This window comes from Cibotium barometz, chromosome 62 (assembly GCF_041138505.1).
Source record: "Cibotium barometz isolate CiBa-2024 chromosome 62, ASM4113850v1, whole genome shotgun sequence".
Classification (NCBI taxonomy): Eukaryota; Viridiplantae; Streptophyta; class Polypodiopsida; order Cyatheales; family Cibotiaceae; genus Cibotium; species Cibotium barometz.
In genome coordinates, this window is record NC_141107.1 from 18364064 (window position 1) to 18436152 (window position 72089).

Below are 72089 nucleotides of genomic sequence, written 5' to 3' on the forward strand. Positions count from 1 at the left end.
GGAAAGAGAAAAGAAGAGAAGAAGCAAGAAACGAGTGAGAAAATTGAAAGAGAGAGAGAGAGAGAGAGAGAGAGAGAGAGAGAGAGAGAGAGAGAGAAGAAGAAGAAGAAGAAGAAGAAGAAGAGAGAGAGAGAGAGAGAGAGAGAGAAAAGGAGAAAGATAAAAGAAGAGAAGACGTGAAAATGAGTGAGAAAATTGAGAGAGAGAGAGAGAGAGAGGCCCATGACAACCTTCATCGAGAAGATAACCTGACCACAAAGAAGAGTTAACAATGTAACTGAAGCTGCTAGAATCCCAATAATCAACCAGGATCAGGATCTGCATCTCCCTTTAAGGCATAAAACATGCCTATAACCATGCTAAAATCCAGCGAGGTAGAGATGCCCAAGAGGTCAATACAAATCCGCACACCAAGGTCAATATTGTCTAGCAATCTAACATTTCACCTCAAAGGTGTAATGCTTCACTTCTTTTTGCCAACATTGCCATGCTTCAAGAAAGTGGGCCAAAGAGCCATCAACACTTCAGAAAGAGGCTCAAAAAGCGTGCCCGAATCCAGTTGGCCTTATCTACCGAGCCACCCATAGTTCACAATTTACCAATGTGCATGTCCTAAATTCTTTCATTCTCATGGACAACCTAGCCTCATTCACACTTGCCTTATCGCGAGCCTCACTATACATCAGCACTCAATTTCCTATCTCAAACCATGTGTAAGAGTCAAATAAAGTAGACAAATAAGTGTCGAAGAAAGCATACAAACAAGTGTCCAAGAAAGCAATGTGTTGGAGTTTTCGCCAGAAGGAGTTTCTAGACGAGCCCAACTTTTCCATGCATGACATTTGTAATATACGCGCAAATTCTACATCTAGTACACACATCAATAGGAACCTATATCTCAAGCACCTGCACTAAGCCTCATTGTCAATAACTATCCATGCATGTTTCTAGATGGGGGGACCATGGTGGCGGGTGTAAGTGTGGCCCATGGTATTACCCATCACTTGGACCTTCCTTAATCTTTTGTGTCCTCTTATTCAACCCCACCACCCATTGATCCACATTGAAATGCCCTCCTTGTAGTCCATATTTATGGGTAAAAAGCTAATAAAATATATGTTGAGAGCTTGGCTCTAAGCTTCAGGAAGGATTAAGAAGGTAATTAACACAAGAAAATCACACACACAACTAAGCTATGGTGCTTTCTTGATTTCTTATTCACTCTCTCCATCACTAAAAGGAAACATGGTTACACAACATAGAGAAGAAATGCAAGAAGCAAGAAACTAAAAGAGAAGGGAAAAAGAAAGACACAACTCCTTTCCATGAATCGTGCACTTCTCCAACCACCCAACCCACCTTTTATTGATATTTTATTCAAATTTAAAAAGTATACAACTTTTGCTTCTCCTAAGGTTCTAAATTGTGGCTTTATTTTTCTAGTTGACTAAGGTTCTCATACCAAAGAAAGGAACAAATTTAAATATGCATTGGCTTTTACAAATTTATGGACTTGCTAATAAAGCCAATCACTTACAAAGTGGTCATAAAATATTACAATGAAATTTTACAAAGGCATAAATGCCATCAAAGGTTGATAAAATAATTATTTTTGCCGATGTAGAACACTTTGTTGATACTTTTTTGGTACCAAAAATAGGGTTTATCATTCCTCCCACGATCAATCATGAAGCGTCCTCTGCGAGCATAAAAAGAAACGCCTTTGCTATTGTGAAACCACATCACATCAATCTTCACTCTCCTAATGTCATGTAGATACCCTTCTTCTTCTCACACTTCTCCCAAACACACTCTTCTTCTCAAACTCCACACCAATCTAAACTCCCTCACACACCTCAAAATGATAAGGCAAAAGAACAAATCCAAATACAAGCAAGAACATCTCCCCAACCAATCATGAAAAGAAATGTTAACTCCACCATGAAAGTTCATCACCAAAAATGCCACTTTGAAAAGCCAAAGTGCACTTTGAAACCCTATCAAAAGATTTTGATTTAAGATCACACTCACAAAAGATTGAAATTTTTAAGAACTCCACTCTCTTAACTCCCACATCTTTGGTTTTTTGATTTATTGAAAGAGAAAAAAACACTAACTACTAAGCCTCAAATTATTTTACTTAGTGTGTTACGTGACTTTGGAACATCTCCTTTAGTAACTCCTTCTCAATACCCAACTCTCCTCGTGGAACTTTAGCCACCATGTGTATAAAGAAATGCTGTTGCCCCCAATGAATCACTTAAAGAACTATGGATGCACGACACCGGTTGCTTTGCAATGTGAATAGGATTCTCTCTTGTTAGCAACAACAGGCATCTGATTTGGAGGTTGAATTCACCATGGATGAATTACAACATGCATTGCATGATTTGGGTAGATGGAAATCCCTAGGTTGGGATGGGCTCACAGTAGAATTTTTTCTTGCTTTTTGGGATATGCTGAAATTTGAGTTGCTTTTCATGATCAATTGTTGTTGGCATTCATAAAGACTCCCTTGGTGAGCAGATCAGTGCAAGGAGTAGCGTGGGTGCGATGGATTTTGGCTGGTGTGCGACTGTCGTATTTTGATATGCGACGATGGTCACCTGCCCATAGTTTCATTTAATTAAATTGCAACAATTATAATGTAAATAGCCAAGCTTGGGGACCAAGTTACTTTTTGATATTGATGGCCCAAAGTGGAATGTATCAAGCTATATTTGTGAGCACTTGCTTTTTGCTAATACATAAGTACATGCATGAGGAAGCGTTCCTCATGCATGTACTTATGTATTAGCAAAAAGCAAGTGCTCACAAATAGAGCTTGATACATTCCACTTTGGGCCATCAATATCAAAAAGTAACGCTTCCTCATGCATGTATTAGCAAAAAGCAAGTGCTCACAAATATAGCTTGATACATTCCACTTTGGGCCATCAATATCAAAAAGTAACATGGTCCCCAAGCTTGGCTATTTACATTATAGTTGTTGCAATTTAATTAAATGAAACTATGGGTGGGGCGGGTAACTATCGTCGCATATCAAAATACGACGGCCGCACACCAGCCAAAATCCCTCGCACCACCCATGCTACTCCGTGCACTGATTTGCTCACCAAAAACACAAGACACGTTAAGTCTCGCTTATCCGCCCAACATGATGCGACCACTGCTCCACGCTCTCGCACGTAGCCAGTCACGATCATGTGGCAAATAAGTGTACCATAAATATCACATAAAATATCAAATAATTCCACAATTCTTATTTCCACAACAATTTGCATGCTGAGGTTTTCGTAGGCATCTCGAGGGAGTGACAGTTGAACTATTTTTATTCAATAATGGCTTTTTTGTACACCATCAGCATCAATTGGCGTGTAAACAGGGCCATCATCATCTTCAACGTCGCATCTTTAATTCATATTCAATAGCTAGAGTAAAAATGGCAAGATGGCAAGTAATGATGTATTTGGGATGCTTTCCACTAAGAATAAGCTTGATGGAACCAACTACCCATTGTGGTCCTATATGATGCGCCATGTATTAGTCACTAAAGGACTTTGGAATGTTATTATTTGCATTGTGTCTCACCAACACAATAGTATAGTACATGTACTTTGGATGGTCATACAATTTATGATGTTACTATGGCATCTGCCTGCTCTATAACTCTCACAGCAGAACAAGCTAGGTGGGATGGTAGGGATGTACATACACATGCATTAGTGGCACTTTCAGTGAAAAGGAGCATAATTCCTCATATTCATTCGTGTAAAATTGTGAAGCATGCTTGGGATGTGCTTGTTGCACTTTGCTAGGTATGTAAACAAAGCACAAGTAGTTAGAGTCAGAGCATATGAATGAGTCTCAGGAGAAGGGCATAAATTATGATGAGACCTTTGCACCCACATCTCATATGACTACGAATAGGTATATTATTGCATTGTGGCGGCGTATCATGGTTTGAATATACATCAATTGGATATCAAGACTGCCTTCTTGAATGGTGATATGCATGAGGAGGTCACACTCATGGTTTTGTTGAGAAGGGACATGAGTCTAAAGTATACAGGTTAAGAAAAGCTTCATATGGCTTTAAGCAAGCTCCTAGAGCATGGTATGAGAAGATAAACATATACTTGGTTGCAAATGGTTTTTTGCCCATTTTTTGTAACAGTCCAATCGAGAGTACCCTCTATGTAAAGAGGAGTAAAGTTTATTTTTGGTCATCATATTATATGTTGATGACATGCTGCTCACAGGCCCTAATGAATGAGGAGAAGATTTTAGGTGAATTACACGTGCCATTTGAGATGAGATTTTCTTACCCTTATTGTATTAAACTGGTAGTTTTGAATTAAATCAAATTAGGAAATTAAATTAATCATCTCAGCATATTTTTCAAGACCAAAGACCTCTAAGGTCTAGCATGTACCATTTTTGCTTTTAATTTAATGCCCAAACTTGGTAAAATCTTAGAAATTCGATAAACCCTTTTATTGTCTTGAACCTTAGAGAATTAAATGTTGGGAGAGTATATTCCCAACCATAGAAGAATTTATCAAATTTATTAAATTATGGGAATAGCCTTATGATAGATCAAGTTTTAGAGAGACAAAATTGGTTTAAATGCTTTAAATTGAGATTATTCCAAGTCTAGATTAGCCTCCCAAGTCTACATTAGCCTTTAGAGTAAATTATGAGTAATGGAATTTAATTTGAATGACTATAATTAACTTGTGAATTTGGGGTTAGTCCTATTCCTAGAGAGAGAAAGTAAGATTAGGGTTATAGAGAGAGAAAATAGCATTAAGATGGAAAAAATATCAGCTTAATCAGGATAGGATAAATATTTAGAGTTCTTCTTTAAATTTGGTGCAAGGTCAACTAACTAACGCTAGAGAGAGAAAACTCTAAAAGGAGAAATTTTTAGAGATAAAATAAAATTTGAGAGAGAAAAAAGAGAAGGGACTCTCTATGCAAGTAGGATAAATGTCAAGATTAGCTCAAAACCCTAGAAGAGACTCTAGAAAATCAAATCATATTTAATATGATTGGATTGGATCAATCTCTCTCAAGAAATATTTATTTAAGAGAGATAAAATTCTAATTAATCCTTTAATCAAGGGAATTGTGAGTACTTTGATCAAGTGCAAGATTATACCTTAAAAGAGTTCTTGAGTATGCTAAAGAGACCAAGTCAAATGACTCTAGGTGATGAATAAGTTCTAAAGATCAAAGTTAAGAATATCAAAGCAAGGAATTGGCTGAGCTCAATTCAAGAGGTAGAGTCCTTAAATTGAGAAGGAGTTGAAATCCTTAAGATTGACTAAAAGATCCTTAGAGATTTTTTAACATAAGCCCGAATAAGACAACTAGACCAATGACCCTAGAATGACCCTTGTTTTCGATACATAAAGGACCTTAAGTAAAGTTGATTAGATATAATTATGGAATTAAGACTTAGAAATGATCCCAAGAAGGAGAGAATCTAGAGAAAACCTCACCAGGATTTGTTCTGGTTGGAGGAACTCAACTTAGTCGAAGTTTAGATTGGAAAGCTGTAATGTCTCGTCGAGCTTGCAATAGTTTACACTGCTTGAATGTGAATATGGTGTTATTGTTTAGAATCTTACTTATTTGTTTGGAATACTATATTCATGTGATGCATATGTATTTATTTGTGGAATTCTGCGAAGGTATCATAAGGTTTATGGATTGTCGTGTGGATGTCATCTCCATGGGGTGCACTATACGAAGGCAGTCATTCGAGACCGTGACTCCTCTCAGTCGAACGTGGTGCGTTCCTAGCACGATTGATGTGATGCACAAGAAAATAGCTCCAAAGTAAAGCAGGCAAGGTAGTGCCTAGTCGCTAAAGTATGCGTGCTAGTACTAGACATACATGTAACACTCATGTGGTACTTATGATATTTGATATGTGACATGGAAATATGATTTATGCATGTTTGTAACTTCTTGATGTAGGTGCGCTAGGTTGTCCAGCATCACACCATAATGCTCCTTTTCGAATGGGATGAAGGTAAAGCTCTCTATGCCTAGATGGAGGCCAAAGGAGACAGCCTTTCACGATGGCTTTCTCTTACAAAAGGAGGAGCATGTGTCCATTAAGCAAGAAAGATTAAATATCATATATGCAAGCAAGAATAGAGAAGAGCTCATGAGTATTCTATTGCAGTGGAATGATTGTTCATTTCTCACAAGTATTTTATTGCAAAATAGAATGATTGTCCATTGCTCAGAACTATTCTGTTGCAATGGAATGATTGTTCCAATAGAGAAGAGAAGAGCTCACAAGTACTCTATTACAATGGATGATTGTTCCATTGCTTATTGTAAAAAATGACTTATATATGCAAGTATGTATTTTTAAATTCATTTTTGACCACATTGTGGATTATTGATATTCTCTTTTTTTAGATTTTGATTGTGGAGGATAAAAAAGACATAAGATTATCTATCTCATTGAATGAAAGACTCAAGTCTTGCTCTTGTATAGGGAATCAATACTATTCCCTATACAAGCGCAAGACTAGGCCCTGCTTTTGTATAGGGAACCGATACTACTCCACCATAGCATAGTGCAAAGCAACATCGGTTGAATTATAAAAACTTATGGATGCACTTCATAATTAGTTATTATTGTGACTTGTAAAATGAAACATTCAATAATATACTTGGTGCTGGTAATGTTAATGGGTTTGGACCATCTGTTATAGTGTGGTGATCCCCAAGTTTTCACATTACATTGGGGTGCTTGGTGGGAATGTCCTACACCCCCACCATCTCCCTCTAAGTTTGGTCAAGATCTAGTTTATACTAGAGTTCAATTGCTTAAGGATGACATAACATGAAACATCATGTGGTAATGTTTATGGGTTTGGAGGAGTTTGGACCATCTGTTATAGTGGGTGATCCTGAAGTTTTGACATTGGAGGGAATGTCCTAAACCCCCACCAGCTCCTTCTAAATTTGGTCGAGATCTAGTTTCTACTAGAGTTCAATTGCTTAAGGATGACATAACATGCAATATGGTTGATCTAGAACAAGGTAATATATCACCTTATACTTCCTCCATCCCCGGTGGCATTAATTAATATGCATATAGCACCTTATACTTCCTCCACCCCCACCTCACCTCCTCCTAGTCGCTGTCCGCCCTCGCCTCACCTTCCTCCCAGTCTCTATTTGCCCTCGCCTCACCTTCCTCCCGGTCTTTGTCTGCCCCCGCTTCACCTTAAACAACCCGAGCACCCTCCTTCATCTGTCCTCCTCCACACGTCACCCTTACACAACCCCAACCCCGTGCAATTTGCGTATTGTAGAGAGAGAGAGAGAGAGAGAGAGAGAGAGAGAGAGAGAGAGCAAACCCTAGATGTGCAGAGAGACAAGGTCGGACTCCAGAGAGCTATAGAGGGCATTCATGCAGTTTGATGGACTGCAAATAGACACACGTTGTGAAGAGGCGGATAAAATCTGGAGTAACTATTTTTGGGAAGATTTACAAGCATTAGAATGTCAGGTGCAAAAACCTTGTAAAACAAATTAATTATTAGCTTTGAAGAAACGTTTTGGTGCCTTATTTTTTAGATATATATATATACAAATGTGCTACGCTAATCACGCGTTAGAAGGTATCGTCTCCAGTTCAATGCTTTTCATTCGAGATGGCTCTTCTGCAGGAACACGATATACAACGCGACCGTGGGCTTTCAAGACAGATGGAGAAACTCAAAATCGCTTGTATCAAGACTGGCTCTCTCTGGTTTGCCGGTTTCAGGGACGCCTGCTGCCTTCATCGCGCTTATTTCTTCTGCCGAAGGTACGATTCCCTTGCTTCTATATATGTCGATCTTACGGTTAGGGTTAGGGTTAGGGTTAACGTTAAATTTAGAAACTTATGTGGATTTTAGGATTGGAATTAGCATAAGTTTAGGGTCAGGGTTATGCTATCTGCGGTGCTGGTACATCATTCATTTTTGTTTGCACATTCACACCAGATGTACTTTACCTATGGTTGCATGTTCTTGTTTTTGAGAAATAAGACAACTGCAACTGTTAGGTCTAGGGCTATGCTTTCTCTGATGCTGGTAGATTACCAATTTTTCTGTTTTCCATAATCGAACTTTAAGCAATCGAACAGATATTGGATTGCATAGAGTTCATCCATAGGTTAGGATGTGGATGATTTGAATAGATGGCAACCACTGCTTGGGAATTGGTGCTGAGTGTGGGGTGCCCAGTTTGTTGGCTACTTTGGAGTATCTGGAACACTCATTGGAGTGTGGGTGAGCTAAGGAAGGCTCATTTACAGACACATTGGAGTTGCAGAATGTGCATAAATTGCATAGATACATCTTGTTTTGACTGTAGCTGGTAGAGGACCCATTTGCACTGCACAACAACTTGCACACTGATTGTGTATAAGAACCTGCACATTATCCTCAAAACTTAACTAGATATTGCTTCCACCTTCCAAAACCATTGACAACCATGACACTCACATGCAGCATGAGACCAGAAATTCCAAAGAAGCATTCCACATAGAGGAGAACTTTAAGCACCCACAAGTGGAAAGTAACCCCGGACACATATTCATATGCTGCAGTGTGGAAAGTTTCCATAGATTTCCTTTGAGTAGATGAGACTTGAGTACCTCCTTGGCTTAGGTCTTGGTTATATATTGAAATTTTGTTTGATGAATGCGCAAAAAAATACACAGTTATCAAAAGTAAGAATTAGGTTCACCTTGGGTTTCTCCATCCTGGCCTTCAAAGCGCACCAACACCTGCATGGACCTAAGTGTGCCAAGGCCCAGGGCTGGGAACTCAACCTCAACTTCTTTGCTTGGTACAACTGGTGTGCTAGATGGTGTGAGACCATAGATGGTTCTAGCACTCCACCTGTTGGAGACCGTCCGCCACATTTGGACAGACATTATTCACATCTTTGAGAAAAATGGGAGCATCTCACAAGCGATTCCAACAAGATGCAGCAACAACGAGCAGTGTTCCTACTCATAGGATCCCTTCTTCACCATGGGACCCGACCGCCTGAGACATGGCATTACCAGTTACATGCAGAAGCTTAGAGGAACCTTTTACTTGATAGTGCAGAGATCTTCAAAACTGAATTTGCAAGAGAGAGAGAGAGAGAGAGAGAGAGAGAGAGAGAGGACACAATATTGATGAATCTCTGGAGTAGGTATATTTTCTTATGTTGCTGTATGAATGTAAAGGACTGACCTTGTGGGCTGTAAAACCCTGATTCTACTGACCATATGACTTGCAGCAGACGGTTGATGTAATGGGCTGAATGTTGGCCCCTCAGTGTAGCCTCTGCTGGACAGCTAGTTGATGCGCGTTTTTGCCTCTACAGGCTGTAATACCTGCATTTTTGCTTCAGCCCTGATTTGGACTGTATATGTGCGTTTAGGGCTCACTGCCTTCTAGCCAGTGGTATCAATATATAGGGGGAAAGAGCTGGCCGATTAGGGTATGGGCTGGTGAAAAAAGCCCTTTTTGCATGGTGGCATGGGCGCCCCACGCATGGGTCGTGGCCCTTTGGCTTGTGGGCTACAAGACCTTAGTCCATGCTCCTAATAATGTCAGTTGTCAATACCATAGAAATGGGTTCACACACCTTGGACACTGACTCTTGCTAATGACAGGGATCGCGACAAATTAAAGATTTCAGCCTTCCAGACACTTCACTTGCGAAGACTTCCGTTGTCGTCGACTCTACTTGCAATTGGTAAGCTCTCATTTGGCAATTATGGTAGCAAGTACCAAGAGGGAAGGGTAGGACTCCGTTTTCACATAGTGTTTACTTGCCCTGTGTGCTCTCTTGGAGATTGTTTCTGCCATGTTTGGGTGGAACAATAGAACATGGGCACTTGAAAGGGTAGTGTGAGAAGGCAGCTCCTTGGAGATCTTCATCGACAACCAATGCCCACGTCAAGAATTTGGCACTCTGTTCTTGGGTAGCCCTAAGACTGGACCCCTTCTACATGCAATCATACATGCTTCTACAAACGCCTTGGGTCCGGTTGCAAACCCAACACTCAGATCATTTGACTTATTCCAGAGGGAGACCATCGGCAGCTTTTCAAGGGTTGTAAGCAGCTGGCCAGCACCAGAGACAACTCCAGAAGTAGTCGACCAGCTCCCTCCTTCCACTTGGTTGATATTTGACGCAATGGATGGCGGTAGGAAGCTCGAGATCTGGTCGACCAGCTCTCTATCCTCCAAAAAAGCATGCGCATGAGCAAAACCAGAGTTCTTCTCAATAATAGAGAGTGCCTGCCAATAATATGTGAAACGTTGCTTTTTAGATCGAGGATGGGGCGCCTACAAGCAATTTGCCCAGATCTTGTCCAGTGTCCCTTGTCTAGTGCCCGTCTTTTGGTTGCCACGTGTATTAAAATAAGCCTTGCCCAGTGTGAATTAACTTATAAGTTGTTTGGTCACTTATAAGTGAGTGTGGGCCTGCACCCATAATTATTAGTATGTGAAATCATAAAACTGTAAATTGGGTTTTTAGAGACACTTACCACTTGCAAAACACATGTAGACTACCTGTCAGTCCCAAACAGGTATGCACATACATGTCCACAGGGCGTCCAGGCATCCCGGGTCCCATGGACAACACAGAGAGTAATCTCAAGCATTGTCCAGGCAAACAAGACAAGTCATCCAAATATAAAATCAAAGTCATGCACACATGAGTGCAGCTAGACTAGAAGAAACACCCATCTGTCCATTTGTATCAAGTAAAGTGTTGAGGGCTTCATGATTCTTCCAGAATCTTCCCAAAACATAAATACAGAAAATCACTAGGATAGCTAGTCCCGGTAAATCACATCATGTTAGGCTCCGTGAGCCATACATGTACACCAGGTCAGGCTCCACAAGCCATACATGTACTATCATGTTAGGCTTCATGAGGCATATATGTACTGTCATGTCAGGCTCCATATGCTATATAAACACACCATGTGAGGCTCCACAAGCCATACATGTATGTCATGTCAGGCTCCATATGCTAGAAAACATAAGCAATGAGGAATTTTGTGACATTCCCCCGGCTTCTAAGCAGTTAACCGCATTTGAAAAGCTTCCAGATAGGCCTTCAGAAGTTCTGGATAATCTTGAAAATAATCCTCGTCCATCCATTTTGCGTCCATAGCCGAATAGTTTTTAAATTTCACAAGCTACTTGCGTACTAGCTTGCCACCCGCATGCTTACTCTCCTTATGAAAAACTATCTGCTCAGGTGGCAATACCTCCTCAAGCTCATCCACCTCTGGTGGATCTTCCAAAACTGGTTCCATAGGAGGGGGCCCACATAAGGCCTCAACAAGCTGACATGAAATGCATTATGTATTTTCTAGTGATCGGGCAACACCGATCTATAAGCCACTTCATTTATCTTCTGCAAGATCTTGAATGGCCCATAATACCTGTTCGAAAGCTTAGGATACCGGCCTTCTTTACTTGGCCGCTTTCAAAGACGTGCTTTCTCGAACCTAAGTAACACCCAATCACCTTCCTTGAAAATAACCTCTTGCCTGTGCTTGTGAGCTGCTTAGCTTGAGATCTTTCTACGTCCGAACCTCTGCAAACACAATGTCCAAATCTCAGACATACTCATCTGCCGCAAAGATTTCATCTTTTGTTCGTAAGATAGGTGGTAGCACCACCTTGCCATAAACTATCTCAAACGGAGCCTTGTTAGTTGAAGAATGCACAATATTATTGTATGCAAACTCAACCAAGGGCAAATACTTTTCCCAATTTGTCTTCTGCTCAGATACATAACACTTGAGCAAATCAAGTACAGTTGAATTTGCAATTTCACTCTGGCCATCCGTCTGAGGATGATAAGATGATGAAAAATTTAGCTTTGTGTCCATGTTATCAAACAATGCCCGCCAAAACAAACTAGTGGTCCGAGGATCTCTATCCCCCAAGATAGATTTGGGCATGCCATGATGTTTGAAAATCTGAGACGAGAACAACTTTGCCATGTGCATTGGCGTGATTGTTTTCCTCACAAGAATAAAATGTGCCTGTTTGCTAAAGCGATCAATGATAGTCCATATAGCATCATTACCATGTACCGATCTTGGCAAATCCATAATGAAATCCATGACAATGCTTTCCCATGGATCCTGTGGAATGGGTAAAGGTTGAAGCAAACCAGGTGTCTTGTGGCTGTCAAATTTGGGTTTTTGACACACTAGGCACTCACGAACATAAGTTTCAATATCCCTGCGTAAAGCTGGCCAAAAGAAATCTTTCCAAAGCCTATGTAGTAGCCAGAATGCCACGATGACTTGCATACAGAGGAGCATGACACTCTTCCATAACCTTTTGGTGCAACTCTTGGACCACACAAATGCAGTTTTGCATCATTAGAAAACCATCTCGTATCGAATAAGATGGGACAGCAATACCACCATTCAAATCAGCCTAAATAAGTTGAAAATCTGTGTCCAAAGAGTACATATCTCGCACCCCTAACGAGTCCTGATGATAGGCGGTAGTCAATGCATGCACTTGAGGCCTGCGTAACAAGGCATCCGCTACCAAATTCTTCTTGCCCGGAGTATGCAAAATTTGAAAATAAACATGGACAAGAAATTTGGCCACCTTAAATGCTTTTCTGAGAGTTTAGGTCGTGTGAGAAAGTTTCGTAAACTCTGATGATCTGTTTTAACCATAAGTTCAGCCCCCAAAAGATAATGTTTCCATGTTTGTAGGGCATGAATAACGGCTAGTAACTCTTTCTCATAAACTTGCAAATGCATTTCTGCATGTTGCAGGCGGCGGGTTTCAAAAGCCACTGCATGTTCCTCTTGATTCAAAACAGTCCCCAAACAGTCTCCAGAGTCCACGTGCATCATACTCGTTGAGATTTCATGTGATCCTTGCTCCTACATAAAAAGCACGCCTAAAAAGGTTATCTTTGTCGGGCATAAAAAATCTTCTTAGGTGGCCACTGACCTGCTATTATGTGAAGACGGTAACATGAGAACATATGAATAGCTTATTCCCATGTGTAGCCAACCTCTTTCAGGCAATAAAAAATGTGCTGTCTGGACAGCTTAGGATCATCCTTTTTACCCCTCCGGCTTCTTTTTAGAGCCCCCTTTTGCATCCTTGGACTGATTGGGCATAAACTTGGACTGATTGGGCATAAACTTAGGTGGCTGTCCACCCTTTTTCTACTCATTTTGTCAAATCCCCACGGATCCCCTCGTGATCGATCTTGGTTCGAAACTCAAATCCTGCAAACAAATGAACAAACAAACAAGCAAGGGGGTGCAGGCCTGACTCACCTCCCAACCATGACAGCCGTGGGCGAGCCCACAGTCTTGGCTGTTGTCATGGCCCTGTGAAAATGGAACAGCACAAGTGTGGGCATGGTGATTGCAGAGGCAGAATATTGAATGATTCACATGGGGGGTGCCCGGACAGAGTTAATGATGTGTGGACATCCCTAGGTGTGAAGGGGGGGAACTAGAACATTAAACTTTAATGTTTATTAAAGTTTGCCCCTAGGCCTTAGTGGCCCCTAGGGACTTTTAAAGTTTGGGACCCTAGGGATTATTTTGGGGAGGAGGGCCACTCCACTTTTGGAGTGTGTGTTTCTCTCTCCTCTCTCTCTCTCTCTCTCTCTCTCTTCCCTTTTGGGAGTCGTGGAGCAAAAGTGGGCTCTCATGCGTGGAAAAGCAGAGGAAACTCTGGTCGACTGCTCGTTAGGGCTGTTGCTGCTGTTTTCTGTGAGCTGTGTGCTGGAGCAGGCCGTACAACAGACGTACAGTACTGTACGAACAGCAGGTACTGCTGTGGACAGAGAGGCACAGAGCTGTGGGACAGAGACAGGCGGCTGCGACTGCTGAATCCAGGCTGTACAGGCTGTACGACTGCAAGTACAGCCCTGTACTTTTTGCAGGTACACTGTACGGCCAGTTTTGGGGCAAGTACAGGTGCTGGGCAATACTGTTGCAGACGGCGCAGGCGACCAGCAGCAAATCAGCAGGCGACTACTTCTGGTTTTCTGCAGAAACAGCCCATACCGTCAAGTACAAGCAAGTACAGTCAAGTACACGCAAGTACATACAAGTACAGTGCTGTTTTTCAGATCTGTACATTCATAGACAGCATAGAAGTGAACACAAGGAGGAGGGTACAGACAAGTACAAACACATGTGTGAAGCAGGGTTGTGGAAACAAGTGCCTGCAAGTACAGATTGGTACCGTTGCTTCCTCCAGTGTTGTTTCACGAGCTGAATTTGGTAAGCTCCGTTACTGTCATAGAAACATGGGACGGGGAACGGGGACGGGGACGGGGACGGGGAACGGGACGGGAACGGGGCAAAAGGCCGTCCCGGGGACAGTGGAAAAAATGGCAATCTGAAAACGATTGTTTTTTTGCAAATTTTTTTAACACACTTGATTTACACTTAGAAACCAAGACATTAAGCACAAAATTGCACCAAAAAGAGGAGAAATGCATAGTCGTATTAGCAAAAAACTATAATGGGGCGCCGATGGCGTGATAAACAAAAGTGAGTGTACAATGATCAATCTAAACAAAAATGCCAAATGGCATAATGAAAGGCCCAAGGAGGGTGTACACTCAAGGCAAAATGACTAAGTGCCAAGATACAAGACTCAAGAGTCAAGAGACTAGGCAACAGGGTGAAAAGGGTGAAGATCAATCGTGACCTCCTCGGTGAAGTCCTCCATAGGCTGGTCCTCAAGTGGGAGGGGAGGGGGAGGTGGGGGGGACAATGCCTCGGGCACAACCTCAAGCTCCTCTAAAATCTCGGCCCTCTGCTGATCAGAGAGATGTGGGTCCTGCTGTGCCTGCTCCCATTCGGTGAAAGGATCTGCCTTCTTTGTCAAGCCCTTGCAAAGCATTCGCAAGTTGGCACTGACAAACACCAAATCATTTGCACGCTGTACACCAAGGCGGTTCCTCTTCTTAGAGGCAATGTGGCTATAAACTGACCAGAGTTGCTCTAGGCAACTGCTACTGCAAGCCTGTGAGAGTACGCGCACAGCAAATTCCTGCAACTTTGGAGTTTCCGCACCATAATCCTCCCACCAAAGTGCAGACCCTACCTTGAAGCGGTCCGCCTGTGCATCTGCCAAACCAAAAGCCCCCCGCTTCTCTCTATAAATCTGCAATTGGTCCTTGATTGTGCGGCGATCCTCCTCACTAGTGTAAAGGCGATCCAAGGTTTGTCGAAGGCCTTTGCTCACCTCTTTGTCCTTGTGTTGCCCTTTGCCTTGAAACTCAGGATCAACAATGTAGGCAGCAGCATGGAGGGGAGAGTGGTAGGCTTGCCACCTTTTCAAACATAGGGATTTGACCTGTTTATAGTGAGGCTTGACTTTGAACATTGCTTTTAGCTTCTCTGTCATGCGATCCATTGCCTCATACACTTTGCCAATGCATGGTTGAGTGGAATCCACCACCCTAAGGAGATCAATAATCGGTTGCACCATCTCCACAAGCGCCTTGGCCTCCTCCCACCATGCCGCATCATCCGCCCTTTCCCTGCAAAATTTGCCGACCGTCGTGGAAGCCTCTGAAGTGCGTGCAAACTCATCACTGAGGAAGAGTCCCCTCAATGCCCCGCTACATGTACACAAGCGGCCTAGCATGAGAAAGTTGAATGCAAACCTCGTCTCGGAATACTTAAGAAGAGAGAGGCTTGACTTCTTGGAAAACTCGTGCTGCACCCTGTGATGGTTGAGGACAAAGGTCACTATTTTGTTGGCACCCTCAATGACAGGTGCAACCCAATCCAAGGCCCCTATGTCTTTGATAAGGTTGTTGAGGCAATGGGCCATGCAAAAGCACACGGTGATGCGAGGATAAGTTGCTTGGAGAATTGTCCCCGCTGCCCTATTTGCCGGTTCTCCATCCGCACATATGGCAATGACATTCTCCGCCCCCACCGTCTCTAGTGTTGTTGCCCACTCCGCAGCAAGTATCTCGGCACTCTTCCCCGTCCCGGAAGCATCATGGGAGTCGACAAAGTATGTCTCCCCTCGTGAGTAGGCAACAACTCCATGGATGGAGCGCTTTCTAGTGTCACTCCACCCATCAACGACGAGGGTAACACCATTTTCAGCCCATTGCTCTTTCATGTGGTTGGCCGCCATCTCCACGCTTGCCTTCTCCTTGTCAAGGAGAGAGGTGCGGATGGTCTCCGAAGAGGGGGGAACATAAGAGGGTCCATACTCCGCTATCAATTTGCACATGGCCCGAAAGTATGGAGATCTATCCAAAACACCATATGCAAAACACAAACAAAATTCAGATTTTTACCATCATTTAGTCTTTTAAGTTTTAGTCTTTAAAGTTTAAAGTTTAGAGCATGATATTTGAATTTTGAATAGTAGATGAGCGTAGTGCCAAGGACTTACCGTGCCGCCCGAAATGCTATGTGGTCATGAAAGAAGAATCGTGCCACCGCCATGTCCACCTCCTCTTTCAATTGAGGGTTCCAATTCTCATCAAGCGTACTTTGGCGTCCCCGGGAAGCGGATGCCTCTCTTGATGAACGAGGTACATGCGGCGTTGATGTCCTCACAAAGGATGTGGGGTCGACGGCCACTTGAGGATTGCGTTTTGCCAACTCGGCCGCCTCATAAACCACAAGCTTTTCAAGGAGCTCCTTCTTCTTCTCGGCCGAAACCTCCTTGCAAAATTGCACTTCGTTGCCGGGCTCATGCAAGAAGTGAGCACGCACTTTGTGGGCACCGCCGGTTCGCTTGTAGCCGCAAAGCTTACATACCCATGGTCTTGAACCACCCCCTTGACCGTATTGTGAGCACTCTACCTCATCCCACCAACTCCATCGATGTACGGCGGGCCTCCTTCTTCGTGATGGAGCGGGTGTTGAAGTGGTGGAGGCGGCGGCGGACCCGGGTTGAGGAGAGGAAGGGGTTTGAGAAGAGGATGCCATAGTGATAGAGACTAGAGTAGAGCTTGAGATGGATGGTAGAGCTTGAGAAAGAGTCAAGATGGAGAATTGGGATGGAGATGTTGGAGAAGGAGAGCTTGGACAATGGAGAGGGTGAGCTTGGAGAGGGAGAGCTTGGATGTTGGAGAAGGAGAGCTTGAAGAGGGTGAGCTTGGAGAGAGAGAGCTTGGATGTTGGAGAAGGAGAGCTTGGAGAGGGAGAGCTTGAGCCTTGAGCCTTGGGTCTTGGAGAGGGAGAGCTTGGAGAGGAGATGGCTTGAGGAGAGCATGGAGGTCTCTTATATAGAAGAAGGGGAGCCATGTGGGAGAGCTTCAGCCTTGAGGAGGAGTTGCGCATCACCAAACGGCTAGGAGAGACAGCCGTTGAAGCCCCGCCCAACGGTCAAAAACTGCGCAACGGTCAGTTTGACCGTCCCCGTACAGACAGGGAACGCCGTTCCCGGAACGTTCCCGGGACGCGTTCCCGGCGTCCCCGTTGCGCTGTCTGGCTGCCGTCCCCGTCCCTCCGTCCCGCGGGCGTCCCGCCCCCGTCCCAGGCGTTCCCCGTCCCTAGGGTCCGTTCCCCCCGTCCCATGTCACTATGGTTACTGTTCATCTATCTCTCTTTCTACTGCTTGATGTCTGTTGCAGATATGAGTTATCTGGCCCCTTGTGAGAGGAGGGGTATGGTAGATTGACAAGGGTTGAGACAGAGTTTGGACAGCATATGTATGTATGAGCTGAGATGTTGTATCATGCACTTGAGTTATGCCAGATGTATGCTCATGGCTGCCCTGCTTAGTGGTCTTGGCTGATCAGAGGGAGGCACAGTGTGTTATTGTGAAACACAGATCTGTGTGCATAGATCCTCTGTGCTAAGAGGTATTGTGGGCCGTCAGATTGGACATACAGGTGTAAACTCTTGGCTGATTTTTGTTGTACTCAGCCATTCATATTATTATAATTGAATAAAGAAATACCGCAAGGGGCGCCAAGCTTTGGGGCCAACAAGTGTCGCTTTGTTTTCGGATTTGGGCACTCTAGCTCCAATCTGTCTTGTTTTCACATCTAGACTACAAGTGGACGGGTGACTGCTAGTCTACCGCACTCTGGTTTCTATCAGAGGCCGGTTTCAAGGTTCCGTTGCCGGGACCAATCATCAACTTTCTGAAGGGGGTGAGCTCGTGGTTGCTTTGAAGAAAGCCATCGCTGAAAATTCAGCAAATATGTCTGATATAGAGGATGAGTACTTCTATCATGAAGAAGAAGAGCAAGAGACTTCTCCTGAGAGAGATGTATCTGAGGATATTTTTGCAGGAGAACAGGCTGCAGATGTTGAGCCTTATGAGGATGTAACACAGCCAGAAGATGTGCATGGTAAAGAGGATGATGATGCTCGGTTCAAAGATCGCTTGGCTAGTGTTATGGATACTTTTATGCAGCTCACACAGAGTGAGAGATTTGCTGAATTTATGAGATCTCGCACAGAGCCCCGCACAGAGCCCGAGAAAAAGAAGAAGAAGGTTCGTTCAAAGAATCTTCCTCAGGGTCATAGTGGTGCCATCCCACAGGAACCATGTTTTGGCCAGTTTTCGAATATGCAACATGCTTATGGTGCAAACTCTCAGAGTTCCTTCTATGGACAGCCACCTATTCCTCAACAGAACATGCATCCAGGTTATTTTGGTGGAGGTTCGGTGTTCCAATCCATGATTGGGGGTTACCCTCAGGGAGGCATGGGTATGTATGGGCCTTTTGGAGCCAATTTTCAGCCTGGCATGCAAGGGAATATGTATGGTGGTATGCAGTCCAGTATGCAAGGAAATATGTTTGGAGGCATGCAACCTGGGATGCAAGGCAATATGTTTGGTGGCATGCAGCCAGGTATGCATAATGGAATGTTTGGAAACATGGCTGGAATGTATGGTATGCCTGGTGTGGGAATGGGAAATGTTGACCCAATGATGGGTATGAATGTTGGGGGCAGCAATCTTGCAAAACCACTTCCATATGATAATCTAACACCTATGGGAAAGGCGAAGGATTACAAGGAAGGGGGAGCTGTAGTGAAGCTTGACACATTCACTGGGGCCAAAGATAAACTTAAAGCACTTACCTTTTTACAGCAGTTTGATGCTGCTTTTTCTGGTGGGAATTACACAGAGTCCTCTAAGGTGAGGAAAGCTGCCACTTTTCTCAAGGGCAATGCTTTGCAGTGGTGGTCTACTCTTCTTTTGCAGGGCATAGCATCCACTACATGGGTCCAATTCAAACAGGTTTTCTCTTCCGTATGGCTCACATCTACATTTGAGGTGGATGTTATGACCGCATGGCACAAGCTGGATGCTTCAAAGTGTGATAGTTTGGAGGATTATAACAAGAAGTTTTGGGAAGCTCTACTCCCAGTGACTTCTTATCGTGCCGTGCCATTATCTGAGCAGGTAGAGAAGTATTGTTGTGGGCTGCCCAAGGAGGTACGAGATTATTGTATCAAAACGAGTAACGAACATGTCACAGATGATTGAAAATGCTATGACAGCTAATGCGTTACTCACTGGTGGTTCATCTGGGTTTAAAGGCAGTAAGAAATTGAGCAAGAAAGCTGAAAAATTTGGGCATGCTTCTCGTGATGCTAAAGGGTCTTCAGAGACAAAGTACAAGAAGTTGCCAATGCCCAAGAGGACTTATGAGGAAAGACAGGCTTTGAGAGATGCTCAAAAGTGTTTTTACTGTACTGAAGAGGGGCATATGTCATTCAATTGTCCCAAAAGAAAGTCCCAAAAGGACCCTGACAATAAAGGAGAGCCCAAGCCAAAGAAACCAAAGCCTTCTGCAGGCTTAGTTCCTGATCTTGTGGGGGAGCAGCTAGGTGGTGAAGCTACAGAGTTGTGCAGGGCATGGGGCAAAGTGAGAGATCAGAATAGAATGCTTTGATCTTCTTTGACACAGGTGCTAGAGCCAACTTTATTTCACCAGATTTGGCTGGCCGATTGGGGATACAGACGTGATTTACAGTTTGCATTGGGTGATTGGGTTCTTTTGCGCTTTGAAAAGGCTAGACTCAAGAAGATGAAGGGTAAAGAGCGCTTATTCCCTAAGTTGAGCATGCGATATTATGGGCCTTTTCAGGTTTTGGAAAAGATTGGTGAGGTAACCTATCGATTGAAGTTACCAGATCACTGGAGGATTCACAATGCTTTTCACGTGAGTCTTCTTAGACCTTTCCGTGGGGATGTGCCTGAGGATGTATCAGATGAGGCTTAGCCGGAAGTTGAGGAACTTGATGAGGTTCTGATTCCAGAGCAGATACTGGCACATAAAGAAAGGAAGGTACGAGGTAAAGTTTCCCGTCGCTATCTTGTGAAGTTCAAGAACTATTCACCGATGGATGCGAAGTGGATGGAGGAAGGTGACTTAACAGATTCACCTCAGGTTTTGCAGCTTTATCTCGATGCCTTTGAGTTAGAGCCGACTCTTATTGTGGCTCATTCAGGTTCAGCAGAGCATGGGTCTGGAGCATTACCTGATGCTCAAGAGGGGGGTAGCACCTCCACTCCCTTGATACAGACAGGCTCAGATGACATCTAGAGGTCGCTTGGTGCAGATTTTATCTCACCCGAAGGTACTGAGGATGACAGTACATCTGTTTATGGGACTTCTATGATATATGTGTACTAGTCACATGGAGATTTTGTGGATATGTATGGTTCACAGTGGTATACAACTTGGACTATTACTATGCCATTGGTTTGCAGTGAATGTTGATACATGTGTATGGCTTAGAGAGATTGGGACGCTGATCTTGCCATATTGTATATTTCACTTTGGATATTTTCATGCATCACCAGAATGCAATCGAGGACGCTTGCCATTTTTCAAGAGGGGTGTATGTCATGGCCTTGTGAAAATGGAACAGCACAAGTGTGGGCATGGTGATTGCAGAGGCAGAATATTGAATGATTCACATGGGGGGTGCCCGGACAGAGTTAATGATGTGTGGACATCCCTAGGTGTGAAGGGGGGGAACTAGAACATTAAACTTTAATGTTTATTAAAGTTTGCCCCTAGGCCTTAGTGGCCCCTAGGGACTTTTAAAGTTTGGGGCCCTAGGGATTATTTTGGGGAGGAGGGCCACTCCACTTTTGGAGTGTGTGTTTCTCTCTCCTCTCCTCTCTCTCTCTTCCCTTTTGGGAGTCGTGGAGCAAAAGTGGGCTCTCATGCGTGGAAAAGCAGAGGAAACTCTGGTCGACTGCTGGTTAGGGCTGTTGCTGCTGTTTTCTGTGAGCTGTGTGCTGGAGCAGGCCGTACAACAGACGTACAGTACTGTACGAACAGCCGGTACTGCTGTGGACAGAGAGGCGCAGAGCTGTGGGAAAGAGACAGGCGGCTGCGACTGCTGAATCCAGGCTGTACAGGCTGTATGACTGCAAGTACAGCCCTGTACTTTCTGCAGTTACACTGTACGGCCAGTTTTGGGGCAAGTACAGGTGCTGGGCAATACTGTTGCAGACGGCGCAGGCGACCAGCAGCAAATCAGCAGGCGACTACTTCTGGTTTTCTGCAGAAACAGCCCGTACCGTCAAGTACAAGCAAGTACAGTCAAGTACATACAAGTACAATGCTGTTTTTCAGATCTGTACATTCATAGACAGCATAGAAGTGAACACAAGGAGGAGGGTACAGACAAGTACAAACACATGTGAAGCAGGGTTGTGGAAACAAGTGCCTGCAAGTACAGATTGGTACCGTTGCTTCCTCCAGTGCTGTTTCACGAGCTGAATTTGGTAAGCTCCGTTGCTGTTCATCTCTCTCTCTCTTTCTACTGCTTGATGTCTGTTGCAGATATGAGTTATCTGGCCCCTTGTGAGAGGAGGGGTATGGCAGATTGACAAGGGTTGAGACAGAGTTTGGACAGCATATGTATGTATGAGCTGAGATGTTGTATCATGCACTTGAGTTATGCCAGATGTATGGCTGCCCTGCTTAGTGGTCTTGGCTGATCAGAGGGAGGCACAGTGTGTTATTGTGAAACACAGATTTGTGTGCATAGATCCTCTGTGCTAAGAGGTATTGTGGGCCGTCAGATTGGACATACAGGTGTAAACTCTTGGCTGATTTTTGTTGTACTCAGCCATTCATATTATTATAATTGAATAAAGAAATACCGCAAGGGGCGCCAAGCTTTGGGGCCAACAGGTGTCGCTTTGTTTTCGGATTTGGGCACTCTAGCTCCAATCTGTCTTGTTTTCACATCTAGACTACAAGTGGACGGGTGACTGCTAGTCTACCGCACTCTGGTTTCTATCAGAGGCCGGTTTCAGCTGTCCCCACCGAGCCACGAGCTGAGCTAACTAGGTTGACGTACCGACCAATCTCCTCCTCGTGACGTCCCATACCGCCACGAAGTTGCCCTCCCGGGCCTCGAGACTGCTGCCGGCCTCGGCTGCACAAAGCAAGTGCACGTCTGCACTAGATCCAGGCTCCAAGACCATAGAGCTCTCACAAACTCGCGAGACTCTCTATATCCCAATAACTAACCTTGGCCAGCCTTTTATAGGCTCTTGGCCGGTCATCGGGCGTCCACACTTGGGCGCCCGCCCGTCCATACTTGGGTGCCCGCCCGTTAGTATTTCCCTAACTCCGCTCGTCAATCAGCCTGCCTAGTTCCAAGCTTCCCCAAGCCTCGAAACTAGTCTTGCATGCGTGTAGCACACGGTAGATACACACTGTGCACATGACATACTTCCCTTCCTCTAAGAGCTCACTCCTAAGCTCACTAAAAAGCCAGGGTAATCTCTCTGAAGAGTAGTCAATGTCTCCCATGTAGCGTCCTCCTCAACACGATCCTTCCACTTGATCTTGTATTCCGTGATAAGCGTATTACGCAATCTGCGTTCACGAAATCCAAGAATCTTTTCAGGTTCGTGCGGAACAAATGTCATGTCCTCGACATCTATAATTTCTTGAGGAGTAACTAACTGATCTGCTCCACCCAGTACTTCCTTAAGTCTATTGTTATGAAATACAGGATGAACTTTCACATGAGAAGGCAAATCCAATTCATATGCAACTGAACCAATCCGTCGTGTAACACGAAATGGTCAGTATCTAGGGGATAATTTCGGAGATCTACCTGTCCGTAAAGTCTCGGAATCTTTCGGAACTCGCAAATACACTATCGTTCCTTCAGAGAACTCTGTAACAGGTGATCTTGGTTGAAAACCATACATAAGCATGAAAGGACTAAACCCTGTACTACTCGTATGCTTAGTACTGTTATATGCAAATTCTAACATAGGAAGATAATCCTCCCATGAACTCTGTCTTTTGGATACATATGCTCGAAGCATATCCTCCAAAATCTGATTCACTCTTTCAGTCTAGCCATCAGATTGAGGATGATCTGAGGAACTCAAATTCAAAGTTGTTTCCAACTTCTTAAAAACAAGTTTCTAAAAATCACTCGTAAACTTAGAGTCCCTATCACTGACTATGTCCTGCGGTAACCCGTACAGTCTAAACAATTGCTCGATAAACTGCCGTGCTAATTGCATAGCTGTAATAGTCTTCCGGGTTGGTAAAAATCTAGCCATTTTTGTCAAGCGATCTACCACAACCCAAATAGAATCGTGGCCTTGATGTGTTCTTGGCAATCCGGTAATAAAATCCATGGAAATACTTTCCCATTTAGTACCTGGGATTTGCAAAGGATGCAACAATCCAGCCTGTCTAAAGCGTTCAGCTTTATTTGCCTGATAAATTTGACACTTGAGAACATAATCTTGTACATACCCTTTCATCTTCGGCCAATAAAAAGTGTGTTTCACTAACGACGACGTCCTGTGTACCCGAGGGTGTCCAGCAGAAGGGGCATCGTGACACTCCTTAAGAATCTTGGACCTAATATCCGGGATCTGTGGTACACAAATTTTGTCATTACGGAACAGTAAACCATTCCGAATCATCCACTGGCCTCCTGCAGCCTGAATAGTAGACTGCTCAGTCATCGAGTCTTGGTCAATCAATGAGCTCCCGTCCTGGATCTTTTGCCAAAATGGACCAAAATAACTATCAGTCCTGCAAAGCCCTCTCAATGACTGAAATAAGTCAGTAGAAATCTCGGTGAACGACAAAGTATTCACCTCTCTAATCCGACTAAGCGCATCTGCAATACTATTCATGGACCCTTTCCGATAACGGATCTCAAAATCAAAATCTTGCATTAACTCTGCCCAACGAGCTTTCCTTCCTCTCAAATCATCCGCATCACACACATACTTGATTGACTGATGATCAGTCAATACCACAAACTTGGAGCCATATAAATAATGTCTCCAAACCTTGAGAGCATGAATCACAGCATAAAGCTCCTTCTCAAGGGTTGGCCAATAAGATTGAGTGTCGTCTAGCTTTTTACTTTCAAAAGCAACTGGTCTACCATCTTGAAATAAAGCAGCCCCGATAGCATAGTCACTGGCATCAGTTTCAAGAACATAAGGCCGACTAGGATCAGGCAATGCTAAGATAGGTGCTTCCTTGACTTTATCTTTCAAAAGTCTGAAGGCCATATCCAAATCGTTATTCTAAGTGATAGGCTGATTTGACTTACGTCCATGACCTTTCAATAAGTCGGTCATCGGTAGTGTGAGCTGAGAATACTCCCGTACAGATTTCCGAAGAAAAACTACAAAACCGAGAAAAGAACGAAGTTGTTTCACTGTTCGCGGTATAGGGCAGTCCAGAACCTTCTGAACTCGGTCATAGTCAATGCTCAACCCATCTCGAGTGATCTTGTGTCCCAAGTAAATGATGTCAGTCATAAAGAACTCACATTTACTTAACTTAGCATATAGTCGATTCTGTCTTAAAATAGATAAGACAATCGTGAGGTGTCTGACATGATCCTGAAGAGTACGACTATATATCAAAATATCATCCAGGAACACCACCACAAATTTCCTGAAATGTTTTCACGAAAAAGATCGTTCATCATTTGCTGGAAAGTGGCTGGAGCATTGGTCAACCCAAAAGGTAATAATGGCCATACCTAGTCCGAAAGGCGGTTCTTTCGACATGCCTTTCATGAATACGTATCTGGTGATAGCCAGTACGTAAATCTATCTTCGTGGAATATTTCGCTCCTGCTAACCGGTCAATCAGGTCATCTGATCTAGGGAGAGGATAACGGTTCTTAATGGTTAGCTTGTTCAATCTCTTGTAATCTATACACATTCTCCAAGTATTGTCCTTCTTTCTCCTAAGCAACATAGGTGCACCCCAAGGTGATTTACTTGGACGGATCTGGCCCATCCTCAAATAATCTTCGAGTTGTTTAGCCAACTCATCTTCCTCGGCTTGGCTCATCCTATAAGGTGGAATACTCACAGGATGAGCACCAAGAATCAAGTCAATACGATGATCTACTGCCCGTTCAGGTGGTAAACCCGATTGTCAGTTCCTTAGGAAATATATCTTGAAACGAATCAAGTATCTTCTGTAATTCTTTGCTTTCAAACTCACTCAATTCATTTACATCCGTGGAAGGGATGAGAAAAGAAGAAAGTAGAATTAATACACAATGGAAAGCGGTATACAAAGAAGAATCCATTATATTTCCAAAATCAATTGTATTTACAAGAGGTCCCTGAGAGGGATGAATACAATCACCTAAAATACTATACTTGGTGTCCCTATGCTGAAAAGAAAAAATATGACTAGACCAATCTATCTGGACGTCAAGAGTCTTAAACCACTCAATCCCTAATAACAAGTCTACATTTTCCAGATGCATAACATAGCATTCCAGAGTATCTTTGTAGTCCTGAATCTGGATGAATTCTTTCCATCATCATATGGATGAAACTGAAAGTGAACTTGCCACTTGTGTAGCCACGTGTCCACGATCTCCTTGGTTCGCTGCTTTTGCTCGCTCCCGAACGGTTCTGGAGTAATATTGGGGCCTAAAGGTGAAGCCAAGGTATCCATACCCGAGAAAGTAGAGAGGGTAGTGGTCAAGAGAGCGATGGAGTTCTGCAAAGCTTGCATCTGGGCTGCGATTTGTGCCTGACGTTCCGTCGATGAAGCTTCGAGAGCTACTTTGAACTCTTGGAAATCTGATTTTAACACAAAATCGTCAAAAAGATCGGCATCGGTACCTTCCGTATAGCCGGCAAGCCTTCGCGTTCCACGAGGGGCTCCAACTCTGATTCTTGGGTCGACATCGTGAAGAGGGTACGTGGAGAGAAAATTCGATCTTTGCACTTGAAAACTTGAGAACTTGAGAGATGTGTGGCAAGAAGCCCACTTGAGGGGGTTTATAAAGGTTTCCCAAAAGCCAAAAAATCTCCAAAAGCTAGGCTTAGCTTTTGCTTTGCTTTTGTGTTTTTTTTGAATAAATAAATAAATATATATATATATATATATATATATATATATATATATATATGGATATATGTATTCTATTGTCTTAAAAAAAAAATAGAACACCTTGGAAACCTTGGAGGAGGGTTCTTTTAAAACTTTGAAAAAAATAATAATTTTAAACTCCAAAAAAAACGAAAGCTAAAAAAAACGTAAGCTTTCCTTGGTTTTTTTTTTCTCCTCCTGGATTAGCCCATCGGTGAGCTGCCGGTTGTTGACGTCGACCATGCTGCCGTCGCCTTCACGGCAGGTTTATGCTTGCGCCAACCTGTCCGCCACACGTGTACCCGCCTGCATATCCTGTTGCGTTCCGGCCGGCGCTTGTGCGCACACGTAGGCTGCTCCTACGCCTGGCCACAGGGCCACGTGGCTTGGGTGCTCGCCTTGCCTGGCCTGGGCGCCGGCTTGGGCTGGCTATGCAGGCCTGGCTGCCTGGCTGCGCAGGCCTAAGCTGCCTGCATACAGTCCTAGGCACCTGATCGACTACCCGTTTGCAACACGTCAACCAGCACGTGTCCCCAGCACTCGGCCAACCAACGCGAATCTGCACTTCTCTCGCTCTCTCTCTCTTGCGCCCAAAAAGCAACGAAAAGCAAACATGCTTTTTTTTTCTGTTTCTCTCCCTGCAGTTTATGCGTATGACTGCACACACAAACTCTTCTCTTCTTGTAAAAGCAATCAACCCTACTTAACTACCATCCCCCCCATCAACATGGGTTTCTTTGATGAAGGAAAACACATACTATTCTGAAATCTGCAGTATGCACAGAAAAAACAGCAAGCTTTTAACACATACAGTTCTTCGGCCTCATCTTCTCTACCTACCGACTTGCTTGTTCACGAGGTATGCTCCGATACCACTGTCAAATCCCCACGGATCCCCTCGTGATCGATCTTGGTTCGAAACTCAAATCCTGCAAACAAACGAACAAACAAACAAGCAAGGGGGTGCAGGCCTGACTCACCTCCCAACCATGACAGCCGTGGGCGAGCCCACAGTCTTGGCTGTCCCCACCGAGCCACGAGCTGAGCTAACTAGGTTGACGTACCGACCAATCTCCTCCTCGCGACGTCCCATACCGCCACGAAGCTGCCCTCGCGGGCCTCGAGACTGCTGCCGGCCTCGGCTGCACAAAGCAGGTGCACCAGGCTCCAAGACCATAGAGCTCTCACAAACTCGCGAGACTCTCTATATCCCAATAACTAACCTTGGCCACCCTTTTATAGGCTCTTGGCCGGTCATTGGGCGTCCACACTTGGGCGCCCGCCCGTCCATACTTGGGTGCCCGCCCGTTAGTATTTCCCTAACTCAGCTCGTCAATTAGCCTGCCTAGTTCCAAGCTTCCCCAAGCCTCGAAATTAGTCTTGCATGCGTGTAGCACACGGTAGATACACACTGTGCACATGACACATTTCCAACTTTGGATTTTTCCTTGTATTAATGAGCTGAATTCTTGCCTTTTTGATGCTCCCTTGTCATGTAATTCATCAGAAATAGTAGCTGAATATATCAGCTTTTGTAAAGTGCTGGCTCTTCTAGATGATTCGTTCACCCCTCACTCGAATTTTCTTTTCTTCTCATCCTCACTAATCGCCATGAAAGGTGACCTTGAGAAGAATCCGTCGAAACTTTGAGACATACGAGGAAACGGACTCGCCTTCATCTTATGTTAGCCAATCCCATTCCTTTCGTACATCTTTTTCGAAGTGAGGAGGAAGGAACTGATCACAGAATTGCTCTTTGAAAGTACTTGTATGAGTAGCTGTTCTATCCAAGAGCTTTGCCATCCACCAATCACGCACAGTCTCTTTAAGATGCATTCCCACATGCCTGAGCATGGATTTCTCTGTGAAGTTCTCAGTGCAAAAGGCTATTTCAAATCGCCTTATGAATGCAAGTGCCTTAGTGGTATCCAGCTTTCCAGTATAGCTCTCAAACTTGATGTCCTTGTCCCCCGACTTGAACTCCTTGGCCTTCTTGCTGTGTTGAGCATCTTGTCGCTCTTGTACATCATCCCCTCGTCATGTCTGTGATGCCCAGATCTAGGGCTGATTTTCCATGCAAAACCCTTCACTCGGGATGGAACTCTGGGAGCAAGAACATACCTAGAAGGTGGAGATATCACTCACAGTGCATTAAGATCTTCCGCATCTCTCATATGGACTGAAAACCCTGTCGATATACATCATTTCCTCGGGTTGCATGCCCTCTCATATCAGTTGCCTGGGTTGCATGCTCTCTCATAACATGTGTTCGGGTTGCATGCTCTCTCATAACATGTGTTCGGGCTGCATGCCCATTCACATCACTTGCTCGGGCCCGACTACATACCCTCTCACATCACTTGTTCGGGCTGCATGCCCTCTCACAACATCATTAGAATTCCCTTCACGGGATTGCCTGCAAGGTTGCCGTGTGAAGACCCAGTTGCCCTCATCATCGAAAACATCGTCGCCACAGCTTTTCAAATAAGCAACAACCAACTCTCGAGGTTTCTCAATCCCCATCTGTTGGACAATTGCATCAAAAGTGACCACATCTGCCTTAACCTGAGACTTGGATTCAATAGCCCTCTGTACATCTGGGTCCCTTTGCAAGGCACGGAGCTCCTCAAGCAAGCATCAAGATCTTGTTGATCTTCAGCCCTAGCAGATAACTGTGGATTGTTACGTGCCAAAGCCCCAACTTGGTCCCTGTCTCTATCCTCTTCTCGCATGCGGCGAATACGGGTGTTATAATCCTCCACATAATGATTTGAATGGTTGGCCATGATGTGTTTACCAAGTCTTCAAAAAGAAAAGAATTTCCATGCCCTGGCTTAGTTAGTACGAAAGGTACGATACGGTACGGTACGATAAAATACGGTACTAATTGGTACCTTAAAATTTTTTGAGGTACGGTACGATATTCGTACGTTTTTTAAAAAAAATACTTCCTAAACTTAAAAATTGTAGACAAGAAGTTACAAAATAGCAAAATCGTACCTGATCGTACGGTACGAATCGTACGTACGATCTGATCCGTACGACGTACGGAACTAACCCTGCCTGGAATCGTTGTCTACCAGCTTTCCAAGCATGATACTGAATAGACTGCAAGGGTGCAACAGTGCCCCTAGACAGACAAGAGGGCCACGAAGTCTTTCCACACGCTCATTGCCGCTTAAACCAAAGGTAACCTCTTTCAAAGCGAGGGCTACCTTAGAATCCCAACCTTCTTTCACGGATAATGACTCCTTAACCATATCTAGCATCATATATGGCATAAGCTTTGTAGAAAGCCAACTCTGATACCAATGTAACGGAGGGTAGCTATAACACGAAAATCTTATCAATCATGAAAACTGATCAAACACATGAACATGCCAGATGAGAGAGAGATGACCCTAGACCACACTAGGGGCAAGAAGATGGGCTGACCTCCCTCCTTTATGGTTAGATTACCAAAAAGGAGTCTGCTTCAGATACAACCTTGCGGGTACCTAGGGATTCTCCACTGGCTAGCACCTGAATCTTCCAGTACAAGATGAAAACAAAAGCAAAACATATGCCGAATTCGACGTCCCTTCTCAGAACAAGAGAGCTTTCCCGGCTTAGAGCACATGGAGGACAACCATGGACAGCCCACAACATTCCCACATCAGCCTGGCTGTAAGCAGTCGGCCAGCACCCTCCTTCCACTTGGTTGATATTTGACGCGGTGGATGGCGGTAGGAAGCTCCAAATCTGGTCGATCAGCTCTCTATCCTCCAGAAAAGCATGCGCATGAGCAAAACTGGAGTTCTCCTCAATAATAGAGCTTGCTCGCCACCAATAATATGTGAAACGTGTACTTTTTAGATCAAGAATGGGGCGCCTACAAGCAATTTGCCTAGATCTTGTCCAGTGCCTGTCCTTTGGCCGCCACGTGTATTAAAATAGTGCTACCCAGTGTGAATAACTTATAAGTTGTCTGGTCACTTATAAGCGAGTGTGGACCTGCACCCATAATTATTAGTATGTGAAATCATAAAGCTGTAAATTGGGTTTTTAGAGACACTTACCACCTGCAAAACACATGTAGACCACCTGTTAGTCCCAAACAGGTGTGCATATACATGTCCACAGGGTGCCCAGGCGTCTTGGGCCCCATGGACAACACAGACAATAATCTCAAGCATTGTCAAGGCAAACAAGACAAGTCATCCAAACATAAAATCAAAGTCATGCACACACATGAGTGCAGCTAGACTAGAAGAAACACCCATTTGCCCAGTTGTATCAAGTAAAGTGTTCAGGGCTTCATGATCCTTCCGGGTAGTCTTTTAACTGGTGACCAAAACCCTGGCATCCAAAACATTGGTTTTCAGTTCTGAGCTCATCCCTTTGATTTCTTGAAAGAGGTGGGGCTCCTGAGAAAGTACTCTGGGGGAAGGGTCTTTCTTCACTTCGAAATCTTCCTGAATCTTGATTTTGATTCGGGCCTTGCTGCCTCTTCGGGGGTGGAAAGTTTGAAGTACTTCCCTGGGCTTGGAATCTCTTAAAGTTAGAGGGTGTAGGCTTCGGCGGCACCTTTACTACAAATGCTTTGGCAAAATCCTTTGCCATTCTTACTGCTTCAGCCATGGACACTGGCTTGGCATTTTTGACCAGTGTGTCCAAGGGTTCGTTCATTCCCCGAATGAACCTGGCCACCATGAGTTGCTCTTCATCTAGAGGTGGTGAATATTTGAGTAGAAGAGCAAAGGCCTGGTGATATTCCTCAATGGTTTTGCTCTCCTGCTTTAGCTCTAAGAATTCGTTCATTTTGGTTTCCAAAAATCCAGGAGGACAAAATCTTTTTCTTAGATAGGTTTTTAGATCATTCCAGGACTGAGTATTTTTGTCCAGACGGTTGGTGTCACAGTGGTTATCTTCCCAAAACATAAATACAAAAGATCACCAAGATAGCTAGTCCCAGGAAATCACATCATGTCAGGCTCCATGAGTCGTACATGTTAGGTTCCAAGGCTCCACAAGCCATACATGTACTATCATGTCAGGCTCCACGAGCCATACATGTATTGTCATGTCAGGCTCCATATGCCATACAAACACACCATGTCAGGCTCCACAAGCCATACATGTATGTCATGTTAGGCTCCATATGCCACACATGAACATTAGAAAACAGAAGCAATGAGGAATTTTGTGACAATGTCCATAGTATCACATAACAGGCGTGAATCCCATGCATAAGCATAAACCAACAGCCATGGATGCCAGTCCAATGCATGCACATAGTGAAAAGCAAGGGTGACCATTTGGGTGGCCAAATGTGACAAGGTGTGGCATAAATTGTGTGATTGATGAAAGTGATGAGTCGATCCTCTTGTTGATGTTTAATTGCAACACTTTGATATTCCTGAGAATATAGTTAAGAGCTTGTGCAGTTCTGTCGACAGCATCTCATTTGTTTGGACTTTACTTTGGAAAATTTACCTGATTTGATTGCTGTTTGCTTCTGGGTTTTTTTCATCTGGTTATGCTAATGATGCTTTATAGCTGTTTCTAAAAGCTGCTTTGCTGATGGCAGATCACATAAGGTCTTCGTCAAAACTGGGCAGTGCTTTTTACTGAATGGATGCATCTTTCTTGGAAGGTACTGTTTTTAAACTTTGTTTCCTTTTTGCCGCCTCTGTATGCTATTTTTTCGCTTTGGGGTTGGGCGATCAGCAAAATTGTGTTGCTGATATAATTGAAATCGACTGACCCTTCTACTGTTTTTTGATTTTGCAGTATTTTGTTCTTTCAAAAAGTTGTGGTTCCTATCCTACATTGGTTATTGATGTTTCAGCTCAAAGAGGAGCAAACTGCTGGATCCGGAGAGTTCTTTCTAGGAACTCTTCAAAAAATACTCATTGGTATTTGCTATGTGAGTTTGCAATAATTTATTTCATAAAGCATAATATTGGAAAACATAATGTGTGTGTGTGTGTGTGAGAGAGAGAGAGAGAGAGAGAGAGAGAGAGAGAGAGTTTATTTCTGTCGTACAAAAGGCCCGATGGGTCTATGAGACAAGATGATTACAAGTATCCATGGAATATCATCGTCATGGAAAATTGAAAAGCAAACTGAAACTGAAATTGGAAACCTAGTAATTGAAGTTGAGTCCTAGGTAAATGCACAGAACAAGCAAGGGAGCATGCTATAAAGTATACAAGAATGATCATAATGCACTCTATCCCAAATCTATGGATGGGAGGGGTCCATGTAGGAGATACATCATTGGGCAGGATAGGATGGCCGCAAGATCTGAAATAGTGAAGAGAGGATGAGAAGAAGAGCCCTCTATCATGCGTCGGTGACATGTAAGGATCACATCGATTTGGGCTGATGGATTGGTGGTGGTCGTGGTCCAGGGTGCCGAGATTGTCTCGCAGCTCGGAGTACTGTGGCTCGCGGTAGAGTGACCCCTATGCTCCTGGTCTGATGAAGTGCTAGATCTGCTGGTGGAGTGGGTACATCATGCTGGGGTTGGAAGAAGCTGGTGATCATGAGCTGTATTGAACTAGCTCGTGAGGTCTGTGCTCTGAGGAGGCTCTCTCTGTGTTGTCACATTTCTAGCAAGAACAAGCCGAGGCATCTCTGGTCTGAATAATGCATGATACGACTAATAGGACCGGAACCCTCTCTAAAAAGGCAATGGTAACTCCCTCCCTTTTTTTTTTCTCCCAAACTGGCCTTTGGCCCAAGATCCTCCCATAGTCACCAAATTTCACCGTCCGCAGTAGACAGCCACCCATAGGTGCTTATTTATCCACCCGTAGGCGATGCCATTGAGGAAGCCACCCGTAGGCGATGCCATTGAGGAAGCACCCAGGGGGTTTTGAACCCAGGACCTCTTGGTCCTAGGCAAACATCTTCACCACTTGAGAATGGTACCTCCCTCTTATCTCATAGTAGACTGACCATCGGCATACATAATGCTCGTTGGACTCAACGTCTCTGTTGCATAATCTGCAAATCTTGTCCTGCTTGGGTATCCTCATTGCTTTGCCGGCCTCGATCTCTAGGGTATGGGATGAAACTTAGAGTTGGCCGATGGCAATGCTCATGGTATGAGAATAAAGATATTCATTGTCACAAAATTCCTTACAGCTTCTATTTTTCTACTGTTCATGTGGCATGTGGAGCCTGACATGACATACATGTATGGCTGGTGTAGCGTGACATGGTGTGTCTGTGTGGCATATGGAGCCTGACATGTTAGTACATGTGTGGCTTGTGGGGCCTGACATGGTGTACATGTATGGCTCATGAAGCCTGACATGATGTAATTCCTTGGGACTAGCTATCCTGGAGATCTTTTGTATTTATGTTCTGGGAAGGTTCTGGAAGGATCATGAACCTTGGACATTTTATCGGATACAACTGAGCAAATGGGTGTTTCTTCCAGTCTAGTTGCACTCATGTGTGTGCATGATTTTGATTTTATCTTTGGATGACTTGTCTTGTTTGTGTGGACAATGCCTGAGATTTCTACCTGCGTTGTCCATGGGGCCGGGGATGCCTGGGCACCTTATGGACGTGTATGTGCACACCTGTTTGGGACTGACAGGTGGTCTACATGTGTTTTGTAGGTGGTTAGTATCCCCAAAAACTCAATTTACAACTTTATGAGTTTACATGCTAATAATTATTGTGCAGGTTCACACTCACTTATAAGTGACCGGACAATTTATAAGTGAGTACACATTGAGCAGGACGTATTTAATACATGTGGTGGCCAAAAGCTGGGCACTTGACAATATTTGGGCCTCCTTCAAGTAGGCGCTCCCTTTTGGACCTAAAAAGTACACGTGGGAGCTAAAATTGGTAGAGGTGAGGCGCCTGCTTTTTCTGGTGCATGGGAGCTGGTCGACTGCTTCTACAGGCTGTTTACAGCCTTCTACCCGAAAAAAACCTAAGAGGTGCATGGGAGGTACTGGCCGACCCCTTCTGCATGTTCTCCATTGTTGGCCGGCTGATTTATAGCTTGAACAGAGGCTGGATAGATGATAAAAACAGAGAGGAAGTGCTGGTCGTGTGCACCTAGACAGTTTTCCTTCTGACCGGGGGCTTGCAGGCTTGTGTACTGCTGCTGGTCGATTTCTTCTCTGTGGCTATTGAGGGTTGGTTGACTGTTATAAACAACCTTTGAGGGCTGGTCGACTTGCTCTATGAGCCAGATAGGAAGAAGACGATGATGTTGAGTTGTCCCGGGCTGATGTGGGAGTGCTATGGGCTGTCCATAGTTGTCCTACATGTGCTTGATGCTGGGAATGCTCACTTGTGTTGAGAATTGTGAGCAAATTCAGTTTATGTTATGTTTTCTTTTTTTCATATTGTATTGGAAGAAACACGTGCAGCCAGTGGTGAACCTTGGGCACCCGCAAAAGTTGTATTGGAAGCAGACTCCTTTTTGGTAATCTAACCATAAAGCGGGGGTGATGCCCCATGCCTGCACAGAACAAGTCGGCCAGCACTCAGACAGCCCACGACTGCTACAGATGCAGTCGGCCAGCTTCAGAGTGCTCCTGGCATCAACTGGCAGCCCTCTAGCCACTAGGAAAAAATGGGAAAAATAGGGAAAAAATACGGGGAGTGTGGAAAAATGATATACGGGCGGGCACACCCACAACAGAGGCCCTGGTGTATACATCTAGACAGGAGATGACTTCTAACATATGTGTAGTCCTTCAGTCATCTGGACTTGCATCAGTGACCAAGGAGAGTCTTCAGCAGAGCCTCGGGATAGCTGGATACTCCGCCGATGTTTGGGCCTCCTCGTCCTTGCATTGGGCATTCATATCATTTGTACTCAGCATTGTACAGCATTTCTCCAAAGAATAATATAAGCAAATACTGAGGGCCCTTTAGTGGGTATTGGCACCCAATCTAGTGTTGTCTTCTACATTCTATATTCTCTACTCTCTCCCTAATCTCTCAAGTTGATGCTACATATTCTCACCACATAAAGGTATAAAGAACCATAAAGGACGAACCTCGAAGATCGCACAGAGTCCATGATAAAAGTCATTCAGCGGAGCTTTTACAGGAAAACTATGCTTTGATGTCTCATATCATGCGGGACAAAGAGCCCACGTCCGTCAAGGAAGCCCTTGCACAGGATACTTGGAGGAGAGCCATGCAGGTGGAACTGGATGCCATTGAGAAGAATAACACTTGGGAGTTGGTACCGAGGCCGTCGGTGTCAAGTGGGTCTTTAAGACCAAGTATATGTTAGATGGGTCGGTGGACAAACACAAAGCCAGACTTGTGGCTAAGGGTTATGCTCAGTGGCTTGGCATCGACTATGAGGATACCTTTGCACCGACATTGAGGATGACCACGATTCGGACCGTTCTTGCCCTTGCTTCTTCTAAGCGGTGGCCCGTATATCAAATGGATGTTAAATCTGCGTTCCTTAATGGTGACCTGTAGGAGGAGGTGTATGTTGAGCAGCCTCCAAGCTTTGAGGTTCCAGGATCAAAGGGGATGGTTTACAGGTTACGGAAGGCCTTGTATGGTCTTAAACAGGCTCCCAGGGCTTGGAATCAAAAGATTGATTCCTTCTTTCTACGGGTTGGATTTCAGAGATCGGTTGTTACAGATCCCAACCTATATCTCTTTCGAGAACGCGGCATGGTTGCGCTAATCATCCTTTATGTGGATGACCTCATTCTCACCGGCGGTCATATGGAGCACATTATAGTGATGAAGGTTATTTTGTCAAAGGAGTTTGAGATGACTGATTTAGGCTTACTCCATTTCTTCTTGGGATTGGAGATCTGGCAGACCCAGAGGGGGTTCTTTGTCTCTCAGTAGCGGTATGTTCATGAGTTGCTTGAGGTCTTTGGGATGGAGAACTACAAGCCTATGACGTCGCCAATGGACCCGAACACGAACCTTACAGTGAATGATCCTTGTGAGCCAGTTGATGCTCGGAAGCTGGTTGGTTCATTAATTTGGTTGCTGAACACCAGATTGTATTTGAGCTTTTCTGTGGGGCTGTTGAGCTCATTCATGCAAACGTCATTGAAGTCTCATTGGGATGCAGAATTGCGGATCTTGCGGTATTTGCAAGGTGCGAAGGATCTTGGACTCTTTTACACAGGAGGGGGATTGAAGGATGGAGTCAGACTCCAAGGTTGGAGTGACTTAGATTGGGGAGGAGATCCAAACACGAGGAGATCCACATCAGGCTACAGTTTTTCCATCGGCTCAAGAGCGGTTTCATGGAGCAGCAAGAGGCAGCCAACTATTGCCTTACAGAGGCGGAGTACCGGGCTGCTTGTGGTGCTGCTTGCGAGGTTGTGTGGCTGCGGAGGTTCCTTGGCGAGATTGGGTTTCCACAGAAGGAACCCACGGTCATCCAGTGCGATGACCAGAGCTGTATAGCTATTGCTCGAAACCCGGTCTTCCATGCTCGGACCGAGCACATAGAGATACAATATCACTTTGTTCGTGAGAAGATCTTGGCTAGTGACATCTTGCTTCTTTATTGTTTGATGGAGGACAATGTGGCAGACCTCTTCACGAAGTCTCTACCTTAGGCTATGCTCCGGCGGCACTCGAGCTCACTGGGGTTGGTTCCACATCCAGGAGCTAAGAGGGGGTGGTAGCAGTCATCTCCTGTCTGTATATTTACACCAGGGCCTCTGTTGTGGGAGTGCCCGCCCGATTTAGGTGTTTTCTCATTTTTCCCCACGTCCCATATTTTTTCTTATTTTTCCCATTTCATCCCACAATAGAGGCCCTGGTGTAAATATACAGACAGAAGATGATTGCTAACAGTGGACCGTAACCGAGTGCTCCGATATGATTTGCTTCATGCACACATTAGGGACACTTGGATTACCACGGTGCGAGCCCTTGCCCGTCAAGATGCAGTATTATCGAGATCATTTCCTTAGGCTCATTGAGAATGGGTTCATACAAAGACCAAGCTACATGAATGTAAATAGAAGGACAACTGAACACGGAAAATCTTATCAATCATGAAATCTAAAAATACACATAAGCATGCCAGATAAAACAAGATGACAAATCTGCACAGTACACACTAGGGGCCAAAAGATGGGCTGACCCCCCCCCCCCCCGCCCCTCTACGTAAAAGTGGTTTTGATAAATTTTACAAGGTTTGAAGATCCAATATTTACTGATGTGAAGGGCAAAGCTTAAGAATCATTCTCCTACTCTTAGGTTCCAGGACAGCGGCAAGGGCAAGATTTGTATAATGGAACTCTTGGGATTTTTCTCAATAAACAAGGCAATAATTTTTCATTCAATTAACTAGGAAATTGAATTGATTTACATGTGCTTGATTACAATCATCAATGAATTATAATTAGCCATAGGAGGTGTTAAGGAGCGATGAATATTATAGGCGGCGATTTAGCAAATTTAGCATAGGCGATTTTTCCTCTCTCAGATGCTGGCCGACTGCTATTTTTCAGCAGTCGTGGGTTTTGTCCAGTCGTGGGCCTCTTTTTAGAGCTGGCCGACTGCCCTCATGGGCTTGTATATATTGCCCCCCATCCTCCTCCACTTTCTCATTGAGTTATCTCCGGGATCTTGTGTATAGAGAAGAGTTTACACACATCTCTTTGTGTTTCTTGTGCTGATTATTTTCTGCAGTCTACTTGCTCTTGTCTACCCAAGTTTGGATATCATTTCCGCTGCATACTCTGACATGGTATCAGAGCCCTAGGCTCTATCAGATCTTGGGCGTTTTTCTGAGAAAGAGGGGGAGCAACAGGTTGCTGATCGGTGGACTGTTTCGGGCTGAACGGGAAGTGAAGGTGCAAGAGGAAGGCGGGCAGAGGGGCTGGACAGCCACTTGCATATATACTGATTTTCAGATTTTTCCCACCCACCCACCCTTTCAGGTTACTCTCCGAGATGGCAGATTTAATCGAGATGGCTGAGAAGCACGTGAAGATTCCGACTCTCCCCACGTTCCCAGTGGATCGGCAGTTGGACGGGTCCAATTACGGCATCTGGAAGGTCATGATGGAGTCAGTTTTGGAGTCATATGATCTTGCTGATTTTATTATCAAAGGGGTGCCAAGGCCGGAAGCTGAGGAAGGGGAGTTGTTATCGACGAGGAAGGACCGAGAGGCACAGGCACAAATGTGGGATCGTGTCAACGCCAGGGTCCGGTCGTTTATATTCCTCAATTGCACACCACAGGTGATCAACCATGTGAAGCACATGACGCTGGCGAGAGGCATATGGGAGCACTTGGCTTCTTTGTACAACAGGGTGTCACCCATGAAGCGGATATCCTTGGAAGTGCAGATGCGGGTTATGGATCCTGCAAAGTCTTCGACGACGCGGGAACACATTAACAAGCTGCAGGCCCTTCAGCAGGAAGTCCTTCAAGCTGGGAAAGAGATATCATCCGAAGATATGGCCATCACGTTACTTTCCCACTTGCCTGGTCAGTATTCTGCTTTCTATTCCTCGTTGATCACTAGTGGCAGGCTCAGCACCATTACTTGGGAGGAGCTTGTGCCAATGGTCTTGGACCAGGAGGAACGATTCACGAACCCTCCTCAGGGTGGAGGTTCGGAGGCCTTTACTGGCCAACGGTCGAAAGGCCGTAACTCGGGCAAGGGGAAGGCTTCATCGGAGAAGTCTTCTGAGAAGATGTCCGACGCTGACCGCGAGAAACTAAAGGCAGAGAGGACCTGTAATGATTGTGGCGAGAAAGGCCACTACTGGAGGCAGTGTCCCAAGCGGAAGACCGAGAAGGGTGAAGACTCCTCAGCAATCATGAAGACTCCGGCTTTTGTGCACCTGGAGGTGATGGACACCGATGCTTCATTTTCTTCAGGCAGGGAGGAGATTGGAGGACTCTCCGCAACGGATACTCGGGAGTGGATTCTCGATAGTGGTGCTTCTAGGCACATGACTCCTTCCCGTTCCGGTTTACAGGATCTCTGCAGGTGTTCTGGTCATATTCTTACTGGGGATACGTCCACTATCCCAGTTCACAGTGAGGGCAGGATGGAGATAGTTCCCGATGGCAGAGGGGGGAGGCATTCCTCCCAGGTGTTGTATGTTCCGGCACTTGGTTTTCATCTGTTGTCAGTGCATCAGGTTTGCAAGACTGGTGTACGGGTGGAGTTTGATGAGCATTTTGTTGCTCTCCGGGACAAAGCAACAGGCCAAGTGGTTTGGGAAGGTGGAGTGGAGAATGGAGTCTATAGGCTTTCAGCACTCTCTCTCCCAGGTCCTCAAGATTGTGATGAGTGGCAGTGTGGTAATAGCTACTCAGGTGTGGATACGCTGCAGGTGCGGGCTTTCCGAGACCAGGTGGTGGATAGCTTGCCAGTAGATGGCAGCAGTTGGCAGGAACTTTCCAGTACTGAGGTTGGTAGTTCTTGTGTTCGTGAGTCAGAGGAAGCTGAATAGGTCACTTATGCTCTGATGTCTCGTCGTGTTCGGGACATAGAACTTCCAGTAGATGAGGATGTTCTTTCCACGGGGACCTTTCGGAAAGCTAGGCAGGTGACAGGTGATTACTTGCAGAAGGAGGTGGTTTCTCCAGGCTTTGTGGTTCCGGATTCAGAGGGGGTGGTTGACAGGTTTCAGAAGGCCTTGCATGGTCTTTAGAAGGTTTCCAGGACTTGTTTGTGCACCGTAACAGGTGTTGATCCTTGTGAGCAGTGTGATGTCTCTGTGACTCAGAAGCTGTATGGTTCATTGATCTGGTTGATGGACACCGGATTGGACGGGAGCTTCCTGATGAGGCAATTGAGCTCTTGGTTGCAGATGTCTTTTTGTGAGGCAGGATTGCGTTTCCTGTGGTTTCTGCAGCATGCGAAGGATCATGGACTCTTGTACACAGGAGGGGGATTGTTGGATGGAGTCCGACTCCACGGTTGGAGTGACTCGGTTTGGGGAGGAGATCCGGACACGAGGAGATCTACTTATGCCCCAGGAGCAGTTTTACGGAGCAGGAGGAGGTTACATTGCAGGTTTGGGCTTCCACTGGCGGAACCCTTGGTCATCCAGAGGCACTTTGTTCGTGAACAGATTGTTGCTGATGACATCTTGTTGGAGTTCTGTTCGACGGAGGACAGTACGGTGGACCTCTTCACGAAGTCGCTCTCTCAGGATTTGCTCAGGCGGCACCCCAGCTCCCAGTGGTTGGTTACACAGCCAGGAGCTGAGAGGGGGTGTTAGAAGTCATCTCCTGTCTAGATGTATACACCAGGGCCTTTGTTGTGGGTGTGCCCGCCCGTATATCATTTTTCCACACTTCCCGTATTTTTTCCCTATTTTTCCCATTTTTTCCTGCCAGTTGATGCCAGGAGCACTCTGAAGCTGGCCGACTGCATCTGTAGCAGTCGTGGGCTGTCTGAGTGCTGGCCGACTTGTTCTGTGCAGGCATGGGGCATCAGATGCTGGCCGACTGCTATTTTTCAGCAGTCGTGGGTTTTGTCCAGTCGCGGGCCTCTTTTTAGAGCTGGCCGACTGCCCTCATGGGCTTGTATATATTGCCCCCCATCCTCCTCCACTTTCTCATTCAGTTATCTCCGGGATCTTGTGTATAGAGAAGAGTTTACACACATCTCTCTGTGTTTCTTGTGCTGATTATTTTCTGCAGTCTACTTGCTCTTGTCTACCCAAGTTTGGATATCGTTTCCGCTGCATATTCTGACAACATATGCTGGCTGAGATGTAGAGTGAATTCCTTGTTGCTTGGAGATGAGCAGGATGCTGCAAAATGTAGTCGCTTTCTGCTGAATACCTGAATGTTGAAGTGGGAAATAAGTCGGGTGCTGCCTGACTGTGAGGCAAGGCCATGGCAGCCTTGGGGCTGGCCTTAGGGCTGGCTCCCTTCTCTGTGAATGCACCTAACATGATTTATATGCAACTACTGCTAAGGTTGACGCATACACGCTCCTGAATGATGCTTTCTCCAAGTGGGTTAAGAGGACTGACAACTGACTGACCCTGGCCCTAAAATCAGCCTTAGCAAGGGTTGTATGGAGGAAGGGGAGAGAGTGCAATTTTGGCCCCTTAGCCCAATTTTACCTGATTTGTGATTGCCCGCAAATATGACAGGACATTGCAGGTTGTTAGGGTAAGTTTTGGGCATGGCAGGCACTCCTCAAGAACCCAAAGGCCTGCTGTTTGTACTCACTGTATGTAAGTGGCCACCGGTTGAGAGAGAGAGAGAGAGAGAGAGAGTCTACTAAAGACCCAATGGGCCTATGAGAAGGTGATTGGTTTGGGAAGGTCACATAAGGAAATGCAATGTGTTTGTCTTACAGAAAAAGGACATTGATTTTGTTGACTTTTTAATGTTATGCAGGTTTTTTGGCTCTATCCTTTGTACATAATAAGCTTTGTGATCAACTGCATCTGGTCAGTGTTTCTTCAAGTCGATTAATTTTTTGATTTCCATTTAGGAGCCACTAAGTATAACTCTTGGGAGAATCATCTTAAGAAGATTAGAATTACTAAGCTTCATTATTGATCGATGGATCTTTGTCAAGAAATTCACCTGTTGAACCCTTGGATGCTTGTTTTTAACTTTGGCAAGCATGCAGGTACAATGAAATTGCCCAGCAAGCCTTTGCAGTATTGGAGCATACTGACCATTCATATGCTAAAGAAAAGCAGCAACAGGAGCAGTCGCAGTCTCAAAGAGTGCTAAAGGCAACGCAACGTCGAGCAAATCAAGGCAACGGTGGAATGGAGAGGTAAATTATAGACCAGTTTCTCATTCTAGCTTGTTAAAAAATTCCAGAATATTGCTAGTGAGCTATTGTGAGCTGGTTTTCTGTTTGATGTTTGAAGACATATATTAACCTTTTTGGCATCTTGATGCAGTATATTCTTAAGCATTGGTGAACAAATCTATTCTGTCATCATGCTGAGCATATTCTTTATTGAGGTATGTATTTCTGCCATTTTCTGGGCCTTCACACACCTGTTTTTCTGTTAAAACGATTATAGATGCCCCTCCCTCCCTCCTCTCTCCTCTCTCCCTTCCCCCTTCTTCCCCAACCCACAAAACGAAAAGATCCTTCTATTAGTAAAAAGTATGTCTTCTGCTTCAGATGTCCTCATCAGTAGCCTCACTCTAGTAGCCACATGCTTACTACTGTTATAAGCAAAAACTCAATCTGTGGAAGATACCTTTTGTTGGAATGGAGTCTTGCCCTCCTCTACACGCTACCATGTGGCAGTGCATTATCCTACGTAGTGGGTTGGGGTCTAATTGACTCATCTATATAGGGCTAAATAGCCCTTGGTCTCCCCTCATCCCCCACCTCTATGGTGGTTCATGGGATCTTCCGCGGGGGGGGGGGGGGGGGGGGTGCGCTCCATCCGTGTGTTGCACCTCTACTTTGCGCGTGGTACTTTGGGGTTCCGCGTTCTTTCATAGTATCAGAGCCTTGTTGGCTCCTGCTCAGCATCGGGCTTCGCATTTGAGCCTTGTCGGCTTCTGCTTGACGTCGGGCTTCGCATCTAAGGGGGGTGTTGGAATGGATTCTTGCCCTTCTGCTCCTCACACTGCCGCATGGCAGGGCATTATCCCACATAGTGGGTTGGGGTCTAATCGACTCCTCTATATAGGGCTAAATAGCCCTTGGTCTCCCCTCATCCCCCACCTTTATGGGGGTTCATGGGATTTTCGGGTTGGGGGGGGGGGGGGGGGGGCAGTTGATGGCCTCCATCCGTGTGCTAGGTTTCACTCTGCATGGTACTCTACGGTTCCGCGTTCTTTTATTTCCCACTCAAATTGTCTCTTGGCGACATACGCCCTCGGCATATCCTCCATAGTCTGGTTCGTCCTCTTCGTTTAACCATCCAACTCGGGATGATCTGAAGATGACATGCTCAAGCATGTTTTTCTTGGGTATTTGGAGTCTCATGTGTGAAAAAGCCCTTGTATGTGTGTGTAAACACTCACTTATGTGAGCAAGTGTGTAAGAGTGTGGGAACCTCCTCTTGTAGCCACTTATGTGTGTTTGTGATAAGCAATGCACTTGCCATGTGTCATTGCCCAGTGTGTGGTGTGTCAAAAGATAAGGCTCTAAAAGCCTATAAAAGCACTATACTCTTTGAAGCTTCATAACATTAATAAAAGTTTCATTGAGTCATGCAATCTCTAAGGCCCTTCCATTTCAGTTTGTCACATCTCTCACTCTCTTTATTACTACACTCATTACAATGTATCCTTTTAAGCCTCCGTAGTTGTTGCTTTGCTGATTCTAACAGCTCTCATTTGGTATCAGTGCTAGCTGTTCGTTGCCTGAAAGTAGAACCGTCGTCGTAGGCTTTTTCGAGCGGCGCTAGTGCTGCAGCTTCATCGGCAATTATGGGTGGTGCGACCGCCAAGAGAACCACTGCTGTTGGCAATTTTGCCGCCTCCATCGCGTCGCGGCTTGTACATGCTCAACCTGTTGAAATATATGATGTACAAGGTTAAGGATGAGAGGAAGAGGTAATGGAGGTATGAACACACTCAAATAAGGTGGGCATGTGGGTGGAAAAGGGATCTAGGGTTAGCCCAACCCTAGCCCTTGGTAAAGCCTATACAAAGGGCAGGAGATCCTACTTTTTGTTATAATAACAAGACAAGTAACACATGAAGGAGAAGGGTAAGCCAACTTTGGAGTGACTGAAATAGAAAGTAATATGAGAAGCTTTCTATACATCTTGTGTCCTCTCTCAAGCTATGGTGTCTTCATGATGATTCAGAAAGTTGTTTATGCTTGCTCATTCTTTCATACTTGCTCTCCTCTTGTTTCCATTGCTTCCGCTATTGCATGCTTTAGATACCCATGATTCTTAACATGGTATCAGAGTCTTGCTTAGGTTAAGATCCCCTTCTCTCTCTCTCTCTCTCTCTCTCTCTCTCTCATAAACCATTCCCAACCAAGAAGGTGGTGGTAGAAGAAGGAGAGGAGCTTCAAGGAGTGGAGGAGAAAGCAAAGTTGCAAAAGGCTTCATCAAGAAGAAGACATCATTACCGACAAGAAGAAGAAGAAACACATTTTTCCGTCGAGTGTTTCCGTTCGTGTTTTTTTCATCGTTGTTTCCTCTTTGAAGTCTTGGAGATTTGAAGTAGAGGCATGGGAGCCTCTTTGCAAAGGTCTGAAGAAGAAAAGGAGTTGTTTGTGGGCGGGTCATCTTAGTCCATGCAAGGAGGCCAAGTTGTGCCGGTGGCCGTCGCCACAAGCATTTCTGTCTGTGTTTGCGTTTTTCCGGCCGACGTGCATTCACAGTCGTCGCCATGCTTCTGTTGCCGTGACAGTTCGTCCGTCACAGTTTTTGCCGTCTGTCGCCTGCTACCTTGAATGGTGTATGCTGCTGTTGTTGAAGCAACACCTTTGTAACCTGAAGCAACACCTTGGCAAACTAAGCACAACATCAAACGCAACATCAGTGTATCATGGCGCAACAAAGCGCATAGTGCAGCAAACGCAACGGGCATTTTTTACAAAGAAAAAAAACGCAGGTTTTTTAAAAACCTTTTGTTTTTTTTTTCTTCAAAAGTTTTTTTTAAAGGTTTCTTTTAAAACCTTTTCTCTAAGGTTCTTTAAAACCTTTGTTTCCAAGGATTTTTTCTTGTTGGATCTATTAGTCCAGCAACGCATCCCTCACAAGCCCGTTATGTGATCGTGGCCACGAATTATTTCACTAAGTGGGCGGAGACGAGAGCCTCTAAAAGAGCTGATGCTCGAACTATGGCCAAATTCTTATATGAACACATCATTTCTAGATTTGGCTGCCCAATGGAATCAGTCAGTGACCGAGGTTCACATTTCATTAATGAGGTGATTGAACAATTACTCACAAGATTCCTTGTAGACTATCGAAAATCGTCACCTTATTATCCACAAGCAAATGGCCAAGTAGAGAGCACAAACAATGTCATGGCCCTGTGAAAATGGAATAGCACAAGTGTGGGCATGGTGGTTGCAGAGTCAGAATATTGAATGATTTACATGGGGGGGGTGCCTGGACAGAGTTAAGATGTGTGGACATCCCTAGGTGTGAAGGCGGGGAACTAGAACATAATGTTTATTAAAGTTGCCCCTAGGCCTTAGTGGCCCCTAGGGACTTTTAAAGTTTGGGGCCCTAGGATTATTAAGGAGAGGGGGCCACTCCACTTTTGGAGTGTGTGCTTCTCTCTCCTCCCTCTCTCTCTTCTTTTTGGGAAAAAGAGTCGTGGAGGATTGATGCGCTTGTGCTCATGCGTGGAAAAGCAAGGAAGGGAGCAAGTCGACTGCAGATTCTCTGGTTGCTGCTGTTTTCTCTGTGCAAACCAGCCGTACAGCCTTGTACGGACAGGCTGCAGGTTCTCTCCTGGTACAAGCTACGCACAGGAGCTGCTGCGGGCCTATTTCTCTGCTGGACAGGCTGCGCACAGGCTCTGGACAGGCTGTAGTTGCTGGTACAGCACTATACGATTGCCGTACAGTGTACGGACAATTCAGGTACAGTCGTACTGTTGGCGGCGTTGGACTGAACTGCTGTTGGCGGCGCTGGATTGAACTGGCTGCGCAGGTTCAGGCGAGTACAAGTGTTGGCTACAGGCGGCTTATACAAGGATAGCTCTTGGCACGTATCCCGAGGTATTACAGACCGGTACAGGGCTGTTTTTCAGGACTGTACAATCAAAGACAGCATAGAAGTGAACACAAGGAGGAGGGTACAGACAAGTACGTGCATGCGTGTGAAGCAGGGTTGTGGAAACAAGTGCCTGCAAGTACGGATTGGTACCGTTGCTTCCTCCAGTGCTGTTTCACGGGCTGATTTTGGTAAGCTCCACATGTGTTCATCTATCTCTCTTTCTACTACTTGATGTCTGTTGCAGATTTGAGCTATCTGGCCCCTTGTGAGAGGAGGGGTATGGCAGATTGACAAGGGTTGAGACAGAGGTTGGACAGTACATGTATGTATGAGCTGAGATGTTGAATCATGTACTTGAGTTATGCCAGATGTATGCTCATGGCTGCCCTGCTTAGTGGTCTTGGCTGATCAGAGGGAGGCACAGTGTGTTATTTTGAGACACAGATGTGTGTGCATAGATCCTCTCTGCTAAGAGGTATTGTGGGCCGTCAGATTGGACATACAGGTGTAATCTCTTGGCTGATTTTTGTTGTACTCAGCCATTCATATTTTTGGAATTGAATAAAGAAATATCGCAAGGGGCGCCAAGCTTTGGGGCCAACAGGTGTCGCCTTGTTTTCAGATTTGGGCACTCTAGCCCCAATCTTTTCTGTTTTCATATCTAGACTACAAGTGGACGGGTGACTGCTAGTCTACCGCACTCTGGTTTCTATCAGAGGCCGGTTTCAAACAAGATTTTATGTGCTATCTTGACTAAGACCTTAGAAGCGAGTCGCAAGGATTGGGAACACAAGCTGACTGCAGTACTATGGGCCTATCGTACATCGTATAAGGTAGCAATGGGATACACACTCTTTCATCTAGCTTATGGCATTGATGTGGTAATGCCTATGGAATTTTTAGTTCCAAGCCCATGTATTGCAATACAGGAAAGGCTCACAGAGAATGCATTAGCCGAGAGGTTGGTTGACTTAGAAAAACTCGATTAAACCCGGCCAATTGCTTCGCATGGGCTTATGATCAAAAAACTATGCAGAAAACATTGGGTTGACCATAACTTGAAACATAAAGAATTGAAAACAGGGGACCTCGTCCTAGTGTACGGTGTGGGAAGCACCAAGAAAAAGAAATTGAAATACAAAGGGTTAGGGCCTTTTAGAGTGTCTGAAATCACCCCTCAAGGGTCAATCCGAATTGAAACCATCGCTGGGGTGAAAATGGATGGATATATTAATGGACGTAAACTCAAAAAATATTATGGACCCTTGACCCAAGAAATGCTCGCACAAGAGCATCTTCTAAAAAACAAAAGAAAGAGCTGGTCAAGGAAAAAATCAGACAAGCTCAAGAGGAAGCTAAGGCGAGGGGAGCCAAAGCAAAATAGAGACTCCAAGGGAAAACGCTACATGTGAACATGGCTTCACTCACCTTGCTTGACAAGAATGATCTAGATATTGAACCTCCATGACTTAGTGTAAATGTCTCTACAAAGGGTAGTCACATGACAAGCATTGCATTGATTGATACGGGGTCAAGTTATAATTTGATTTTCTACGAGATATGGATAGCTTTAAACAAACCCCCCCTAGAGGCAACTAATGCACAGGTTCGCAATGTGCATTTATCTGTTACACAAACAATGGGATTTTTGAATATAATCATTTCAATCAAAAATAATCCCTTGGTCGGGAAGGTATTTGTTATGCCTGCAGAAACCATGGAAGAAGAGATGCTTCGTGGATGATCTTGGATTTGTACCAGCTACTATCACATCCAATGGGCAAAACGGGAAGAACAACTCAATGCGATTACATAACGGGCTTGTGACGGATGCGTTGCTGGACTAATAGGTCTAGCATGGCTAATCATGAGACTCTTCAAAAGAGGGGTCACTCCACACACCACCGCGATCTCTTCTCCTCTTTCTCACACGACTAGACATGCTTTTTTCCCTACGCCAACCACAATCTCCATGCAACATAGAGCGACGACTTGAGAGCAAAAGCAATGATTCATAGGAAGAGAACGATTAGAAGCATACCCGGGTCTCTTGTCAGATTTGATGCATAACCACGCATGCGTTTCAGCTTCTTGCGTTAGGGTTGGCTTTGATACCACGACTCACCACCCAATCGTGACAATCGTGGGCTTTGGCCCACAAGACCTGGTTGTCCCCACCGAGCCACGAGCTGAACTAACTAGCAAGACGCATCGACCAGTCTCTACCCCATGACGTCCCATACTGCCACAGAGCTACCCTCACGGGCTTTGAGACTGCTGTCGGCCTCGGGTGCATGAAGTAGGTGCATGTTTGCACTAGATCCAGGCTCTTGACCGCAAAGCTCTCGCATGGACTCGTGAGACTCTGACCAACTGATTGACCTTAGCCACCCTTTCATAGGCTCTTGGCCGGTCACCGAGCGTCCACACATGGGCGCCCGCTTGTCAGTCCATCCCTAGCCCAACTCGTCAATCAGCCTGCCTAGCTTCAAGCTACCCCAAGCCTCGAAGCTAGTCTTGTGTGTGTGTTGCACACGGTAGATACACTCTGTGCCCATGACATACTCGCCTTTCTCTAAGAGGTCACTCTTGAGCTCAATAAAAACTAAGGGTAATATCTCTGAAGAGTAGTCAATGTCTCCCATGTAGCGTCCTCGTCAATACGATCCTTCCACTTGATCTTGTATTCCGTGAGTAGCATATGTCGCAATCGTCTTTCACAAAATCCAAGAATCTTTTTCGGTTTGTGTGGCACAAATGTCATGTCCTCGTCATCTATGATTTCTTGAGGAGTAACTAACTGGTTTGTTCCACCCAGTACTTCCAAAAGTCTACTGACATGAAATATGGGATGAATTTTCACATGAGAAGGGGGTCCAATGCATATGCAACTGAACCAATCCGACGGTTAACCCGAAATGGTCAGCAGTATCTAGGGTATAATTTCGGAGATCGGCCCGTCCGTAAAGTCTCGGAATCTTTCGGAACTCGCAAATACACCATTGTTTCTTCGGAGAACTCTCTCGGTGAACGAGGTCTATTAGAATAAAATCTGTCTTTGTCTTGAGCGCTTCTAATAGATTCCTTCGTAACTTGTAACATTTCTTGCATGTCTTGCATTATACTGAAGTCCTGAAAATCCCACGGTAACGGGTGATCGAGGTTGAAATCCGTACATAAACATAAAAGGACTAAAACCTGTACTCGTATGCTTAGTACTGTTGTATGCAAATTCTAACATAGGAGGATAATCCTTGTCTTTTGGAGACATATGCACGAAGCATGTCCTCCAAAGTCTAATTCACCCCAATCTGGCCATCAACTTGACGATGATCTGAGGAACTCAGATTTAAAGTTGTTTCCAACTTCTCAAAAACAAGTCTCCAAAAGTCACTTGTAAACTTAGAGTCCCTATCACTGACTATGTCCTGCGGTAAACCGTACAGTCTAAATAATTGCTCGATAAATTGTCTTGGTAATTGTGTAGCCATAACAGTCTTTCGTGTAGGTAAAAATCTAGTTAGCTTTGTCAAGCGTGTTGGGGTTGAGGAGAGCTTGCCTGTACACCACCACACACACACACAACTTGAACCACATACGTGAGAGAGAGCTAGTTGCTGGAAAGTACTCTTATGATAATAATAAGTACAAAAGTACTATGAGTACAAGATACAACCTAGGGCAAAGTGCCCAACACACATAAGTGTGTTCACACGAGGAAAAAACCTGTGTCCAGCCACAGGGAAAAAGTGCCCGTGAGTAAGCTGTGTTCACACTTGAACTAGCCGACTTGAACTACGAGAGAGGTCATGACCAACAAACCCCCCTCAAGTGAATGGTGTGAACAGAGATAGGGTGTAGCAGATTACCCTGGTAGAGGCTGTAAGCTCAAAGCTTTGCGGAAAGCTTCAAACTTTTTTCTCGAAAGAGGCTTTGTAAACCCATCTGCTATATTCGCGTGTGTAGACACATAAGCCAAGTCAATCTCTCTTGCATGGAGCCTTTATGTGACATAATGATAGTGAACCTCAATATGCTTTGTGCTAGCATGCAATACTGGGTATCGTGCAACTGCCAAAGCACTCTGACTGTCAGTGTAAATGGTGGTAGGGGATTGTTGTCCAACACCAAGATCGGCTAAAAGGCGTCCTAGCCAAACACATTCCACAGTAGCTGTAAAGGCTGCCCTGTATTCAACTTCACAGCTAGAAGTGGCCCCTGTAGGCTGCTTCTTACTGAGCCATGAGATGCATGAGTCACCAAAAAGAAATAGCTACCAGTGGTTGTGTCATGGCCCTGTGAAAATGGAACAGTACAAGTGTGGGCATGGTGGTTGCAGAGTCAGAATATTTTATGATTCACATGGGGGGTGCCCGGACAGAGTTTAAGATGTGTGGACATTCCTAGGTGTGAAGGGGGGAACTAGAAACATTAAACTTTAATGTTTATTAAAGTTTGCCCCTAGGCCTTAGTGGCCCTAGGGAACTTATTAAAGTTTGGGGCCCTAGGGATTATTTTGGGGAGGAGCCACTTTTGGAGTGTTTCTCTCTCCTCTCTCTCTCTCTCTCTCCCCTTTTGGGGAGTCGTGGAACAAAAGTGAGATTACAAGCGTGGAAAAGCTGTGGAAGGAGGAGGCGGCTGCTGGAGATTGTTTGCTTCTGTTTTCTCTGTGCAAACCAGCCGTACAGCCTGTACGGACAGGCTGCAGGCTCTTTCTTGGTCCACGCTACACACAGGCGGCTGCTGAAATCTGCTGTAAGCACTCTTTCTCTGCTGGATTCTCTGCGCACAGGTCCTGTGCAGGCTGTACCAGCAAGTACACAGCCAGTACAGTACTGTACGGCTGCCGTACAGTGTACGGACAGCCAGGTACAGCAAGTACAGTTGTTGCAGGCGGTGCAGACAGGTGCTGGACAGGCCTGGTTACTCAGATTCAGGCGACCAGAATCAGGACAGCAGGCTGTTTGTGCAAGTACAACTCCTGGCACGTATCCCGAGGTGGTACAAACGGGTACAGTGCTGATTTTCAGATCTGTATTTTTCAAGGACAGCATAAGAGTGAACATCAGGAGGAGGGTACAGGCAAGTACATGCACATATGTGAAGCAGGGTTGTGGATACAAGTGCCTGCAAGTACAGATTGGTACCGGTGTTTCCTCCAGTGCTGTTTCACGAGCTGAACTTGGTAAGCCCTGTTTCTGTTCATCTATTGGGGATGCAAGCTTGACTCACCACCCAACCATGACAGCCAGCCCACAAGACCTGGCTGTCCCCACCGAGCCACGAGCTGAGCTAACTTGCAAGACGCACCGACCAATCTCTACGCCATGACGCCCCATACCGCCACGGAGCTACCCTCGTGGGCCTCGAGACTGCTGCCAGCCTTGGTTGCATGAAGCAGGTGCACGTTTGCACTAGGTCCAGGCTCCTAATCGTAGAGCTCTCGCATGGACTCACGAGATTTTGACCAACTGACTGACCTTGGCCACCTTGTATAGGCTCTTGGCCCGTCACCGGGCGTCCACACATGGGCGCCCGCTGGTCAGTCCATCCCTAGCCCAGCTCGTCAATCAACCTGCCTAGCTCTAAGCTACCCCCAGCCTCGAAGCTAGTCTTGTGTGCGTGCTGCACACAGTAGATACACTCTGTGGAGATGACAAAGGGTAAGCCAACTTTGGAGTGGCTGAAATAGAAAGTAATACAAGAAGCTTTCTATACGTCTTGTGTCCTCTCTTAAGCTATGGTGTCTTCATGATGATTCAGTAAGCTGTTTATGTTTGTTTATTCTTTCACACTTGCTCTCCTCTTGTTTCCATTGTGTCCGTTGTTGCATGCACTAGATACCCATGATTCTTAACACAACCCGCCTCCGCCTCGACGTGCTTAGCGTGTTGTTACTCGGATGTGCTCTTCTGTTCGACTCCGCTTGCTTAGTCATTTCCACCCCATCTTCTACCTGGCCTGCTCCACCACCTCTTCTCCACCCTGTTTACCCTTGTTGTAGAGAAGGGCCGACACCTTCTAATTCTCCTCTTTTGCTTCATCTCACTATAAACTAACCTGCAAAGTTTTCCGCCTGCTTCTGCTTCTAGCTCTCGTACGCTTTCAAAATGGATCAGGCCACTTCAACAAGCATCTACGTTATGGACAAGTTCTCAGGAATTGGGTTTCCAATATGGCAGACCAAGATGTAGCTACTCTTGAAGAGGGAGCAGTGAATTTGGTATCCAAAGAGCTGAGCCAACTCGTGACTCTTTACCGATGACTTAGTAGAGATAAATCTAGGCATCTTCATCAAACAATCTGTCAACAACGACCAAGATTGAATCATGGCCCCTACTAGTTTGGGGTAATCCAACCGGAAAATCCATCAAGACATTTTGCCACTTGTTCTTAGGAATTTGCAAAGGATGCAATAATTCTTCAACTCTTAAGCCTTTCAGCTTTATTAAGCTGACACTTGGTGCACTTCTACACATAATCCTCAACAAAGGATTTCATGAGTGGCCAATAGAAATGCCGGCCAACCAAGGCCAAGGTTCTATGTATGCTTGGGTGCCCCACACTAGGTGCATCATGGCACTCATTCAATATCAAAACTTGGATGTCTATCATTGGGCACACAAACCTTACCATCCTTGAACAGTAGTCCACCTCTAATGGAACACTTTTCTAATATCCTTCTCTAAGCAACGCTCATCGGATTGTGCGGAACACTCGAATCTGGTGCTGCAACCAACTTGGACCAATTACGTGTTGTGCCAGGCAGTAGAATGCTCCTGTGCAAAGTTTTTGCGAGCAAAAATGTAACCACAGCTTGCACTGCTCTCACTAAAGTGTCCAAAACACATGATGTGTGTATTAATGTGTTAAATCTCTGCACAATGTGTTAAATCTCTACATTGTTACCCCAATACGTCCTCCAAACAGAAAAGCCCCAAATTTCGAGACTCCCAAAATTTCTGTACTGCACAACAAAACTGCAAGCTAAAAAAACCCAAATGTATACTCACAGAGATTCATATGGCCAGTTGATACAGACGTGTGAGGTGACTTATAGCTCCTTTTTCTGCGCTGGTATGGGCTTTTCTTCACAGGTGGGCTTCGCTCGGAGGCAGTTGGGACTTCCAAACAAGGTGCAATTCATGAACAGAAGAAGGGTGTGTCAACGAGATCAGGGCATGAAAAAAGTTTTCCGGAAGAAGATTCCCCGACGGGCTGAAAATAGGGGGCTGCCAGGTAAGCCCAAGGAGAGGGCTGCTCAGCCCAATGTCCCCCGCTGGGCCGCCCCTCCCCTTAGCCGGCCGGGCTGGGTGGCTCAATCAGAAGCTCCGCCCAATAGGGGAGGATCCACCAGCCGAGCATGGCGGTGGAGGTTCTGTGGGCACTAGTGCCGCCTGGGTATTGTGGCGCAAACAGTCTGAAAGCGGAAGACGAGCAATGCCACAGATTATTGTCCATAATTATAGCTTTTATTGGCTATTGGAAAAAGCTATATAAGTGTGGGTTATGAGTGGGTTATTGTTGTATTTTGTTATTGTGCACATTGGGTCTGAACCCTAAACCGTGAGTGCTAGCCCACTCCCTGGTTAGTACATTGTGATGGAGACGGTCCACTGATGGTTCTGTTAGGGTGGATTTTGGTGTTATGGAATGCCAGGGCTGGTTTGACGGGGTTTTAGCCCTGATGCTCAGGGGTGATCTGACGGTCTTGGATCTATATGCTTGGGTGGTGAGCTAGCGTGCTGACGTCTTGTTTCTAGGAGATATTGAGAGGATTCTATTGTGGGAATCTGAGATTCTGTCGCGTGAATCCCTGGCAGTTGGTATCAAAGCGCCCTAAACCAATGAAGGACACAAAGGTGACACAGGGAGTGAGATTTCTGTAAGCTTTCCGATTCACTTTTCTAGAGTTTCGCAAGAAACATATATTTACCAGAATCTTTATTGCTAGGGTTTGAAGCATACTCAATTTTGAAGATACGTGCACTCGCTTTTTGCTTTTATACAAGTCGCCTGGAGGAGAGTGTCCATGTGCGGAGAAGAAGTTTGGCGAGAGTGTGTTCGAGAGAGAGACGTTTTTGGGCTGAGTCGTACATAGGCTGCATAGGGCCTAAGCAAGCAAGGCAGCCATGTGGCAACCATACGTGCCTGACCTAAGGCGGCAACAGCCCGGGCAGAAGTGGCAGCATGTTGATGGGGGCGGCGCATGGGTTTCCAAACAGCGCACATGTATAAAGCACATGGGAAAAGGGGGGGGGTGTGTGTTTATTCTTTGATTGGTGCTTGATAAAAAAGCAAGCGAACAAGTGTTTTTTACACCATTTTTCAAAGCCTGTAAGTGCCCACCATTCTTGCATAAAACTCTTACGCTGGGATGCATGACAAAAGCATATGTTTTCCTTCCGAGATGCATGAGAAAAGCATGAGCTGTTTCCCTAACACTTAATTAAAAAAACGTTTACAAGACTAGATATAGCTCTCTTGGAAAAACTATTTCTCTATTTCATGAGAAAAGCCAAGCATAAGAATGGTGGGCGCCTACCTACAGGCATTGCAAAATGTTGAAAAATGGTAACTACGGGAGGATCTTGGGCCTAAGGCTAGTCCGGGGGGGGGGGGGGGGGGGAACCTCGCTCTATCCTCCCGTTCTAGAGTTGTTTGATGTGAGTTTAAATTCCGCTTTCCAAGGCAGGAAGTTAAGGAGATTATCTGCTTGATCCCTCTCTTTACCTAACGACTCCCCTCATAGACAATCACACCTATAGGACTCTTGGGATTATGAGGACTTTGAGTTAAGTATGTTTGTGGGAGCTATGTTTTGATCTGGAGATTATCTGCTTGATTCCTCTCTTTACCTAACGACTCCCTCATTGATGATCACACCTATAGGACTGTTGGGATTATGAGGAGTTTGAGTCAAGTATGTTTGTGGGAGCTATGTTTTGATCAACTCCCAGAGTGGGAAACAAGTGACTACGAGAACAAGTTTAACTTGTGTAGAATGCTATCCTGAGTCCCTTGTAGTAGAAACTCGGATCCATAATTCTTCTTCTAATCGTGATATGGTTAGGGATCGTTTGAGACACTGGCTGGCATGATTGTTTCGAAGATGCCCTCCGATCACCAGAGTTTACTGTAAACTGAAGTTTAATCTTGAAAAGGCTGTCTATAATTTGCTATATCAACCCTCCATCAACGAAGATATTTCGTCAAATCTGATCTTGAATAACTGAGAAGTTCTTCTTTGAGAGAACATGATATCAGGGGATTTTGGATCCCTAGATTTGGAGGCAAGCATTGATTTGTGGATTCAGATAGTTAATTGGAAACTAACCATGTATTTGTCTTGCGTCTAGGAGATCTTGGGAGGATTCGGTTGGGAGAATCTCAGATCATGTCACGTGAAAATGCTCTCATCATCCCCTAAGCCGCCTCTTTATATGCATCTGTAGGCCTGGTCGGCTGGTCTAGGGCTGGTTGGTTGGCTGTCCTGCTGGTGGGCCAGCACATGGCCAAATAAAGTGTGTTCAAACTTCACACCTTGGACACCACATCTGGGCACTTGATTGGGTGCCCAAACGGTTCCAAATCGTCCTCTAAACTTGCCCTTGAGTTGGCTGATGTCTAGAGTTATGTCCACGCTGCACTTGCATCTGTGATGCACATGACACCCATGTTGTGATTGATTTTCTTTTTTTCGTTTGTTTGTTTGTTTTGTTTTTTTTTTTGCTGGGAGGAGAGGGGTGGGGGGGTGTTTGTGGGAAAGGTGCTCAATTTTGTGCACATGCACACGAACACACACATGCACACGAACACACACCTATGCATGCATACACCCACAAAGCCGACCATGCACACACGCCTTCTCTGCTCTCTGCAGCACCTCCGCTTTTTAACGTGTGATGAAGACCCCTCAGCCTTTTGGACCTTCACTCCATTTTCTCTTTGCATGTTATAGATAATCACTTAAGTTTTTCATTTGCCTCATTTAGCTTACCAATCACGACATGGTTTGTAGAAGCGGCATACGGTTGTAGCCTAATCTGACACCATCTATCAACAACATGTTGAACTCAGTATAACATTTATGCATCTATACAGTTGAGGAGAAGGGTTATGAAAGTGAGAACTTAATATAATATTCATTATCTGTCTCACATTTCTGTTATGCAGGTATTTGCTGTGAGTTTTATACCTTATGTTGGGAACTATCTGAACTTTTTCCTACTATCATGGCTATATGCCTATTACTGCTTCGAGTAAGTGATATTTTGGCCAATACATGGGGAAAAGAATTAGAAGTCTTTCCAGAGACTGCAGTATTTTCTCTAAAGACAAAATTTTGCAGTATTTTGGAGGAACTAATTCCTTGTTTGTTTATTTGAAAAAATAACAGCTACAAGTGGGGATTTGCACGATGGAGCCTTGAAAGACGACTTCTGTTCTTTGAAACGAATTGGGCATTCTTTGCTGGATTTGGTACACTACTATCACTACTGAAGCATTCTCTCAATTGCACGAAGTGCTTAAACATGTATTCACAGGGAGATCATGGAAGTGTTGTTGTGTTTGCTTTTCTTTAATATGACCGTCGTCGTAATCTCTCTTTCCAGGGAGCCCATGTGTACTTGCAACTTTTTTTTTCTCTCAATTTGTCAGTTATGGAGTCATGGCGATACTTTTCCCCCTGGTAAGGCTTGAAGAACATTTTATGTTTTTATGTTTTTATGTTTTTTTATGTTTTTTTTTTTGGGGGGGGGGGTGTTGTCTGTGTGTAGAGAGAGAGAGAGAGAGAGAGAGAGAGAGAGCACGTGTGCTTGTGGTGCTTTTTCATAGCTGGCTAGAGACCTGAAGGTAGTAGCCACGATTTGACCCTTGAGATAGGGCATAAACATTGGAATACTTGACTACTTCATGTACATTATGCAGTTTGTACTTGTAGCAACTGGTTCCCATCCAGACGCGGTGGTTGCCTCGTACAAAGGAGAGGATGCACATGCACGGTTGACGAGGCTTCCTGTGTTTGATTTAGCCCATGTATTGATGTAAGTTTTTTGGTCCATTATGACGAGTTTTTTTATTTATTGGTTTACTGCACTCCATTTTCGTTTCTCTCCTCTCCTTCACTTATTCTGAGGCTCTGTTTTGCAATTGCAGGTTGATGATTCTACGCTTGTTTCAAGGAATTACAACGTATCTATCCTCCAGAAGTAAGAGGGCTCGATAATGTTCATCAACATTGTTGTGTATTTTATTTGATAAAAAAAGGGAGTAATTCAGAACGTCTGTGGAGTCATTTATGTATATAGTCACCTACCCAAAGACCACATAGCATCTCAAGTGGGACAATCTATGAAAAGTACATGGAAAAGAGTCCTTTTTCAGTTTTTCCACCAGTGCAGGGGTTGAGATTTTGGAGCCCCATTGGCATGGTCAAGGGTTTGAATCTCCCTGCCTGCAGCTGGAGGCGACATCGTAGCTAACGTGGCTGTGCATTGAAGTGCAAGGGTGTGTAAAAAATCTCACCAAAAAAAGTATCTTTTTTCAATCTTGTACAGTGTAATAGGGAAGATCTCTTCAATTGGAGTGTCTTACATGTAATGACACTTGCAAATGTATACGAGAATCCAATTGCTTGTCTATTATTGGCCATGTTTTTATGTTATGGTTCTATCAAAAAGTAGTCTTGGGCAATAATTTGTTTTAATTATTCAGTATCGTTATACCATAAAATTCTTGGGTTGTCCTAGTAAGTAATGAAAACAACCTTAGCAAATCAAAGGTTCTTTATCTAAGTCCCGTCTTGGTCTCGTCAACATAATATTCTAATATTTTCAGTGAAAGTATTGAATTATGAATATTACACATCCATATCAAATATAAGGTGAGTTCTATTGAAATCAATGAAATCGATGACAATTGTTGTATTTATCATTGACGTCAATTATATTGACCTATTTTTCATTGATTCAATACGATTGATGAGGACTATTTTTAGGGTCTTTTACTTAATTTTTCGGGTCTTCTTTTAACACGTACCTTTATGAGTAGACCAACAATGCATCATAAAAGGAAAATTAGGGCCCATGGAAAGAACAACAGCCTAGGAGTCAAAGAAATTATTTATCACAAGCTCTTTTCCTCCTCCAAGATATGGTCCAAATGCATGCTCCCTTTGGTTTTTTGGTTTTTTGAAAAACAGAATATCATCCTTCTATCAATCAAGAGAAAGATAGAGCCCTTGAGGGAGGCAATTATTGGGTTCAAGAGAAAGAAGATTAGGGGGAGGGAGTGCTAGCGTTTCTCTTTGATGGGAAACACCGACCTTAAAAATGACAAAAAGTACCTCATTCTTGCATGTTTCTCCCTTGTAGTGTATTTTTTTTGAGCGTAGAAGGCATGTGCTTGCCTATGCTTTCAAGCTGCCCAGAAGAACAAGGTTTTGGGTGGTGGTATTGCAACACCTTCTGGCTTGGTTATTGTAGTTAAGTCTTAGGTTGGTTCTCCTATCTCCAACATGTTGTCATAAGAATCAAGACTTGATCTCATCTTCATGTTCCATAATTTGTGGTTGGTGCTATCCACCTTTGCTGTTCGTGATGGGCAAGGTTTATCGGCAACCATTTGTCACAATTTAATGTCAATTAAACTTGTAGAGACGCTGTATACAGAACTGGATCTTTGATACCATACCAATGTAATGGAGGTCTAAACTTAGTATACTCACAAAATACTTGATCTTTTTGAAAACACAGCTTAAGCACAATAGTAGACAAGTACAGTATATTGCAATAAGCAAAGGTCCAAGGTTGGATGCGTTTCACTCTCCCAGATGGATGTTAAGACTTGCTAAGAGTGTGGTTGTAAGGTGAGGGGATAAGTACATAGGGACTTGATTAATGAACCATGTGGAGACGGGCCTCATAGTGAGTCTATATAGGCTTGGAGATGAACTATGTGGAGATGGGCCTCATAGTGAGTCTATCTAGGCTTGGAGATATAGGGTTGCCATGAGTAGACTGCGTAATATGGTATAGACTCGGCTTATTAAGAACTACAAGAAATTGCTATGCATGCATCCTACCTCCCTAGGCCATTTAGGCTCATCATGGGTCCCAAACAATGTTGGTATGTAGGGAGTCCAAGACTACCTCGGTGCATCTCATTTTTTGATCAACAGCCCACACTTACCTATATTCTATCTGGCGGAGTGCTAGACCTACCAATACCAGCCAACAACTAAGGCCAACGCCTAGTGTCTAAACTAGGCCTATGCATTAAGTTGGTCAACCATGGCTTCTCCTCATAACAAGGGTCTTGAAAAGCATGAGCTAACTACATCTACATAAAATAGAGTGAGGGTACACATTTATATCTAACACAAGCCACCAACATTTATTTTAACCCAACATCTTTAAAGAGGAGGATTTGAACCCCTTTTTGCCACAACCTCCATCAACACATTTATATCTAACACAAGCCACCAACATTTTTTGAGCCTAACAATCCTTAAAGAGGAGGATCTCAACCCATTGTCACATTGAAAATTTTCATCCATGGGAGCTCATAGCTAGAGGTAACTTTTTAATGGATGCACTTTGATTCTGATTTCTTGCCCATGGACATGGCCCATCAATTGCAAGAGTTTATCATCAAATACAACAGCTATACCCTTTATAACCTCAAGTGATAGTTGCCACATGCAAAGTTTTTAGCCTCCTCATCCTCTTCTTAAAAGTTTTTCCATTAACTTGGAGAGATATGACAACCTCACCTTACCTTTAACCTAAACCAAGGCCCTAACCTTTGACATCACATTCATATTATAAAAAGTTAGGCACATGCATGGGTTCTATGTGGTCATTTTTAAAGATATGATTGGCATACTTTTGGCCACCATTTGTATTTTTGTAATGCATGGGCATATGTCTCTCTCCAAAATTTAGCCGTGAATTTTACCATGAATGGTGAGGAGGCTACCCACTGGTAAAGAATGACATCTCCTTTAGGAAAGGGGTTGTGTTAGCTACATTGGTAAACACCTCCTAGATCATTTTATAAGCCATGAGCACTTTTGTGATGTCCTCTAGATGACTAATCTATGACCTTAAGGAGAGATGGGAAAGTCTATTGACTTCATTTTGTAACTTACAAGAAGCTAGTCTAGGGCTGAGGACTATTTTTTAAGTTTAGGTGGGAAAAGTGTGAAAACAACTCTATGTATATAAGTCTTGGCTATGAAAACAACTTTATGTATACAAATCAATCTTGTGAAAACAACTTTATGTATACAAATCAATCTTGTTAAACTTTTGACTCCCTATCTTAATACAAGATTGTGAGCTCCTCTTCGCTCTTGTGTTATGTTTCTTGCTTCGAATCTATGTATGCATAATCTCAATTGCAAGCTTGTAGGTATCTCGAGGAAGGCTATTAGTGTGCTCTAGGATTTTCTTCTTTCCTTCCCTGAGGAGCATGCATGGTAAACTCTTCTTGCATCCACGCATGTTCCTTGCTTCTTGTTGTTTCCCATTGGTGGCAAGGTTCTTGTTATGATTATGAAGGTAGTTGAAGAAGAGGCAAATGCTCCAATGGAGACTGTATAACGAGTTATTTTCTTTGAAGATTCTCATGGTGGAACTACAGACTAGGCTACTTTTTTGAAAGTTCTCACGGTGGAACTATAGACTAGGCTGCTTCTTTGTTGCGCTTGCTTCTTGTTGTTGGCCATTGGTGGTGAGGTTCTTGTTGTGATTGTGAAATTAGCCAAAGAAGAGGCAAATGGTCCAATGGAGACTATAACAAGTTATTTTCTTTGAAGTTCTTTGGAGGTTCCTCCATGCTCAAAGAGGATCGAGGTGAAGGGTTGTTCCATAGACCAGGCTTTCATCCCCCCCATCCAAAGATATACCTGGATGGTTGTCAACACGATAAGGCTTGGTGCAGGTACTAGCTATTGTGACTCTCTATATATGCAAGGTGTGCTTTTGAAGTACAAGGACCTTGTGAGTAATGCAGGTGTCATGCATGGGCTGTGAGGGGGGCTGAAGTTATTCCTATGTGTGTTCTCCATGTGACATTTCTAACTTGTTATTTTCTTCGACTCGTATTTTTGCTTTCTTCTATGTTTACCTTTCATCCTAGTTTTGGGGAATCAAGGTCATGAAGCTTTTGTAGAACCCTTATTTAAGTTGTCGAGGGTTTTCTATTAACTTTGGACCCATAAACAAAAGAAAAGGAAGGTCATAGATGGGGAAGACCGACATGGTGGTGAGAATTACCGAACTGCATTGGTGCCAAAGATACTACCTCTCTTGTAGAAAGAAGTCATGAAGGGCTTGTAGGAAAGCCATTGATTGCATGATGGTAAAGGGTGTTCAAAACTCGGTATTTGGCATAGGTGACTCTCCTATGGCCGTGGAAGTATTGACCCCATACGGTAGAGGTCTATATGCCTTGATTTAGGTAAAAGACCCGACGTTCTTTACTTTTCCATTGGCCCTTTTGGAACCTCCTCAAGGATGAGAATAATGGGCTAGAAGGAACACGTGGCAACTATGGTTGGGTCCGGGACCTTTGTGTAGTAGATATCATTTAATATTTCATGTGGAGATGATGAATTATTAAAAATGTATTATTCTAGATTACTTGGATTTTTTTTCTCGAGAACCATTTTTTGTGTTTAATTTTTTGAATACATACCAACATAACGAATTTACTTTTTGAAGTCTCTGGTAATTGCTAATTTGATGTGTGAATCCATGGTTTGATTTGTAAACTTTTATTTGCTAGTGTTCCATGCTCATCCTATTACCTTCTAAGTCATATGTTTTAAGGCATGATTATGCTAGAAATAATATTTTCTCATGAAATGGTTTATATGTTTTGAGTGACTTGTTGAAAAAAGAGAAATGAGCAATAGCATATGGGAGACTATTCTTTTTAAAAAGGATGGTACCCAGACCATTGACCTTATAGTTTGGACTGTTAAAATTACAGCAATAATGTGATGAGCTATGGTGGATCAAATGCTAGAATCAACATCATTAACAAAGTGATTAGATAATAATTAAGAAGTGATTAGTGAGTAATTAACTAATAGCTTAATGTAGGCATGGATAATCAAAAACCAGCAAATTCTCATTAGTCCAATGCCTCAATTTATAGTGTTTACATCAAAGCATCAAATCCCACTGATTTCTCCTTGATTCACTCCACCTCTTTTGCTTGATTCTCTCCACCTCTCTCTTACTTGATAGTCCGTGACCAGTGCCTCAAGTCCCTAAACTCATAGTCCTTGACACTCTGTATGTGTCCAAGGCTACTACAAGTGCCCGCGACCTTGACTAAAGTGCTCACACATACATCTACCACATGGCCTACATCATCGGTGGCTCAGAGGTGGTTTTACTTTGTTGGGGTAGGTTACATTGGGTTGTGGGGTTTCTCTCTCTCTCTCTCTCTCTCTCTCAGAAAAGATGATCCGACTCCACTTCCTTTGGAGCCTCCATGAAGTTTGCCGATGTCGTTCCTTCTCCACTGGGTTTGCTGTAGCAGTCTCTTGCCATGTGTCCTGGCTTTCCACACTTGTGGCAAGTGAAGGTCCTTTCTCCTACTCGTCCTCTTCCTCATCCTCGTCCTTGAGAGAATCCTCCTCGGGTGAAGAATGCTTTTTCTTCTCCTGCTGTTGAGTCGAGCCATTTCTTCTCTTTGCCTCTGCTCTCTTGCTCTAGTAGAGCTCCTTCTATCTCGTGTAGCTTCAATTCAGGTACATTCTTTAGTGTTGCTACAATGTTTTCATATTCACCTTTTTCCACACTCTTCAGAAGCACTGCTAGTGCCTCATCATCTTCTACCTTTTTGCCGGTAGTAGCTGCCAGTTTGTTGCTTAATGCTTTTATATCTGTTCAAGTGTGTGATTAAAGGTTCACTTTCCTTCATATCCAATTTGTAGAATTGCATTAACAGATTTAACTTTGAAAATTTAGATTGTGTACCAAATAATTTATTGAGTTCATCCCATGCATCTTTTGCCCATTGTATCCCTGTGATGTGATGAATGATTTCATCATTTAAACTGAGTGCAATATGTCCCAATGATTTTTCATTCCTGCTCTTCCACTTATTTTTCCCTCTCACCTCTGGGCATTCATCTCTTCCCTCAACTAGCCCCCACAGATTTTTCCTCATGAGCAGATACATGGTTTTTGTTTGCCATCATGTGTAAAATTGCTCCCCATTAAATTTGGCTATTTCTTGTGCTGTACTCATGATAATGTGAAGGGGGTCTTACCTCTTGATCCAATTTCAAGATTCAAGGGCAGTGTCTACCCTTTTACAACTCAATCTGGTGTTTAAGAGATGATTACAATAAATTTATCAGCATAAAATCACCAGAAATTACATTAAATCAAGGGTAACCAATTTGTACGGAATGGTTGGAGTATCAAACCATCTCCGAATTGAAATCTGAAGTTATAAGGATCTGTATCAGATACCTAATGGTTAATTTGAACCCTCAATTGCACCAAAATACAGTGATTAGTACTGATTAATCACTGATTAGCAAATTAATCCTCTATTTTGTGTGCAGAAAACAGAGTATGCGGGGAGCCCAGATCTGGTGCACTTCAAATGAGCTCAAATGCTTTCAAGGCCATCAATAGCAATTAGTCTAGTAGAGGATTAAGCCAAGAAACACAAGATTTGACCAAACATTGAATGCTTAATCTCTGTTTTACCAAAGTCACCTGTAGATTTGATGAAGAGCTTGGATCTCACTGTAGACTTGATCAAATCAATTTCTGACTTCACCAACTCTTGTAGAGCATGCTTGAAAACACTTGGGGCTAAGAGTAATTAGAGCCATTACAACTGATGAAGAAGAAATCTCAAATTCTCTTCTGAAAAACGGCGCCTGCAAATCTACGAAAATTGGGAGCTTGCGTGGGCGGTTTACGCTTCTGATTTGACTGGCTAGAGCACCCTTGAGATGGCTATGTATGGCTAGAAGCAATGGGGCTAATTTGATGTGTTTAAGGAGAGGGAGCTCCTCCCCACTGGCTGGAGGTACAGAGGCTAGTTGAAAAATAAGATCATTTTCTAATTATCTACTAATCCTAATTAACTAGATAATGGGCTCATAAACTTGATAGATTCTAGGCTTGGCTCTGATAATTAACTAGATAATGGGCTCATAAACTTGATAGATTCTAGGCTTGGCTCTGATACCATGTTAAAATTACAGCAATGTGATGAGCTATGGTGGATCAAATGCTAGAATCAATATCATTTTAACAAAGTGATTAGATGATAATTAAGATGTGATTAGTGAGTAATTAACTAATAGCTTAATGTAGGCATGGATAATCAAAAACCAGCAAATTCTCATTAGGCCAATGCCTCAATTTATAGTGTTTACATCAAATCAAATCCCACTGATTTCTCCTTGATTCACTCCACCTATTTTGCTTGATTCTCTCCACCTCTCCCAGAATATCTCCACACTTCCTAAATCTTCTCATCCTACCCTTTATTCTCTCCCAGTAGATTCTTCTCACCTTTTCATAGGTTCTCTCACATCTACAGATTCTCTTTTACAGCCTCTAGCCAAGGGCTTGTTCCCCATGTTGAAATATACAAGTGAATAGGGTGTGTGCGACGACTTACATATAGTTGTAAGTGGTGGTTGTAGGAGACTAAGACAGCTTGCTGCTATCTTTGGTCAGGACATGGTCAAATCTTTCATTACAGGATCTGCATGGCTTGCTAAGACTAGCCTTGACTTGGAGTTTTAATCATGGAATTTAGAGGGAGGTTGGTTGCATCATCAAGGTTGAGTCTTATGGAGCAATCTATTGTTTCACCTTAGACTTGTGTACCTAACATGGATTTTACATGGGGTTGTGTCTTGTGGTGGTATGGGATGTTAGGACCTATTGCATGGAAAGTCTCTTGCTGTTAGGACCTATTGCATGGAAAGTCTCTTGATATTTGATGGGCTACAAACCATAGATTGTAAATAGGTAAGGAATCAGACTCTCTCACATTAAATGAAGTGAACTTCCCAAGCGGAAGCAATTGTATTTTCATTCCTTGGAAAGTGGGGAATATTTAGGTCTATACACACCAATTTTGGCGTGAAGTTGATTACTTTATGCCACGAGCAAATTGATAGCTGGATTGTTTAGTCAGCTCGCCAACTTTAGGAAGTTGTTTAAACTTTCACACTCATCTCATAAAGTCTTTGATGGAAGAGAAGGGTGGACTTAGTTCTAAATGAGGAGAATTTTAATCAGTTGTTGTTGTTGAATTCTTAGAAAAGAAAAGTGTGAATTGGTTGCTATGACTTCACAAATAAGAGAGCAAGTACGTTTGGAACCCATTCTATCCTAGGAGGCCTCCTTGTATTGACATTCTATCCTAGGAGGCCTCCTTGTATTGACATTCTAGTGACCCACTGACACATGGGAGCTTATGCGAGAGGCTAACCTCATGGATTCACCCAATTTGGTGTGGTGGTGAGAGTTAAAATAATTTAAACCCGTTTGATTGTAACATTTGGTTTCAACAACTAGTAGAGAGTTACCTTGTGGTGTAACAATTGAGGTTTTCGGTTAGTGAGGAACTACTTATTGGTAAAGCCCAATTGCTTTGGGGAACTACCTTTGTGGTAGGGTTTTTAGAATGATTGGTCATTGAAAGATTATCCTTCATTGGATTCCATAATGTATATAGTTAGATATTAGTGTGTGGAATCCCTCCATAGTTGTGTAGCCCAAGTGCTTTAGGGAACTACCTTTGTGGTAGCTCCCAACTACTTTGGGGAACTACCTTTGTGGTAGAATTTTTTGAATGATTGAAAATGGGAAGGTTATCCTTCATTGGATTTGATAACCTCTATAGTAAAATATTAGTGTGTGGAAGCCCTCTATAGAGAGGACCAATCAAGTAGTACCTGGTTACTAAGTGATGACACCCTTTGGAATGTTTGATCTATAATTCAACACTTGGTAGTAGCTAGTTGATATTATAGACCTCCATAGTGGAGTGTAGGATCTGGTGAATGATCATGTGTATACTTGAGGGTGTAGGATCTGGTGAATAATCATGTGTATACTTGTAGGATATGGTGAATGATCATGGTAAGTATTTGATCTTATAGACCGTTGTAGTGGAGTGTAGGATCTGGTGAATGGTCATGTGTATACTTGAGGGTTATTGGGTTAAAGCAGTTGACTATAGTTTACATTATGAACACGACCTTCATATGCGATGTGTCAGTACATGGTGTGACTTTTGAGGGGAAGTATACTGGTAGAAAACCAGATTTGTTATACTTGAAAGTGTTTGGATGCATTACATATGTGCACATTCCTGATGAGCTATGTAGTAAGTTAAAAAATATGTGTTCATTAGTTACTTCCTTGAGCAAAAGGAGTAGAGATGTTATAACCGTGTCACACGTGAGATGAGGGTGATCAGGGATATTGTCTTTGATGAGATGAGTAGTTGGTATGCTACTATGAAAGACTCGATTAGTACTGATGCATAGGAGTAAGTGGTTGTATAGAATATAGCAATCATTGAGTGGACCGAGAGAGTCCTCTAGCAATGAGTCTATTGATAGACCATGGACTGGTAGGTTTTATTAGAAAATCAGTATCAAAAATTTAGTCATACCACTTGTTGCTAGCAGACAATTATATAATCTTGGTAAAGATGATGTTTTGTAGAGGTGTGTCGGAGGGAATGAATTTATACATGTTTTATGTTTCGAAGAATGCACACGCTCTAGAATTATAGGAGGACACTTTGCTAGAGAAGTAACAACACAAAAGGTCCTCCAAGCACGATTATAGTTTCCAACATCCATGACACCTATATTTTTGCAAAGAATCCAATGAATGTCAAAGATTCATTGTACCACAGTAAAAGGACAAGATGCCCTCTCAGGGATTCCTAAGTTATCTCAGGAGAAGGATATGATCACATTTGGCTTCTAGCATCTCATGCCTATTGCAAGATGAGAGGAGAGAGTTTCTCTTTATCAACATTACAAGGAGCTCTACTTCCCTACTTGTATTCTCTAGAGATAATGATGATTCAATGGTCATAGGATTAGTGCCATGGCTAGCGAGATGTGGTCAGAGAACATCTCACTTGCAATGATTTTGATTGGACCTCTAGCGTGCAATCTTAGAGATGATTGTAGAGCCTATAGAGTTCTTTGCTACTTTATTCTAGCTCAATTGAAGTGCCCCACATGTCTCAAATAGGGTTTATCAAGGGATGTCTAGACATGCTGAAGACAATCTATGTATTCAAGAATCCGAGTTTTTTTTTGCCAGATTAAAACTTTGAACAAAAATAAATGATAGAATAAATATATGGTGTTTTCTTCTTCTTTTGTTTATAATTGTCTTTTATTTTAATGTGTAATACAGCAATGGCTTTTATTGTCTTTTATTTTAATGTGTAAATTAAATAATACAGCAATGGCCTAGAACTTGCCCAATTCTCGTAAGCAAGAAGCTATTGAGGTTGCATTTCAACACTTGGCCAATAATAGAGTGTAGCAACTTATATTCATATGGAGACACATTTGGGATAAGACAAAAGAAAAAATTATCATAGAGATAGACATTGATTATCTACCATTCTATGCCTCAAATTTATGTTTGACCATGATTATGGAGGGATTATGCCTTGTAAAGGAGTATAGATTTGTGGTAGAAGCTTGTTCGCTTTGACAGTACTTGTCTAGGTTAAACCATTTGAGATATATATCTCCCACATCAAAAATTTATAATAGTTTGGCAACATAGGTATTTTCAATTATTTAGAACCAAGAGTTGAGTTCCCCAGCAATGGAATAAGATTTATAAAGATGTTCTCTTGTTTTTATTAAGATTTTCATTTTTCAAAACTTTGAATGGTTGATATTTAAAAGGAAATTTTCTTTTAGATAACTAAGTGTCATGCAAGAAAGTCCACTCGAAATGTACTGCCATACATGGAGGAATTGGATAATAACATCCAAGAAGCACTATATAAATTCTAACCTGCCTCTTTCCAAGGTGTAGGCCATAATCTTGTTGAAGTCATTCAAAACTAGACTGATGCTATGGTAGAATATTTCTACGTAGTTGGTTGTAATGAGTGTAGTAAGATGGACACCTTGGTTAAGAATGTAAAGCTGACATCTAGCTAAAGCGGTTAGAATGGTTGAAGACTTGTCTTTGCTAAACCCTTTCCAAAAGAGGCTTCTCTGTCAAGAAACCTACAACCAATGCCAAGAGATCTTTGATTTCGGCAAGAAAATATTTTGGGAGGAAATTAAAACTTTCCCAAACCAAAGAGGAGCAGAGGTCAAGGCCTAAAAGTATGGGGCCAAGAAGATAAGATTCTTGTATGTCTAAAGGATCATTGTAAAAGGGAACGAAGATGTTTTCAATGCTAGCAACTTGGGCATATGATGAGAACTTTCCTAATACTCATGTTACTACCTACCCAAACCAGAGTGTTACGAGCCCTTGTTATTACCCAACTTGTTGCATTTGTTCAAAGTAATCAAGGACCTTTGCCTCCCAAAATTGGTAAAATCAAAGAAGAAAATTTTAAGCTCAGCTAGCTAGAGCAAAGGCTATTATAATTGCTAACTTGGGAGAGGAATAAAAGGGAAGAATTACTACAGTGGAGCACCAAGGCCAAAATTAGAGTTAATACCTAGAGCATAACCAACTACTAAGAGAGCCTACAAGATGGTTGTTAACAAAGATGCCCCAAGCATGGGAAGTGGATCATAGAATAGAGTTAATACCTAGAGAATAACCGACTACTAAGAGAGCCTACAAGATGGTTGTTCTTGAAGCTATTGAGCTTAAGGAGTAATGCCTAAGTGAAAGGCTGTAAACAAAGTTATAGGACTTTGGCTTGATAGAGGGTATCAAATATTTATCCTAAGGTATGCCAAGATTTCATTGCCTTTAATAGTTCTTCTTAAAAAGGACATACCTTAAATGGACTCTAATGTGTCAAAGGGCTTTTACAAGCTTAAGGTTACCTTAGTGACCAATCTGATGTTACCTAAGTGACCAATTTGATGAAATTCAGTAATCCATTTGAGGCTATCACAAATGCAAGTGGATTTGCTATTGGTGGGATCCTTATTTAAGAAGGACGGCTGGTAGCTTAATAATACCAAAAACTAAAGGCCCACGAGTGCAATTATGTAGTTCAGGATCTAGAACTTTTGGCAATTGTGCATGCATCGATTTTGTAGAGGCACTATCTTCTTGGATAGAGATTCACTCTGGTAACTTACCACAGAGCCTAAAGTGGATATTTACTCAGAATGATCTTAACATGCATCAAAGTAGGTGGATGTAAACTCTACAAGAATTTGATTTTGAGATGAAGTTTACGTCTAGAAAAGAGAAAGAATGTGGTTGCTAATGCTCTTAGTCAAAAAGCTTCCTTACTACTAGTAATAACACCATGATCTCCAATCCATTATCTACAAAAAGGAAAAGATTGGGATAGATGAGTTATTTTGCCGTAATCATTGCCTTATTAATGCAAGAAAGTAAGACCACCTAGGAATTGAGGAAAATTCAAGGATACAAACTTGAAGCGAGTTGTTTGTACTTCAATAACTGCATGTGTGTTCCTAGGGAAGGAGATTTCATGAAAAGGACTTTGATTGAGGCTCATAATAGCCCAATTGTAGGACATCCTATTTATGTAAAGAATTTCATGGCGATTTAGAGGAGTCTCTTTTGGCCAAGATTAAAGAAGGATGTACTTCAGCACGTTCATCAATGCCTTCCATGCCCGAGAATTAAGGCCAAAAGAGTAAAAATGCCTAGAAAATTGCATCCCTTGGATATTTCACAAATGAAATGGGAATGCATAAACATGGATTTTATTCTAGACTACCATGGTATAAGTGCAGGTTGGTAAGTGCAAGGTGTGATTCTATATCTGTGATGATTGATAGGCCTAACTAAAGTCACACATCTGATCTCAATGAAGAAAACCTTTATTGCACTAGATGTTACCAAAGTTTTTGTGCGAGACATATTCCAACTTCGTGGGTTACCTCATAGAAAAATAAACGATAGAAATTCCATGTTTATCTCTCAATTTTGGATGGCGTTCTTTGAAGTAGTGGAGATATTGATGGATAAACTAAAAGAGTTAATCAAGTTATATGAGATATTCTTTGTGTTTTTTTTTGCCCCGTGAGCCAAAAAGATGGTTAAGTTATCTGCATCATCTGGTTGAATTTCTTGAGAAATTTGGTGCCATTGAGCACAAGGAAGAGATAGGGAGTGAGTATGAGTAGCCCAAATGAAGTACAAGCCTAGCAAAGCAGCCACATAGGTAAAGCAAGGATAATCCCACATATGGAAGCCCAAGAGCATGTACCCAACTTCTATAAAAGGGATCCAGTTTCAACAACAAGCAACGAACATATCACTTGCACTTATCTCAAGTCTCTTTATGTATCCAAGATAATTTATCTTAGTGTCTAATTGTACTTGAGTGCATCTTAATTAACACATACTCATGATGAGTTTTATTCATTTTTATCCACATTAGATTAGTATTATCATTAGTGTAGGATTAGTTTATGATTAGGTAGATATCTTGTCATTAGGAGAGCTTGATCCATGATTCTTAACATGGTATCAAAGCTTGGTTTTTCTCTCCTAGCTTATTTATAACTCATTAGATTAGTGGTCTTTACTAAGGTGAATTTTGAAGAAACAGCTTCCTTGTGGAAAACAACAACATTGGAAAAGGACCTCTATGTCTAGTAGTTTAATGAGAGAGTGAAAGGCATCCTCATTAAGCCAGAGAGGAAAAGGTAAGATCTTGAGAATCTCTAGGCGGCTTGGCTATAAAGACGACTCCATTAAGCTTCAAAAACTATGTAGATTCAATAGTAGAGCAGCATAGCTATTTACACTGCATTCTTGTAGTTTACAAGTCATAAACTTCAGAGAGTAGTTATAAATGTATTTGTGACTCGCAGTAGCAAACAACAACGACATCTAGCAACATTCTACTGCTCAGGCCTTGACAGAGAAAGATCGTCATATGCTCGATGTGGGGTTAACACAAAATACATCTCACATGGAAAAACTAGTGTTTACACAAAATAAATACATCCACTTGGCATTTGTTACCTTCTAAACATGTTCTACTAGTGCATAAATCAAACTTTCCTTCAACAAGGAACCTAACTCATTGAAAGAGAAACCCCTCATGCTCATAACACATCCCAATGTGAATGGTTTGCCCTTTGGCACACATTACAAGTTTCGTAATACTTGGTTGCATCCTTAAACATTGTGGGCCACCATATAGGCGTGCTCACATCACCCATCCCAGTGAATGGTTTACCTTTGGCACACATCACAAGTTTTATAATACTTGGCTGTGTCCTTAAACATTGTGGGCCACCTTATAGGCGTGCTTACATCACAAGTGTTCCCCTATGTGATGCTTCCCATAATGGCTCCATCTCATTATTTTTTGTACATCTACAAAGGATACCATCTTTTCCATATTTATACAATTGATCGATTGATATAGGGCCACCTTTAACATCAATTTGGCCACATCTATCGATTGATATAGGGCCACCTTTAACATCAATTTGGCCACATCTATCGATGATAATTCTGATAGAGATGAGCCTTCTCCTCTTTAAAAAAATGCTAGGTGCATTGTTACAGCTTTCTCCACTAGCCAAAACAGTAATTGGTTGAGTGGTCACATAGCTGCTTTTTTAAGGGTATTATCTCCTTTTTAGGGTTTCTTATGTAGAAGCCCAACTCACGAAGGAAAGTGCTTGTCCTTTTATAGTAATTCGAATCTCTATGTTAAAAGTAAGATGATTAAAAAAAGTTTACCATAGTTCGATTTGAGCAACAAAATAGCACTAGCCAAAATAGTAATTGGTTGTGTCGTTACATAGTTGCTTTTTAGTGTATTATCTCCTTTTTAGGGTTGCTTATGTAGAAGCCCAACTCACAAAG

At 43.6% G+C, this 72089-nt stretch overlaps 1 protein-coding gene across 1 annotated transcript; it reads left to right on the forward strand.

The window, feature by feature from the left end:
- Nucleotides 1–7627: 7627 nt before the first annotated feature.
- Nucleotides 7628–57678, forward strand: LOC147604212 (etoposide-induced protein). Its single transcript, XM_086795257.1, has 11 exons — nucleotides 7628–7843; nucleotides 31982–32047; nucleotides 32185–32320; nucleotides 41759–41811; nucleotides 41997–42149; nucleotides 42280–42343; nucleotides 56212–56297; nucleotides 56435–56517; nucleotides 56652–56728; nucleotides 56968–57083; nucleotides 57196–57678. The coding sequence occupies exons 1-11, from the start codon at nucleotides 7689–7691 to the stop codon at nucleotides 57263–57265; spliced, it is 1059 nt and encodes a 352-aa protein (XP_086651383.1). The 5' UTR covers nucleotides 7628–7688; the 3' UTR covers nucleotides 57266–57678.
- The last annotated feature ends 14411 nt before the right edge of the window (nucleotides 57679–72089 follow it).

Bases quoted from the DNA above. Each gene is read 5' to 3' on its own strand.
- LOC147604212 (XM_086795257.1), top strand. From the start codon at position 7,689: ATGGCTCTTCTGCAGGAACACGATATACAACGCGACCGTGGGCTTTCA. The intron at 32,321-41,758 runs GTGAGTTTGCAA...AATGTTATGCAG, and splicing joins TACTCATTGGTATTTGCTAT to GTTTTTTGGCTCTATCCTTT. The intron at 56,729-56,967 runs GTAAGGCTTGAA...TACATTATGCAG, and splicing joins TGGCGATACTTTTCCCCCTG to TTTGTACTTGTAGCAACTGG.